Consider the following 67617-nt stretch of genomic DNA (forward strand, 5'->3'; position numbering starts at 1 on the left):
GGGTCCAGACATGCCCGGGCGCCTCCCCAGGCTCATCCCCGCTGGTGCCTTTCCCCTGGGCCTAGGCCTCGGTTGAGGCCTCCTTGGAGAGGAGGTTGCTGGCAGGGGCTGTCTCCACACTGCAAGGTGCTGGAGCTCAGAGGGCCTCGTCAGAGGGAAGGGACCAGCAAGGGGCTGGATGCCCAAGACCTCTTTGGCCCAGCAGCCTCAGGGCAGCAGGGAGAGCAAGAGTCCCAATTTGCCCCTAGGTCGGCTCTGCCCCTTCCCACACAGGCGGCCAGCCCAGCAGCTGCCTGACAGACTCTGGCTCCCCCGAGCTCTCTGCCGGTGCAGGGGGCAGGAACAGACGTGTGCATGTGGTTCTGCCTTGGCCTGGGAGTGTGGACCCCCTGCCTGGCCCCCAGGCTCAGGGGCAAGGGCCCGGAGAGAGCACCACCCCGAAGCGCTTTTCTCCCAGGCTTGGGAGCATTGTGCGTGCCTGGCGGGAACAGCGGGCGAGAGTGCTTGCAAACCGGCCTTTAGAGGCAGACGGGGAGGTCTTCCAGCGGGAGAGTGCCGGTTGTGCTCAGACGCCCCACAGGCCAGGGGCAGGACCCAGCAGTGTCCCTGCCCCTGGCAGCCTTGCCCAGACCTTCCTGGCCTCCGGGGGTACTACCCCACCAAGGGGCAGGCTGCGGGGACTGGGTCCAGACATGCCCGGGCGCCTCCCCAGGCTCATCCCCGCTGGTGCCTTTCCCCTGGGCCTAGGCCTCGGTTGAGGCCTCCTTGGAGAGGAGGTTGCTGGCAGGGGCTGTCTCCACACTGCAAGGTGCTGGAGCTCAGAGGGCCTCGTCAGAGGGAAGGGACCAGCAAGGGGCTGGATGCCCAAGACCTCTTTGGCCCAGCAGCCTCAGGGCAGCAGGGAGAGGAAGAGGCCCAACTTGCCCCTAGGTCGGCTCTGCCCCTTCCCACACAGGCAGCCAACCCAGCAGATACCTGACAGACTCTGGCTCCCCCGAGCTCTCTGCCGGTGCAGGGGTCAGGAACAGACGTGTGCATGTGGTTCTGCCTTGGTCTGGGAGTGTGGACCCACTGCCTGGACCCCAGGCTCAGGGGCAAGGCCCCGGAGAGGGCAACACCCAGAAGCGCTTTTCTCCCGGGCTTGGGAGCATTGTGCGTGCCTGGCGGGAACAGCGGGCGGGAGTGTTGGCAAACCGGCCTTTGGAGGCAGCCAGGGAGGTCTTCCAGTGGGAGAGGGCCGGTTGTGCTCAGAGGCCCCACAGGCCAGGGGCAGGACCCAGCAGGGCCCCTGCCCCTGGCCAGCCTTGCCCAGACGTTCCTGGCCTCCGGGGGTACTGCCCCACCAAGGGGCAGGCTGCGGGGACTGGGTCCAGACATGCCCGTGCGCCTCCACTGGCTCATCCCCGCTGGTGCCTTTCCCCTGGGCCTAGGCCTCGGTTGAGGCCTCCTTGGAGAGGAGGTTGCTGGCAGGGGCTGTCTCCACACTGCAAGGTGCTGGAGCTCAGAGGGCCTCGTCAGAGGGAAGGGACCAGTAAGGGGCTGGATGCCCAAGACCTCTTTGGCCCAGCAGCCTCAGGGCAGCAGGGAGAGCAAGAGGCCCAACTTGCCCCTAGGTCGGCTCTGCCGTTCCCACACAGGCGGCCAGCCCAGCAGCTGCCTGACAGACTCTGGCTCCCCCCAGCTCTCTGCCGGTGGAGGGGGCAGGAACAGACGTGTACATGTGGTTCTGCCTTGGCCTGGGACTGTGGTTCCCCTGCCTGGCCCCCAGGCTCAGGGGCAGGGGCCCGGAGAGAGCACCACCCCGAAGCGCTTTTCTCCCGGGCTTAGGAGCATTGTGCGCGCCTGGCGGGAACAGCGGGCGGGAGTGCTTGCAAACCGGCCTTTGGAGGCAGCCGGGGAGGTCTTCCAGTGGGCAAGGGCCGGTTGTGCTCAGAGGCCCCACAGGCCAGGGGCAGGACCCAGCAGGGCCCCTGCCCCTGGCCAGCCTTGCCCAGACCTTCCTGGCCTCCGGGGGTACTGCCCCACCAAGGGGCAGGCTGCGGGGACTGGATCCAGACATGCTCGGGCGCCTCCCCTGGCTCATCCCCGCTGGTGCCTTTCCCCTGGGCCTAGGCCTCGGTTGAGGCCTCCTTGGAGAGGAGGTTGCTGGCAGGGGCTGTCTCCACACTGCAAGGTGCTGGAGCTCAGAGAGCCTCGTCAGAGAGAAGGGACCAGTAAGGGGCTGGATGCCCAAGACATCTTTGGCCCAGCAGCCTCAGGGCAGCAGGGAGAGCAAGAGGCCCAACTTGCCCCTAGGGCGGCTCTGCCCCTTCCCACACAGGCGGCCAACCCAGCAGCTGCCTGACAGACTCTGGCTCCCCCAAGCTCTCTGCCGGTGCAGAGGACAGGAACAGACGTGGGCATGTGGTTCTGCCTTGGCCTGGGAGTGTGTTCCCCCTGCCTTGCCCCCAGGATCAGGGGCAAGGGCCCGGAGAGAGCACCACACCGAAGCGCTTTTCTCCCCGGCTTGGGAGCTTTGTGCATTCTTGACGTGAACAGCGGGCGGGAGTGTTTGCAAACAGGACTTTGGAGGCAGCCGGGGAGGTCTTCCAGTGGGAGAGGGCCGGTTGTGCTCAGAGGCCCCACAGGCCAGGGTCAGGACCCAGCAGGGCCCCTGCCCCTGGCCAGACTTGCCCAGACCTTCCTGGCCTCCGGGGGTACTGCCCCACCAAGGGGCAGGCTGCGGAGACTGGGTCCAGACATGTCCGTGCGCCTCCCCAGGATCATCCCCGCTGGTGCCTTTCCCCTGGGTGTAGGCCTCGTTTGAGGCCTCTTTGAAGAGGAGGTTGCTGACAGGGGCTGTCTCCACACTGCAAGGTGCTGGAGCTCAGAGGGCCTCGTCAGAGGGAAGGCACCAGCAAAGGGCTGGATGCCCAAGACCTCTTTGACCCAGCAGCCTCAGGGCAGCAGGGAGAGCAAGAGGCCCAACTTGCCCCTAGGTCTACTCTGCCCCGTACCACACAGGCAGCCAGCCCAGCAGCAGCCTGGCAGTCTCTGGCTCCCCCGAGCTCTCTGCCGGTGTAGGGGGCAGGAACAGACGTGTGCATGTCGTTCTCCCTTGGCCTGGGAGTGTGTTCCACCTGCCTGGCCCCCAGGATCAGGAGCAAGGGCCCGGAGAGAGCAACACCCCGAAGCGCTTTTCTCCCGGGCTTGGGAGAATTGTGCGTGCCTGGCGGGAACAGCGGGCGGGAGTGTTGGCAAACCGGCCTTTGGAGGCAGCCGCGGAGGTCTTCCAGTGGGAGAGGGCCGGTTGTGCTCAGAGGCCCCACAGGCCAGGGGCAGGACCCAGCAGGGCCCCTGCCCCTGGCCAGCCTTGCCCAGACCTTCCTGGCCTCCGGGGGTACTGCCCCACCAAGGGGCAGGCTGCGGGGACTGGGTCCAGACATGCCCGGGCGCCTCCCCAGGCTCATCCCCGCTGGTGCCTTTCCCCTGGGCCTAGGCCTCGGTTGAGGCCTCCTTGGAGAGGAGGTTGCTGGCAGGGGCTGTCTCCACACTGCAAGGTGCTGGAGCTCAGAGGGCCTCGTCAGAGGGAAGGGACCAGTAAGGGGCTGGATGCCCAAGACCTCTTTGGCCCAGCAGCCTCAGGGCAGCAGGGAGAGCAAGAGGCCCAACTTGCCCCTAGGGCGGCTCTGCCCCTTCCCACACAGGCGGCCAGCCCAGCAGCTGCCTGACAGACTCTGGCTCCCCCCAGCTCTCTGCCGGTGGAGGGGGCAGGAACAGACGTGTGCATGTGGTTCGGCCTTGGCCGGGGACTGTGGATCCCCTGCCTGGCCCGCAGGCTCAGGGGCAAGGGCCCGGAGAGACCACCACCCCGAAGCGCTTTTCTCCCGGGCTTGGGAGCATTGTGCGCGCCTGGCGGGAACAGTGGGCAGGAGTGCTTGCAAACCGGCCTTTGGAGGCAGCCGGGGAGGTCTTCCAGTGGGAGAGGGCCGGTTGTGCTCAGAGGCCCCACAGGCCAGGGTCAGGACCCAGCAGGGCCCCTGCCCCTGGCCAGCCTTGCCCAGACCTTCCTGGCCTCCGGGGGTACTGCCCCACCAAGGGGCAGGCTGCGGGGACTGGGTCCAGACATGCCCGGGCGCCTCCCCTTGCTCAAGCCCGCTGGTGCCTTTCCCCTGGGCCTAGGCCTCGGTTGAGGCCTCCTTGGAGAGGAGATTGCTGGCAGGTGCTGTCTCCACACTGCAAGGTGCTGGAGCTCAGAGGGCCTCGTCAGAGGGAAGGGACCAGTAAGGGGCTGGATGCCCAAGACGTCTTTGGCCCAGCAGCCTCAGTGCAGCAGGGAGAGCAGGAGGCCCAACTTGCCCCTAGGTCGGCTCTGCCCCTTCCCACACAGGCGGCCAGCCCAGCACCTGCCTGAGAGACTCTGGCTCCCCCGAGCTCTCTGCCGGTGCAGGGGACAGGAACAGACGTGTGCATGTGGTTCTGCCTTGGTCTGGGAGTGTGTTCCCCCTGCCTTGCCCACAGGCTCATGGGCAAGGGCCCGGAGAGAGCACCACCCCGAAGCGCATTTCTCCCGGGCTTGGGAGCATTGTGCGTGCCTGGCGGGAACAGCGGGCAGGAGTGTTGGAAAACTGGCCTTTGGAGGCAGCTGGGGAGGTCTTCCAGTGGGAGAGGGCCGGTTGTGCTCAGAGGCCCTACAGGCCAGGGGCAGGACCCAGCAGGGCCCCTGCCCCTGGCCAGCCTTGCCCAGAACTTCCTGCCTCCGTTGTTACAGCCCCACCAAGGGGCAGGCTGCGGGGACTGGGTCCAGACATGCCCGGGCGCCTCCCCAGGCTCATCCCCGCTGGTGCCTTTCCCCTGGTCCTAGGCCTCGGTTGAGGCCTCCTTGGAGAGGAGGTTGCTGGCAGGGGCTGTCTCCACACTGCAAGGTGCTGGAGCTCAGAGGGCCTCGTCAGAGGGAAGGGACCAGCAAGGGGCTGGATGACCAAGACCTCTTTGGCCCAGCAGCCTCAGGGCAGCAGGGAGAGCAAGAGGCCCAACTTGCCCCTAGGTCGGCTCTGCCCCTTCCCACACAGGCGGCCAGCCCAGCAGCTGCCTGACAGACTCTGGCTCCCCCCAGCTCTCTGCCGGTGGAGGGGGCAGGAACAGACGTGTACATGTGGTTCTGCCTTGGCCTGGGACTGTGGATCCCCTGCCTGGCCCCCAGGCTCAGGGGCAGGGGCCCGGAGAGACCACCACCCCGAAGCGCTTTTCTCCCGGGATTGGGAGCATTGTGCGTGCCTGGCGGGAACAGTGGGCGGGAGTGCTTGCAAACCGGCCTTTGGAGGCAGCCGGGGAGGTCTTCCAGTTGGAGAGGGCCGGTTGTGCTCAGAGGCCCCACAGGCCAGGGGCAGGACCCAGCAGGGCCCCTGCCCCTGGCCAGCCTTGCCCAGACCTTCCTGGCCTCCGGGGGTACTGCCCCACCAAGGGGCAGGCTGCGGGGACAGGGTCCAGACATGCCCGGGCGCCTCCCCTGGCTCAACCCCGCGGGTGCCTTTTCCCTGGGCCTAGGCCTCGGTTGAGGCCTCCTTGGAGAGGAGATTGCTGGCAGGTGCTGTCTCCACACTGCAAGGTGCTGGAGCTCAGAGGGCCTCGTCAGAGGGAAGGGACCAATTAGGGGCTGGATGCCCAAGACGTCTTTGGCCCAGCAGCCTCAGGGCAGCAGGGAGAGCAAGAGGCCCAACTTGCCCCTAGGTCGGCTCTGCCCCTTCCCACACAGGCGGCCAGCCCAGCACCTGCCTGAGAGACTCTGGCTCCCCCGAGCTCTCTGCCGGTGCAGGGGACAGGAACAGACGTGTGCATGTGGTTCTGCCTTGGTCTGGGAGTGTGTTCCCCCTGCCTTGACCACAGGCTCAAGGGCAAGGGCCCGGAGAGAGCACCACCCCGAAGCGCTTTTCTCCTGGGCTTGGGAGCATTGTGCGTGCCTGGCGGGAACAGCGGGCAGGAGTGTTGGCAAACTGGCCTTTGGAGGCAGCCGGGGAGGTCTTCCAGCGGGAGAGGGCCGGTTGTGCTCAGAGGCCCTATAGGCCAGGGGCAGGACCCAGCAGGGCCCCTGCCCCTGGCCAGCCTTGCCCAGACCTTCCTGGCCTCCGGGGGTACTGCCCCACCAAGGGGCAGGCTGCGGGGACTGGGTCCAGACATGCCCGTGCGCCTCCACTGGCTCATCCCCGCTGGTGCCTTTCCCCTGGGCCTAGGCCTCGGTTGAGGCCTCCTTGGAGCGGAGGTTGCTGGCAGTGGCTGTCTCCACACTGCAAGGTGCTGGAGCTCAGAGGGCCTCGTCAGAGGGAAGGGACCAGCAAGGGGCTGGATGCCCAAGACCTCTTTGCCCCAGCAGCCTCAGGGCAGCAGGGAGAGCAAGAGGCCCAACTTGCCCCTAGGTCGGCTCTGCCCCTTCCCACACAGGCGGCCAGCCCAGCAGCTACCTGACAGACTCTGGCTCCCCCCAGCTCTCTGCCGGTGGAGGAGGCAGGAACAGACGTGTACATGTGGTTCTGCCTTGGCCTGGGACTGTGGATCCCCTGCCTGGCCCCCAAGCTCAGGGGCAGGGGCCCGGAGAGACCATCACCCCGAAGCGCTTTTCTCCCGGGCTTGGGAGCATGTGCGCGCCTGGCGGGAACAGTGGGCGGGAGTGCTTGCAAACCGGCCTTTGGAGGCAGCCGGGGAGGTCTTCCAGTGGGAGAGGGCCGGTAGTACTCAGAGGCCCCACAGGCCAGGGGCAGGACCCAGCAGGTCCCCTGCCCCTGGCCAGCCTTTCCCAGACCTTCCTGGCCTCCGGGGGTACTGCCCCACCAAGGGGCAGGCTGCGGGGACTGGGTCCAGACATGCCCGGGCGCCTCCCCAGGCTCATCCTTGCTGGTGCCTTTCCCCTTGGCCTAGGCCTCGGTTGAGGCCTCCTTGGAGAGGAGGTTGCTGGCAGGGGCTGTCTCCACACTGCAAGGTGCTGGAGCTCAGAGGGCCTCGTCAGAGGGAAGGGACCAGTAATGGGCTGGATGCCCAAGACGTCTTTGGCCCAGCAGCCTCAGGGCAGCAGGGAGAGCAAGAGGCCCAACTTGCCCCTAGGTCAGCTCTGCCACTTCCCACACAGGCGGCCAGCCCACCAGCTGCCTGACAGACTCTGGCTCCCCCGAGCTCTCTGCCGGTGCAGGGGGCAGATCAGATGTGTGCATGTGGTTCTGCCTTGGCCTGGGAGTGTGGACACCCTGCCTTGCCCCCAGGCTCAGGGGCAAGGGCCCAAAGAGAGCACCACCCTGAAGCGCTTTTCTCCCGGGCTTAGGAGCATTGTGCTCGCCTGCTGGGAACAGTGGGCGGGAGCGCTTGCAAACGGGCCTTTGGCGGCAGCCGGGGAGGTCTTCCAGTGGGAGAGGGCCGGTTGTGCTCAGAGGCCCCACAGGCCAGGGGCAGGACCCAGCAGGGCCCCTGCCCCTGGCCAGCCTTGCCCAGACCTTCCTGGCCTCCGGGGGTACTGCGCCACCAAGGGGCAGGCTGCGGGGACTGGGTCCAGACATGCTCGGGCGCCTCCCCTGGCTCATCCCCGCTGGTGCCTTTCCCCTGGGCCTAGGCCTCGATTGAGGCCTCCTTGGAGAGGAGGTTACTGGCAGGGGCTGTCTCCACACTGCAACGTGCTGGAGCTCAGAGAGCCTCGTCAGAGAGAAGGGACCAGTAAGGGGCTGGATGCCCAAGACATCTTTGGCCCAGCAGCCTCAGGGCAGCAGGGAGAGCAAGAGGCCCAACTTGCCCCTAGGGCGGCTCTGCCCCTTCCCACACAGGCGGCCAACCCAGCAGCTGCCTGACAGACTCTGGCTCCCCCAATCTCTCTGCCGGTGTGGGGACAGGAAAGGACGTGGGCATGTGGTTCTGCCTTGGCCTGGGAGTGTGTTCCCCCTGCCTTGCCCCCAGGCTCAGGGGCAAGGGCCCGGAGAGAGCACCACACCGAAGCGCTTTTCTCCCCGGCTTGGGAGCTTTGTGCATTCTTGACGTGAACAGCGGGCGGGAGTGTTTGCAAACAGGACTTTGGAGGCAGCCGGGGAGGTCTTCCAGTGGGAGAGGGCCGGTTGTGCTCAGAGGCCCCACAGGCCAGGGTCAGGACCCAGCAGGGCCCCTGCCCCTGGCCAGACTTGCCCAGACCTTCCTGGCCTCCGGGGGTACTGCCCCACCAAGGGGCAGGCTGCGGGGACTGGGTCCAGACATGTCCGTGCGCCTCCCCAGGATCATCCCTGCTGGTGCCTTTTCCCTGGGCGTAGGCCTCGGTTGAGGCCGCTTTGGAGAGGAGGTTGCTGGCAGGGGCTGTCTCCACACTGCAAGTTGCTGGAGCTCAGAGGGCCTCGTCAGAGGGAAGGCACCAGCAAAGGGCTGGATGCCCAAGACCTCTTTGACCCAGCAGCCTCAGGGCAGCAGGGAGAGCAAGAGGCCCAACTTGCCCCTAGGTCGGCTCTGCCCCGTCCCACACAGGCAGCCAGCCCAGCAGCAGCCTCGCAGTCTCTGGCTCCCCCGAGCTCTCTGCCGGTGTAGGGGGCAGGAACAGACGTGTGCATGTGGTTCTGCCTTGGCCTGGGAGTGTGTTCCCCCTGCCTGGCCCCCAGGCTCAGGGGCAAGGGCCCGGAGAGAGCACCACCCCGAAGGGCTTTTCTCCCGGGCTTGGGAGCATTGTGCGTGCCTGGCGGGAACAGTGGGCGGGAGTGCTTGCAAACCGGCCTTTGGAGGCAGCCGGGGAGGTCTTCCAAGGGCCTGTAGAGAGCACCACCCCGAAGGGCTTTTCTCCCGGGCTTGGGAGCGTTGTGCGCGGGTGGCGGGAACAGTGGGCGGGAGTGCTTGCAAACCGTCCTTTGGAGGCAGACGGGGAGGTCTTCCAGCGGGAGAGTGCCGCTTGTGCTCAGACGCCCCACAGGCCAGGGGCAGGACCCAGCAGTGTCCCTGCCCCTGGCAGCCTTGCCCAGACCTTCCTGGCCTCCGGGGGTACTGCCCCACCAAGGGGCAGGCTGCGGGGACTGGGTACAGACATGGCCGGGCGCCTCCCCAGGCTCATCCCCGCTGGTGCCTTTCCCCTAGGCCTGGGCTTCGGTTGAGGCCTCCTTGGAGAGGAGGTTGCTGGCAGGGGCTGTCTCCACACTGCAAGGTGCTGGAGCTCAGAGGGCCTCGACAGAGGGAAGGGACCAGCAAGGGGCTGGATGCCCAAGACCTCTTTGGCCCAGCAGCCTCAGGGCAGCAGGGAGACCAGGAGGCCCAACTTGCCCCTAGGTCGGCTCTGCCCCTTCCCACACAGGCGGCCAGCCCAGCACCTGCCTGAGAGACTCTGGCTCCCCCAAGCTCTCTGCCGGTGCAGGGGACAGGAACAGACGTGTGCATGTGGTTCTGCCTTGGTCTGGGAGTGTGTTCCCCCTGCCTTGCCCACAGGCTCAGGGGCAAGGGCCCGGAGAGAGCACCACCCCGAAGCGCATTTCTCCCGGGCTTGGGAGCATTGTGCATGCCTGGCGGGAACAGCGGGCAGGAGTGTTGGAAAACTGGCCTTTGGAGGCAGCTGGGGAGGTCTTCCAGTGGGAGAGGGCCGGTTGTGCTCAGAGGCCCTACAGGCCAGGGGCAGGACCCAGCAGGGACCCTGCCCCTGGCCAGCCTTGCCCAGAACTTCCTGCCTCCGGGGTTACAGCCCCACCAAGGGGCAGGCTGCGGGGACTGGGTCCAGACATGCCCGGGCGCCTCCCCAGGCTCATCCCCGCTGGTGCCTTTCCCCTGGGCCTAGGCCTTGGTTGAGGCCTCCTTGGAGAGGAGGTTGGTGGCAGGGGCTGTCTCCACACTGCAAGGTGCTGGAGCTCAGAGGGCCTCGTCAGAGGGAAGGGACCAGCAAGGGGCTGGATGCCCAAGACCTCTTTGGCCCAGCAGCCTCAGGGCAGCAGGGAGAGCAAGAGGCCCAACTTGCCCCTAGGTCGGCTCTGCCCCTTCCCACACAGGCGGCCAGCCCAGCAGCTGCCTGACAGACTCTGGCTCCCCCGAGCTCTCTGCCGGTACAGGGGGCAGATCAGACGTGTGCATGTGGTTCTGCCTTGGCCTGGGAGTGTGGACACCCTGCCTTGACCCCAGGCTCAGGGGCAAGGGCCCGGAGAGAGCACCACCCTGAAGCGCTTTTCTCCCGGGCTTGGGAACATTGTGCACGCCTGTTGGGAACAGTGGGCGGGAGCACTTGCAAACCAGCCTTTGGAGGCAGCCGGGGAGGTCTTCCAGTGGGAGAGGGCCGGTTGTGGTCAGAGGCCCCACAGGCCAGGGTCAGGACCCAGCAGGGCCCCTGCCCCTGGCCAGCCTTGCCCAGACCTTCCTGGCCTCCGGGGGTACTGCCCCACCAAGGGGCAGGCTGCGGGGACTGGGTCCAGACATGTCCGTGCGCCTCCCCAGGATCATCCCCGCTGGTGCCTTTTCCCTGGGCGTAGGCCTCGGTTGAGGCCGCTTTGGAGAGGAGGTTGCTGGCAGGGGCTGTCTCCACACTGCAAGTTGCTGGAGCTCAGAGGGCCTCGTCAGAGGGAAGGGACCAGCAAAGGGCTGGATGCCCAAGACCTCTTTGACCCAGCAGCCTCAGGGCAGCAGGGAGAGCAAGAGGCCCAACTTGCCCCTAGGTCGGCTCTGCCCCGTCCCACACAGGCAGCCAGCCCAGCAGCAGCCTGGCAGTCTCTGGCTCCCCCGAGCTCTCTGCCGGTGTAGGGGGCAGGAACAGACGTGTGCATGTCGTTCTGCCTTGGCCTGGGAGTGTGTTCCCCCTGCCTGGCCCCCAGGCTCAGGGGCAAGGGCCCGGAGAGAGCACCACCCCGAAGGGCTTTTCTCCCGGGCTTGGGAGCATTGTGCGTGCCTGTCGGGAATAGCGGGCGGGAGTGCTTGGAAACCGGCCTTTGGAGGCAGCCGGGGAGGTCTTCCAAGGGCCTGTAGAGAGCACCAGCCCGAAGCGCTTTTCTCCCGGGATTGGGAGTATTGTGCGCTGGTGGCGGGAACAGCAGGCAGGAGTGCTTGAAAACCGGCCTTTGCAGGCAGCCGGGGAGGTCTTCCAGGGCCCGGTGTGAGCACCATCCCAAAAAGCTTTTCTCCCGGGTTGGGAGCATTGTGCGCGGCTGGTGGGAACAGCGGGCATGAGTGCTTGCAAACTGGCCTTTGGAGGCAGCCGGGGAGGTCTTCCAAGGGCCTGTAGAGAGCACCACCCCAAAATGCTTTTCTCCCGGGCTTGGGAGCATTGTGCGCAGGTGGCGGGAACAGCAGGCAGGAGTGCTTGAAAACCGGCCTTTGGAGGCAGCCGGGGAAGTCTTCCAGTGGGAGAGGGCCGGTTGTGCTCAGAGGCCCCACAGGCCAGGGGCAGGACCCAGCAGGGCCCCTGCCCCTGGCCAGCCTTGCCCAGACCTTCCTGGCCTCCGGGGGTACTGCCCCACCAAGGGGCAGGCTGCGGGGACTGGGTCCAGACATGCTCGGGCGCCTCCCCTGGCTCATCCCCGCTGGTGCCTTTCCCCTGGGCCTAGGCCTCGGTTGAGGCCTCCTTGGAGAGGAGGTTGCTGGCAGGGGCTGTCTCCACACTGCAAGGTGCTGGAGCTCAGAGAGCCTCGTCAGAGAGAAGGGACCAGTAAGGGGCTGGATGCCCAAGACATCTTTGGCCCAGCAGCCTCAGGGCAGCAGGGAGAGCAAGAGGCCCAACTTGCCCCTAGGGCGGCTCTGCCCCTTCCCACACAGGCGGCCAACCCAGCAGCTGCCTGACAGACTCTGGCTCCCCCAAGCTCTCTGCCGGTGCAGGGGACAGGAACAGACGTGGGCATGTGGTTCTGCCTTGGCCTGGGAGTGTGTTCCCCCTGCCTTGCCCCCAGGCTCAGGGGCAAGGGCCCGGAGAGAGCACCACACCGAAGCGCTTTTCTCCCGGGCTTGGGAGCATTGTGCCAGCCTGGCGTGAACAGCGGGCGGGAGTGTTTGCAAACAGGACTTTGGAGGCAGCCGGGGAGGTCTTCCAATGGGAGAGGGCCGGTTGTGCTCAGAGTCCTCACAGGCGAGGGGCAGGACCCAGCAGGGCCCCTGCCACTGGCCAGCCTTGCCCAGACCTTCCTGGCCTCCGGGGGTACTGCCCCACCAAGGGGCAGGCTGCGGGGACTGGGTCCAGACATGTCCGTGCGCCTCCCCAGGATCATCCCCGCTGGTGCCTTTTTCCTGGGTATAGGCCTCGGTTGAGGCCTCTTTGGAGAGCAGGTTGCTGGCAGGGGCTGTCTCCACACTGCAAGGTGCTGGAGCTCAGAGGGCCTCGTCAGAGGGAAGGGACCAGCAAAGGGCTGGATGCACAAGACCTCTTTGACCCAGCAGACTCAGGGCAGCAGGGACAGCAAGAGGCCCAACTTGCCCCTAGGTCGGCTCAGCCCCGTCGCACACAGGCAGCCAGCCCAGCAGCAGTCTGGCAGTCTCTGGCTCCCCCGAGCTCTCTGCCGGTGTAGGGGGCAGGAACAGACGTGTGCATGTCGTTCTGCATTGGCCTGGGAGTGTGTTCCCCCTGCCTGGCCCCCAGGCTCAGGGGCAAGGGCCCGGAGAGAGCACCACCCCGAAGCGCTTTTCTCCCGAACTTGGGAGCATTGTGCGAGCCTGGCGTGAACAGCGGACGGGAGTGTTTGCAAACAGGACTTTTGAGGCAGCAGGGGAAGTCTTCCAGTGGGAGAGGGCCGGTTGTGCTCAGAGGCCCCACAGGCCAGGGGCAGGACCCAGCAGGGCCCCTGCCCCTGGCCAGCCTTGCCCAGACCTTCCTGGCCTCCGGGGGTACTGCCCCACCAAGGGGCAGGCTGCGGGGACTGGGTCCAGACATGTCCGTGCGCCTCCCCAGGATCATCCCCGCTGGTGCTTTTCCTCTGGGCGTAGGCCTCAGTTGAGGCCTCTTTGGAGAGGAGGTTGCTGGCAGGGGCTGTCTCCACACTGCAAGGTGCTGGAGCTCAGAGGGCCTCGTCAGAGGGAAGGGACCAGCAAAGGGCTGGATGCCCAAGACCTCTTTGACCCAGCAGCCTCAGGGCAGCAAGGAGAGCAAGAGGCCCAACTTGCCCCTAGGTCGGCTCTGCCCCGTCCCACACAGGCAGCCAACCCAGCAGCTGCCTGACAGACTCTGGCTCCCCCGAGCTCTCTGCCGGTGCAGGTGTCAGGAACAGACCTGTGCATGTGGTTCTGCCTTGGTCTGGGAGTGTGGACCCACTGCCTGGACCCCAGGCTCAGGGGCAAGGGCCGGAGAGAGCAATACCCCAAAGCGCTTTTCTCCCGGGCTTGGGAGCATTGTGCGTGCCTGGCGGGAACAGCGGGCGGGAGTGTTGGCAAACCGGCCTTTGGAGGAAGCCGGGGAGGTCTTCCAGTGGGAGAGGGCCGGTTGTGCTCAGAGGCCCCACAGGCCAGGGGCAGGACCCAGCAGGGACCCTGCCCCTGGCCAGCATTGCCCAGATCTTCCTGGCCTCCGGGGGTACTGCCCCACCAAGGGGCAGGCTGCGGGGACTGGGTCCAGACATGCCCGTGCGCCTCCACTGGCTCATCCCCGCTGGTGCCTTTCCCCTGGGCCTAGGCCTCGATTGAGGCCTCCTTGGAGAGGAGGTTGCTGGCAGGGGCTGTCTCCACACTGCAAGGTACTGGAACTCAGAGGGCCTCGTCAGAGGGAAGGGACCAGTAAGGGGCTGGATGCCCAAGACGTCTTGGGCCCAGCAGCCTCAGGGCAGCAGGGAGAGCAAGAGGCCCAACTTGCCCCTAGGTCGGCTCTGCCCCTTCCCACACAGGCGGCCAACCCAGCAGCTGCCTGACAGACTCTGGCTCACCCGAGCTCTCTGACGGTGCAAGGGGCAGATCAGAGGTGTGCATGTGGTTCTGACTTGGCCTGGGATTGTGGACACCGTGCCTTGCCCCCAGGCTCAGGGGCAAGGGCCCGTAGAGAGCACCACCCTGAAGCGCTTTTCTCCCGGGCTTGGGAGCATTGTGCACGCCTGCTGGGAACAGTGGCCGGGAGCGCGTGCAAACCGGCCTTTGGAGGCAGCCGGCGAGGTCTTCCAGTGGGAGAGGGCCGGTTGTGCTCAGAGGCCCCACAGGCCAGGGGCAGGACGCAGCAGGGCCCCTGCCCCTGGCCAGCCTTGCCCAGACCTTCCTGGCCTCCGGGGGTACTGCCCCACCAAGGGGCAGGCTGCGGGGACTGGGTCCAGACATGCTCGGGCGCCTCCCCTGGCTCATCCCCGCTGGTGCCTTTCCCCTGGGCCTAGGCCTCGGTTGAGGCCTCCTTGGAGAGGAGGTTGCTGGCAGGGGCTGTCTCCACACTGCAAGGTGCTGGAGCTCAGAGGGCCTCGTCAGAGGGAAGGGACCAGTAAGGGGCTGGATGCCCAAGATGTCTTTGGCCCAGCAGCCTCAGGGCAGCAGGGAGAGCAAGAGGCCCAACTTGCCCCTAGGGCGGCTCTGCCCCTTCCCACACAGGCGGCCAACCCAGCAGCTGCCTGACAGACACTGGCTCCCCCAAGGTCTCTCCCGGTGCAGGGGACAGGAACAGACGTGGGCATGTGGTTCTGCCTTGGCCTGGGAGTGTGTTCCCCCTGCCTTGCCCCCAGGCTCAGGGGCAAGGGCCCGGAGAGAGCACCACACCGAAGCGCTTTTCTCCCCGGCTTGGGAGCTTTGTGCGAGCCTGGCGTGAACAGCGGGCGGGAGTGTTTGCAAACAGGACTTTGGAGGCAGCCGGGGAGGTCTTCCAGTGGGAGAGGGCCGGTTGTGCTCAGAGGCCCCACAGGCCAGGGGCAGGACCCAGCAGGGCCCCTGCCCCTGGCCAGCCTTGCCCAGACCTTCCTGGCCTCCGGGGGTACTGCCCCACCAAGGGGCAGGCTGCGGGGACTGGGTCCAGACATGCCCGGGCTCCTCCCCAGGCTCATCCCCGCTGGTGCCTTTCCCCTGGGCCTAGGCCTCGGTTGAGGCCTCCTTGGAGAGGAGGTTGCTGGCAGGGGCTGTCTCCACACTGCAAGGTGCTGGAGCTCAGAGGGCCTCGTCAGAGGGAAGGGACCAGCAAGGGGCTGGATGCCCAAGACCTCTTTGGCCCAGCAGCCTCAGGGCAGCAGGGAGAGCAAGAGGCCCAACTTGCCCCTAGGTCGGCTCTGCCCCTTCCCACACAGGCGGCCAGCCCAGCAGCTGCCTGACAGACTCTGGCTCGCCCCAGCTCTCTGCCGGTGGAGGGGGCAGGAACAGACGTGTACATGTGGTTCTGCCTTGGCCTGGGAGTGTGGATCCCCTGCCTGGCCCCCAGGCTCAGGGGCAGGGGCCCGGAGAGACCACCACGCCGAAGCGCTTTTCTCCCGGGCTTGGGAGCATTGTGCGTGCCTGGCGGGAACAGTGGGCGGGAGTGCTTGCAAACCGGCCTTTGGAGGCAGCCGGGGAGGTCTTTCAGTGGGAGAGGGCCGGTTGTGCTCAGAGGCCCCACAGGCCAGGGGCAGGACCCAGCAGGTCCCCTGCCCCTGGCCAGCCTTTCCCAGACCTTCCTGGCCTCCGGGGGTACTGCCCCACCAAGGGGCAGGCTGCGGGGACTGGGTCCAGACATGCCCGGGCGCCTCCCCATGCTCATCCTTGCTGGTGCCTTTCCCCTGGGCCTAGGCCTCGGTTGAGGCCTCCTTGGAGAGGAGGTTGCTGGCAGGGGCTGTCTCCACACTGCAAGGTGCTGGAGCTCAGAGGGCCTCGTCAGAGGGAAGGGACCAGCAAGGGGCTGGATGCCCAAGACCTCTTTGGCCCAGCAGCCTCAGGGCAGCAGGGACAGCAAGAGGCCCAACTTGCCCCTAGGTCGGCTCTGCCACTTCCCACACAGGCGGCCAGCCCAGCAGCTGCCTGACAGACTCTGGCTCCCCCGAGCTCTCTGCCGGTGCAGGGGGCAGATCAGACGTGTGCATGTGGTTCTGCCTTGGCCTGGGAGTGTGGACACCCTGCCTTGCCCCCAGGCTCAGGGGCAAGGGCCCGGAGAGAGCACCACCCCGAAGCGCTTTTCTCCCGGGCTTAGGAGCATTGTGCACGCCTGCTGGGAACAGTGGGCGGGAGCGCTTGCAAACCGGCCTTTGGAGGCAGCCGGGGAGGTCTTCCAGTGGGAGAGGGCCGGTTGTGCTCAGAGGCCCCACAGGCCAGGGACAGGACCCAGCAGGGCCCCTGCCCCTGGCCAGCCTTGCCCAGACCTTCCTGGCCTCCGGGGGTACTGCCCCACCAAGGGGCAGTCTGCGGGGACTGGGTCCAGACATGCTCGGGCGCCTCCCCTGGCTCATCCCCGCTGGTGCCTTTCCCCTGGGCCTAGGCCTCGGTGTAGGCCTCCTTGGAGAGGAGGTTGCTGGCAGGGGCTGTCTCCACACTGCAAGGTGCTGGAGCTCAGAGAGCCTCGTCAGAGAGAAGGGACCAGTACGGGGCTGGATGCCCAAGACATCTTTGGCCCAGCAGCCTCAGGGCAGCAGGGAGAGCAAGAGGCCCAACTTGCCCCTAGGGCGGCTCTGCCCCTTCCCACACAGGCGGCCAACCCAGCAGCTGCCTGACAGACTCTGGCTCCCCCAAGCTCTCTGCCGGTGCAGGGGACAGGAACAGACGTGGGCATGTGGTTCTGCCTTGGCCTGGGGGTGTGTTCCCCCTGCCTTGCCCCCAGGCTCAGGGGCAAGGGCCCGGAGAGAGCACCACCCCGAAGCGCTTTTCTCCCGGACTTGGGAGCATTGTGCGTGCCTGGCGGGAACAGCGGGCGAGAGTGCTTGCAAACCGGCCTTTAGAGGCAGACGGGGAGGTCTTCCAGTGGGAGAGGGCCGGTTGTGCTCAGAGGCCCCACAGGCCAGGGGCAGGACCCACCAGGGCCCCTGCCCGTGGCCAGCCTTGCCCAGACCTTCCTGGCCTCCGGCGGTACTGCCCCACCAAGGGGCAGTCTGCGGGGACTGGGTCCAGACATGCCCGTGAGCCTCCACTGGCTCATCCCCGCTGGTGCCTTTCCCCTGGGCCTAGGCCTCGGTTTAGGCCTCCTTGGAGAGGAGGTTGCTGGCAGGGGCTGTCTCCACACTGCAAGGTGCTGGAGCTCAGAGGGCCTCGTCAGAGGGAAGGGACCAGCAAGGGGCTGGATGCCCAAGACCTCTTTGGCCCAGCAGCCTCAGGGCAGCAGGGAGAGCAAGAGGCCCAACTTGCCCCTAGGTCGGCTCTGCCCCTTCCCACACAGGCGGCAAACCTAGCAGCTGCCTGACAGACTCTGGCTCCCCCCAGCTCTCTGCCAGTGCAGAGGGCAGGATCAGACGTGTGCATGTGGTTCTGCCTTGGCCTGGGAGTGTGGACCCCCTGCCTGGCCCTCAGGCTCAGGGGCAAGGGCCCGGAGAGAGCACCAACCCGAAGCGCTTTTCTCCCGGGCTTGGGAGCATTGTGCGCGCTTGGTGGGAACAGTGGGCGGGAGTGCTTGCAAACCGGCCTTTGGAGGCAGCCGGGGAGGTCTTCCAGTGGGAGAGGGCCGGTTGTGCTCAGAGGCCCCACAGGCCAGGGGCAGGACCCAGCAGGTCCCCTGCCCCTGGCCAGCCTTTCCCAGACCTTCCTGGCCTCCGGGGGTACTGCCCCACCAAGGGGCAGGCTGCGGGGACTGGGTCCAGACATGCCCGGGCGCCTCCCCAGGCTCATCCTTGCTGGTGCCTTTCCCCTGGGCCTAGGCCTCGGTTGAGGCCTCCTTGGAGAGGAGGTTGCTGGCAGGGGCTGTCTCCACACTGCAAGGTGCTGGAGCTCAGAGGGCCTCGTCAGAGGGAAGGGACCAGCAAGGGGCTGGATGCCCAAGACCTCTTTGGCCCAGCAGCCTCAGGGCAGCAGGGAGAGCAAGAGGCCCAACTTGCCCCTAGGTCGGCTCTGCCACTTCCCACACAGGCGGCCAGCCCAGCAGCTGCCTGACAGACTCTGGCTCCCCCGAGCTCTCTGCCGGTGCAGGGGGCAGATCAGACGTGTGCATGTGGTTCTGCCTTGGCCTGGGAGTGTGGACACCCTGCCTTGCCCCCAGGCTCTGGGGCAAGGGCCCGGAGAGAGCACCACCCCGAAGCGCTTTTCTCCCGGGCTTAGGAGAATTGTGCGTGCCTGGCGGGAACAGCGGGCGGGAGTGTTAGCAAACCGGCCTTTGGAGGCAGCCGGGGAGGTCTTCCAGTGGGAGAGGGCCGGTTGTGCTCAGAGGCCCCACAGGCCAGGGGCAGGACCCAGCAGGGCCCCTGCCCCTGGCCAGCCTTGCCCAGACCTTCCTGGCCTCCGGGGGTACTGCCCCACCAAGGGGCAGGCTGCGGGGACTGGGTCCAGTCATGCCCGGGCGTCTCCCCAGGCTCATCCCCGCTGGTGCCTTTCCCCTGGGCCTAGGCCTCGGTTGAGGCCTCCTTGGAGAGGAGGTTGCTGGCAGGGGCTGTCTCCACACTGCAAGGTGCTGGAGCTCAGAGGGTCTCGTCAGAGGGAAGGGACAAGCAAGGGGCTGGATGCCCAAGACTTCTTTGGCCCAGCAGCCTCAGGGCAGCAGGGAGAGCAAGAGGCCCAACTTGCCCCTAGGTCGGCTCTGCCACTTCCCACACAGGCGGCCAGCCCAGCAGCTGCCTGACAGACTCTGGCTCCCCCGAGCTCTCTGCCGGTGCAGGGGGCAGATCAGACGTGTGCATGTGGTTCTGCCTTGGCCTGGGAGTGTGGACACCCTGCCTTGCCCCCAGGCTCAGGGGCAAGGGCCCAGAGAGAGCACCACACTGAAGCGCTTTTCTCCCGGGCTTAGGAGCATTGTGCACGCCTGCTGGGAACAGTGGGCGGGAGCGCTTGCAAACCGGCCTTTGGAGGCAGCCGGGGAGGTCTTCCAGTGGGAGAGGGCCGGTTGTGCTCAGAGGCCCCACAGGCCAGGGGCAGGACCCAGCAGGGCCCCTGCCCCTGGCCAGCCTTGCCCAGACCTTCCTGGCCTCCGGGGGTACTGCCCCACCAAGGGGCAGGCTGCGGGGACTGGGTCCAGACATGCCCGGGCGCCTCCCCAGGCTCATCCCCGCTGGTGCCTTTCCCCTGGGCCTAGGCCTCGGTTGAGGCCTCCTTGGAGAGGAGGTTGCTGGCAGGGGCTGTCTCCACACTGCAAGGTGCTGGAGCTCAGAGGGCCTCGTCAGCGGGAAGGGACCAGCAAGGGGCTGGATGCCCAAGACCTCTTTGGCCCAGCAGCCTCAGGGCAGCAGGGAGAGCAAGAGGCCCAACTTGCCCCTAGGTCGGCTCTGCCCCTTCCCACACAGGCGGCCAGCCCAGCAGCTGCCTGACAGACTCTGGCTCGCCCCAGCTCTCTGCCGGTGGAGGGGGCAGGAACAGACGTGTACATGTGGTTCTGCCTTGGCCTGGGACTGTGGATCCCCTGCCTGGCCCCCAGGCTCAGGGGCAGGGGCCCGGAGAGACCACCACGCCGAAGCGCTTTTCTCCCGGGCTTGGGAGCATTGTGCGCGCCTGGCGGGAACAGTGGGCGGGAGTGCTTGCAAACCGGCCTTTGGAGGCAGCCGGGGAGGTCTTTCAGTGGGAGAGGGCCGGTTGTGCTCAGAGGCCCCACAGGCCAGGGGCAGGACCCAGCAGGTCCCCTGCCCCTGGCCAGCCTTGCCCAGACCTTCCTGGCCTCCGGGGGTACTGCCCCACCAAGGGGCAGGCTGCGGGGACTGGGTCCAGACATGCCCGGGCGCCTCCCCAGGCTCATCCTTGCTGGTGCCTTTCCCCTGGGCCTAGGCCTCGGTTGAGGCCTCCTTGGAGAGGAGGTTGCTGGCAGGGGCTGTCTCCACACTGCAAGGTGCTGGAGCTCAGAGGGCCTCGTCAGAGGGAAGGGACCAGCAAGGGGCTGGATGCCCAAGACCTCTTTGGCCCAGCAGCCTCAGGGCAGCAGGGAGAGCAAGAGGCCCAACTTGCCCCTAGGTCGGCTCTGCCACTTCCCACACAGGCGGCCAGCCCAGCAGCTGCCTGACAGACTCTGGCTCCCCCGAGCTCTCTGCCGGTGCAGGGGGCAGATCAGACGTGTGCATGTGGTTCTGCCTTGGCCTGGGAGTGTGGACACCCTGCCTTGCCCCCAGGCTCAGGGGCAAGGGCCCGGAGAGAGCACCACCCCGAAGCGCTTTTCTCCCGGGCTTAGGAGCATTGTGCACGCCTGCTGGGAACAGTGGGTCGGAGCGCTTGCAAACCGGCCTTTGGAGGCAGCCGGGGAGGTCTTCCAGTGGGAGAGGGCCGGTTGTGCTCAGAGGCCCCACAGGCCAGGGACAGGACCCAGCAGGGCCCCTGCCCCTGGCCAGCCTTGCCCAGACCTTCCTGGCCTCCGGGGGTACTGCCCCACCAAGGGGCAGGCTGCGGGGACTGGGTCCAGACATGCTCGGGCGCCTCCCCTGGCTCATCCCCGCTGGTGCCTTTCCCCTGGGCCTAGGCCTCGGTTGAGGCCTCCTTGGAGAGGAGGTTGCTGGCAGGGGCTGTCTCCACACTGCAAGGTGCTGGAGCTCAGAGAGCCTCGTCAGAGAGAAGGGACCAGTAAGGGGCTGGATGCCCAAGACATCGTTGGCCCAGCAGCCTCAGGGCAGCAGGGAGAGCAAGAGGCCCAACTTGCCCCTAGGGCGGCTCTGTCCCTTCCCACACAGGCGGCCAACCCAGCAGCTGCCTGACAGACTCTGGCTCCCCCAAGCTCTCTGCCGGTGCAGGGGACAGGAACAGACGTGGGCATGTGGTTCTGCCTTGGCCTGGGGGTGTGTTCCCCCTGCCTTGCCCCCAGGCTCAGGGGCAAGGTCCCGGAGAGAGCACCACACCGAAGCGCTTTTCTCCCGGGCTTGGGAGCATTGTGCGTGCCTGGCGGGAACAGCGGGCGGGAGTGTTGGCAAACCGGCCTTTGGAGGCAGCCGGGGAGGTCTTCCAGTGGGAGAGGGCCGGTTGTGCTCAGAGGCCCCACAGGCCAGGGGCAGGACCCAGCATGGCCCCTGCCCCTGCCCAGCCTTGCCCAGACCTTCCTGGCCTCCGGGGGTACTGCCCCACCAAGGGGCAGGCTGCGGGGACTGGGTCCAGACATGCCCGTGCGCCTCCACTGGCTCATCCCCGCTGGTGCCTTTCCCCTGGGCCTAGGCCTCGGTTGAGGCCTCCTTGGAGAGGAGGTTGCTGGCAGGGGCTGTCTCCACACTGCAAGGTGCTGGAGCTCAGAGGGCCTCGTCAGAGGGAAGGGACCAGCAAGGGGCTGGATGCCCAAGACCTCTTTGGCCCAGCAGCCTCAGGGCAGCAGGGAGAGCAAGAGGCCCAACTTGCCCCTAGGTCGGCTCTGCCCCTTCCCACACAGGCGGCCAGCCCAGCAGCTGCCTGACAGACTCTGGCTCCCCCCAGCTCTCTGCCGGTGCAGGGGGCAGGAACAGACGTGTGCATGTGGTTCTGCCTTGGCCTGGGAGTGTGGACCCCCTGCCTGGCCCCCAGGCTCAGGGGCAAGGGCCCGGAGAGAGCACCAACCCGAAGCGCTTTTCTCCCGGGCTTGGGAGCATTGTGCGCGCTTGGTGGGAACAGTGGGCGGGAGTGCTTGCAAACCGGCCTTTGGAGGCAGCCGGGGAGGTCTTTCAGTGGGAGAGGGCCGGTTGTGCTCAGAGGCCCCACAGGCCAGGGGCAGGACCCAGCAGGTCCCCTGCCCCTGGCCAGCCTTTCCCAGACCTTCCTGGCCTCCGGGGGTACTGCCCCACCAAGGGGCAGGCTGCGGGGACTGGGTCCAGACATGCCCGGGCGCCTCCCCAGGCTCATCCTTGCTGGTGCCTTTCCCCTGGGCCTAGGCCTCGGTTGAGGCCTCCTTGGAGAGGAGGTTGCTGGCAGGGGCTGTCTCCACACTGCAAGGTGCTGGAGCTCAGAGGGCCTCGTCAGAGGGAAGGGACCAGCAAGGGGCTGGATGCCCAAGACCTCTTTGGCCCAGCAGCCTCAGGGCAGCAGGGAGAGCAAGAGGCCCAACTTGCCCCTAGGTCGGCTCTGCCACTTCCCACACAGGCGGCCAGCCCAGCAGCTGCCTGACAGACTCTGGCTCCCCCGAGCTCTCTGCCGGTGCAGGGGGCAGATCAGACGTGTGCATGTGGTTCTGCCTTGGCCTGGGAGTGTGGACACCCTGCCTTGCCCCCAGGCTCTGGGGCAAGGGCCCGGAGAGAGCACCACCCCGAAGCGCTTTTCTCCCGGGCTTAGGAGCATTGTGCACGCCTGCTGGGAACAGTGGGTGGGAGCGCTTGCAAACCGGCCTTTGGAGGCAGCCGGGGAGGTCTTCCAGTGAGAGAGGGCCGGTTGTGCTCAGAGGCCCCACAGGCCAGGGACAGGACCCAGCAGGGCCCCTGCCCCTGGCCAGCCTTGCCCAGAACTTCCTGGCCTCCGGGGGTACTGCCCCACCAAGGGGCAGGCTGCGGGGACTGGGTCCAGACATGCTCGGGCGCCTCCCCTGGCTCATCCCCGCTGGTGCCTTTCCCCTGGGCCTAGGCCTCGGTTGAGGCCTCCTTGGAGAGGAGGTTGCTGGCAGGGGCTGTCTCCACACTGCAAGGTGCTGGAGCTCAGAGAGCCTCGTCAGAGAGAAGGGACCAGTAAGGGGCTGGATGCCCAAGACATCGTTGGCCCAGCAGCCTCAGGGCAGCAGGGAGAGCAAGAGGCCCAACTTACCCCTAGGGCGGCTCTGTCCCTTCCCACACAGGCGGCCAACCCAGCAGCTGCCTGACAGACTCTGGCTCCCTCAAGCTCTCTGCCGGTGCAGGGGACAGGAACAGACGTGGGCATGTGGTTCTGCCTTGGCCTGGGGGTGTGTTCCCCCTGCCTTGCCCCCAGGCTCAGGGGCAAGGTCCCGGAGAGAGCACCACACCGAAGCGCTTTTCTCCCGGGCTTGGGAGCATTGTGCGTGCCTGGCGGGAACAGCGGGCGGGAGTGTTGGCAAACCGGCCTTTGGAGGCAGCCGGGGAGGTCTTCCAGTGGGAGAGGGCCGGTTGTGCTCAGAGGCCCCACAGGCCAGGGGCAGGACCCAGCATGGCCCCTGCCCCTGGCCAGCCTTGCCCAGACCTTCCTGGCCTCCGGGGGTACTGCCCCACCAAGGGGCAGGCTGCGGGGACTGGGTCCAGACATGCCCGTGCGCCTCCAATGGCTCATCCCCGCTGGTGCCTTTCCCCTGGGCCTAGGCCTCGGTTGAGGCCTCCTTGGAGAGGAGGTTGCTGGCAGGGGCTGTCTCCACACTGCAAGGTGCTGGAGCTCAGAGGGCCTCGTCAGAGGGAAGGGACCAGCAAGGGGCTGGATGCCCAAGACCTCTTTGGCCCAGCAGCCTCAGGGCAGCAGGGAGAGCAAGAGGCCCAACTTGCCCCTAGGTCGGCTCTGCCCCTTCCCACACAGGCGGCCAGCCCAGCAGCTGCCTGACAGACTCTGGCTCCCCCCAGCTCTCTGCCGGTGCAGGGGGCAGGAACAGACGTGTGCATGTGGTTCTGCCTTGGCCTGGGAGTGTGGACCCCCTGCCTGGCCCCCAGGCTCAGGGGCAAGGGCCCGGAGAGAGCACCAACCCGAAGCGCTTTTCTCCCGGGCTTGGGAGCATTGTGCGCGCTTGGTGGGAACAGTGGGCGGGAGTGCTTGCAAACCGGCCTTTGGAGGCAGCCGGGGAGGTCTTCCAGTGGGAGAGGGCCGGTTGTGCTCAGAGGCCCCACAGGCCAGGGGCAGGACCCAGCAGGGCCCCTGCCCCTGGCAGCCTTGCCCAGACCTTCCTGCCGCCGGGGTTACAGCCCCACCAAGGGGCAGGCTGCGGGGACTGGGTCCAGACATGCCCAGGCGCCTCCCCAGGCTCATCGCCGCTGGTGCCTTTCCCCTGGGCCTAGGCCTCGGTTGAGGCCTCCTTGGAGAGGAGGTTGCTGGCAGGGGCTGTCTCCACACTGCAAGGTGCTGGAGCTCAGAGGGCCTCGTCAGAGGGAAGGGACCAGCAAGGGGCTGGATGCCCAAGACCTCTTTGGCCCAGCAGCCTCAGGGCAGCAGGGAGAGCAAGAGGCCCAACTTGCCCCTAGGTCGGCTCTGCCCCTTCCCACACAGGCGGCCAGCCCAGCAGCTGCCTGACAGACTCTGGCTCCCCCAAGCTCTCTGCCGGTGCAGGGGACAGGAACAGACGTGGGCATGTGGTTCTGCCTTGGCCTGGGAGTGTGTTCCCCCTGCCTTCCCCCCAGGCTCAGGGGCAAGGTCCCGGAGAGAGCACCACCCCGAAGCGCTTTTCTCCCGGGCTTGGGAGCATTGTGCCAGCCTGGCGTGAACAGCGGGCGGGAGTGTTTGCAAACAGGAATTTGGAGGCAGCCGGGGAGGTCTTCCAATGGGAGAGGGCCGGTTGTGCTCAGAGTCCTCACAGGCCAGGGGCAGGACCCAGCAGGGCCCCTGCCCCTGGCCAGCCTTGCCCAGACCTTCCTGGCCTCCGGGGGTACTGCCCCACCAAGGGGCAGGCTGCGGGGACTGGGTCCAGACATGTCCGTGTGCCTCCCCAGGCTCATCCCCGCTGGTGCCTTTCCCCAGGGTGTAGGCCTCGGTTGAGGCCTCTTTGGAGAGGAGGTTGCTGGCAGGGGCTGTCTCCACACTGCAAGGTGCTGGAGCTCAGAGGGCCTCGTCAGAGGGAAGGGACCAGCAAGGGGCTGGATGCCCAAGACCTCTTTGGCCCAGCAGCCTCAGGGCAGCAGGGAGAGCAAGAGGCCCAACTTGCCCCTAGGTCGGCTCTCCCCCTTCCCACACAGGCAGCCAGCCCAGCAGCTGCCTGACAGACTCTGGCTCCCCCGAGCTCTCTGCCGGTGCAGGGGTCAGGAACAGACGTGTGCATGTGGTTCTGCCTTGGTCTGGGAGTGTGGACCCACTGCCTGGACCCCAGGCTCAGGGGCAAGGGCCCGGAGAGAGCAACACCCCGAAGCGCTTTTCTCCTGGGCTTGGGAGCATTGTGCGTGCCTGGCGGGAACAGCGGGCGGGAGTGTTGGCAAACCGGCCTTTGGAGGCAGCCGGGGAGGTCTTCCAGTGGGAGAGGGCCGGTTGTGCTCAGAGGCCCCACAGGCCAGGGGCAGGACCCAGCAGGGCCCCTGCCCCTGGCCAGCCTTGCCCAGACCTTCCTGGCCTCCGGGGGTACTGCCCCACCAAGGGGCAGGCTGCGGGGACTGGGTCCAGACATGCCCGGGCGCCTCCCCAGGATCATCCCCGCTGGTGCCTTTTCCCTGGGCGTATGCCTCGGTTGAGGCCGCTTTGGAGAGGAGGTTGCTGGCAGGGGCTGTCTCCACACTGCAAGGTGCTGGAGCTCAGAGGGCCTCGTCAGAGGGAAGGGACCAGCAAGGGGCTGGATGCCCAAGACCTCTTTGGCCCAGCAGCCTCAGGGCAGCAGGGAGAGCAAGAGGCCCAACTTGCCCCTAGGTCGGCTCTGCCTCTTCCAACACAGGCGGCCAGCCCAGCAGCTGCCTGACAGACTCTGTCTCCCCCGAGCTCTCTGCCGGTGCACGGGGCAGGAACAGACGTGTGCATGTGGTTCTGCCTTGGCCTGGGAGTGTGGACCCCCTGCCTGGCCCCCAGGCTCAGGGGCAAGGGCCCGGAGAGAGCACCATAGCGAAGCGCTTTTCTCCCGGGCTTGGGAGCATTGTGCGTGCCTGGCGGGAACAGCGGGCGGGAGTGTTTGCAAACAGGACTTTGGAGGCAGCCGGGGAGGTCTTCCAGTGGGAGAGGGCCGGTTGTGCTCAGAGGCCTCACAGGCCAGGGGCAGGGACCCAGCAGGGCCCCTGCCCCTGGCCAGCCTTGCCCAGAACCTTCCTGGCCTCCGGGGGTACTGCCCCACCAAGGGGCAGGCTGCGGGGACTGGGTCCAGACATGTCCGTGCGCCTCCCCAGGATCATCCCCGCTGGTGCCTTTTCCCTGGGCGTAGGCCTCGGTTGAGGCCGCTTTGGAGAGGAGGTTGCTGGCAGGGGCTGTCTCCACACTGCAAGGTGCTGGAGCTCAGAGGGCTTCGTCAGAGGGAAGGGACCAGCAAAGGGCTGGATGCCCAAGACCTCTTTGACCCAGCAGCCTCAGGGCAGCAGGGAGAGCAAGAGGCCCAACTTGCCCCTAGGTCGGCTCTGCCCCGTCCCACACAGGCAGCCAGCCCAGCAGCAGCCTGGCAGTCTCTGGCTCCCCCGAGCTCTCTGCCGGTGTAGGGGGCAGGAACAGACGTGTGCATGTCGTTCTGCCTTGGCCTGGGAGTGTGTTCCCCCTGCCTGGCCCCCAGGCTCAGGGGCAAGGGCCCGGAGAGAGCACCACCCCGAAGGGCTTTTCTCCCGGGCTTGGGAGCATTGTGCGTGCCTGGCGGGAACAGCGGGCGGGAGTGCTTGCAAACCGGCCTTTGGAGGCAGCCGGGGAGGTCTTCCAAGGGCCCGGACAGAGCACCACACCAAAATGCTTTTCTCCCGGGCTTGGGAGCATTGTGCGCAGCTGGCGGGAACAGCGGGCCTGAGTCCTTGCAAACCGGCCTTTGGAGGCAGCCGGGGACGTCTTCCAAAGGCCGGGAGAGAGCACCACCCCGAAGCGCTTTTCTCCCGGGCTTGGGTGCATTGTGCGCATGTGGCGGGAACAGCAGGCAGGAGTGCGTGAAAACCGGCCTTTGGAGGCAGCCGGGGAGGTCTTCCAAGGGCCCGGAGAGAGCACCACCTCGAAGCGCTTTTCTCTCGGGTTTTGGAGCATTGTGTGCGTCTGGTGGGACAGCGGGAGGGAATTCTTGCAAACCGGCCTTTGGAGGCAGCCAGAGAAGTCTTCCAAGGGCCCGGAGAGAGCACCACCCCGAAGCGCTTTTCTCCGGGGTTTTGGAACATTGTGTGTGGCTGGCGGGAACAGCGAGTGGGAGTGCTTGCAAACCGGCCTTTGGGGGCAGCGGGGGAGGTCCACCATGGTCCCGGAGAGAACACCACCCCGAAGCGCTTTTCTCACGGTCTTGGGAGCATTGTGCGCGGCTGGCGGGAACAGCGGGCATGAGTGCTTGCAAACTGTCCTTTGGAGGCAGCCGGGGAGGTCTTCCAAGGGCCCGGAGTGATCACCACCCCAAAATGCTTTTCTCCCGGGCTTGGGAGCATTGTGCGCGGCTGTCGGGAACAGCGGACATGAGTGCTTGCAAACCGGCTTTGGAGGCAGCCCGGGAGGTCTTCCAAGGGCCCGGAGAGAGCACCACCCCAAAATGCTTTTCTCCCGGGCTTGGGAGCATTGTGCGCGGCTGTCGGGAACAGCGGACATGAGTGCTTGCAAACCGGCCTTGGAGGCAGCCCGGGAGGGTCTTCCAAGGGCCCGGAGAGAGCACCACCCCAAAATGCTTTTCTCCCGGGCTTGGGAGCATTGTGCGTGGCTGGCGGAAGCAGCGGGAATGAGTACTTACAAACCAGCCTTTGGAGCAGCCGGGGAGGTCTTGAAAGTGCCCGGAGAGAGCACCACCCCGAAGCGCTTTTCTCCCGGGCTTGGGAGCATTGTGCGCGGCTGGCGGGAACAGCAGGCAGGAGTGCTTGCAAACTGGCCTTTGGAGGCAGCCGGGGGGGGAGGGGGGGTCTTCCAAGGGCCCGGAGTGAGCACCACCCCAAAATGCTTTTCTCCCGGGCTTGGGAGCATTGTGCGCGGCTGGTGGGAACAACGGGCATGAGTGCTTGCAAACCGGCCTTTGGAGGCAGCCGGGGACGTCTTCCAAGGGCCCGGAGAGAGCACCACCCCGAAGCACTTTTCTCCCGGGCTTGGGAGCATTGTGCGTGGCTGGCGGGAACAGCAGGAAGGAGTCCTTGCAAACTGGCCATTGGAGGCAGCCGGGGAGGTCTTCCAAGGGCCTGTAGAGAGCACCACCCCGAAGCGCTTTTCTCCCGGGCTTGGGAGTATTGTGCGCGGGTGGCGGGAACAGCAGGCAGGAGTGCTTGAAAACCGGCCTTTGCAGGCAGCCGGGGAGGTCTTCCAGGGCCCGGTGTGAGCACCACCCCAAAAAGCTTTTCTCCCGGGCTTGGGAGCATTGTGCGCGGCTGGTGGGAACAGCGGGCATGAGTGCTTGCAAACTGGCCATTGGAGGCAGCTGGGGAGATCTTCCAAGGGCCCGGAGTGAGCACCACCCCAAAATGCTTTTCTCCCGGGCTTGGGAGCATTGTGCGTGGCTGGCGGGAACAGCAGGAAGGAGTCCTTGCAAACCGGCCTTTGGAGGCAGCCGGGGAGGTCTTCCAAGGGCCTGTAGAGAGCACCACCCCGAAGCGCTTTTCTCCCGGGCTTGGGAGCATTGTGCGCGTGTGGCGGGAACAGCAGGCAGGAGTGCTTGAAAACCGTCCTTTGGAGGCAGCCGGGGAGGTCTTCCAGGGCCCGGTGTGAGCACCACCCCAAAATGCTTTTCTCCCGGGCTTGGGAGCATTGTGCGTGGCTGGTGGAAACAGCGGGCGGGAGTGCTTGCAAACCGGCCTTTGGAGGCAGCCGGGGAGGTCTTCCAAGGGCCAGGAGAGAGCACCACCCAGAAGCGCTTTTCTCCCGGGCTTGGAACATTTGCGCGGATGGCGGGAACAGCGAGTGGGAGTGCTTCCAAACCGGCCTTTGGGGGCACCCCGGGAGGTCTTCCATGGGCACGGAGAGAACACCACCCCGAAGCGCTTTTCTCCGGGGTTTTGGAGGATTGTGCGTGGCTGGCGGGAACAGCGAGTGGGAGTGCTTGCAAACCGGCCTTTGGGGGCAGCCAGGGAGGTCCTCCATTGGCACGGAGAGAACACCACCCCAAAGCGCTTTTCTCCCGGGCTTGGGAGCATTGTGCGAGGCTGGCGGGAACAGCGGGCGGGAGTGCTTGCAAACCGGCCTTTGGAGGCAGCTTGGGAGGTCTTCCAAGGGCCCGGAGAGAGCACCATGCCGAAGCACTTTTCTCACGGAATTGGGAGCAATGTGCGCGGCTGTCGGGAACAGCGGACATGAGTGCTTGCAAACCGGCCTTTAGAGGCAGCCGGGGAGGTCTTCCAAGGGCCCGGAGAGAGCACCACCCCAAAATGCTTTTCTCCCGGGCTTGGGAGCATTGTGTGCGGCTGGCGGGTCAGCGGGAGGGAGTTCTTGAAAACCAGCCTTTGGAGGCAGCCCGGGAGGTCTTGAAAGTGCCCGGAGAGAGCACCACCCCGAAGCGCTTTTCTCCCGGGCTTGGGAGCATTTTGCTCGGCTGGCGGGAACAGCAGGCAGGAGTGCTTGCAAACTGGCCTTTGGAGGCAGCCGGGGAGGTCTTCCAAGGGCCCGGAGTGAGCACCACCCCAAAATGCTTTTCTCCCGGGCTTGGGAGCATTGTGCGCAGCTGGTGGGAACAACGGGCATGAGTGCTTGCAATCCGGCCTTTGGAGGCAGCCGGGGACGTCTTCCAAGGGCCCGGAGAGAGCACCACCCCGAAGCACTTTTCTCCCGGGCTTGGGAGCATTGTGCGTGGCTGGCGGGAACAGCAGGAAGGAGTCCTTGCAAACCGGCCTTTGGAGGCAGCCGGGGAGGTCTTCCAAGGGCCTGTAGAGAGCACCACCCCGAAGCGCTTTTCTCCCGGGCTTGGGAGTATTGTGCGCGGGTGGCGGGAACAGCAGGCAGGAGTGCTTGAAAACCGGCCTTTGCAGGCAGCCGGGGAGGTCTTCCAGGGCCCGGTGTGAGCACCACCCCAAAAAGCTTTTCTCCCGGGCTTGGGAGCATTGTGCGCGGCTGGTGGGAACAGCGGGCATGAGTGCTTGCAAACTGGCCATTGGAGGCAGCCGGGGAGGTCTTACAAGGGCCTGTAGAGAGCACCACCCCAAAATGCTTTTCTCCCGGGCTTGGGAGCATTGTGCGTGGCTGGCGGGAACAGCAGGAAGGAGTCCTTGCAAACCGGCCTTTGGAGGCAGCCGGGGAGGTCTTCCAAGGGCCTGTAGAGAGCACCACCCCGAAGCCCTTTTCTCCCGGGCTTGGGAGCATTGTGCGCAGGTGGCTGGAACAGCAGGCAGGAGTGCTTGAAAACCGGCCTTTGGAGGCAGCCGGGGAGGTCTTCCAGGGCCCGGTGTGAGCACCACCCCAAAATGCTTTTCTCCCGGGCTTGGGAGCATTGTGCGTGGCTGGTGGGAACAGCGGGCGGGAGTGCTTACAAACCGGCCTTTGGAGGCAGCCGGGGAGGTCTTCCAAGGGCCAGGAGAGAGCACCACCCAGAAGCGCTTTTCTCCCGGGCTTGGAACATTTGCGCAGATGGCGGGAACAGCGAGTGGGAGTGCTTCCAAACCGGCCTTTGGGGGCACCCCGGGAGGTCTTCCATGGGCACGGAGAGAACACCACCCCGAAGCGCTTTTCTCCGGGGTTTTGGAGGATTGTGCGTGGCTGGCGGGAACAGCGAGTGGGAGTGCTTGCAAACCGGCCTTTGGGGGCAGCCAGGGAGGTCCTCCATTGGCACGGAGAGAACACCACCCCAACGCGCTTTTCTCCCGGGCTTGGGAGCATTGTGCGAGGCTGGCGGGAACAGCGGGCGGGAGTGCTTGCAAACCGGCCTTTGGAGGCAGCTTGGGAGGTCTTCCAAAGGCCCGGAGAGAGCACCATGCCGAAGCACTTTTCTCACGGAATTGGGAGCATTGTGCGCGGCTGTCGGGAACAGCGGACATGAGTGCTTGCAAACCGGCCTTTAGAGGCAGCCGGGGAGGTCTTCCAAGGGCCCGGAGAGAGCACCACCCCAAAATGCTTTTCTCCCGGGCTTGGGAGCATTGTGCGCGGCTGGCGGGTCAGCGGGAGGGAGTTCTTGAAAACCAGCCTTTGGGGGCAGCCCGGGAGGTCTTGAAAGTGCCCGGAGAGAGCACCACCCCGAAGCGCTTTTCTCCCGGGCTTGGGAGCATTTTGCGCGGCTGGCGGGAACAGCAGGCAGGAGTGCTTGCAAACTGGCCTTTGGAGGCAGCCGAGGAGGTCTTCCAAGGGCCCGGAGTGAGCACCACCCCAAAATGCTTTTCTCCCGGGCTTGGGAGCATTGTGCGCGGCTGGTGGGAACAACGGGCATGAGTGCTTGCAATCCGGCCTTTGGAGGCAGCCGGGGACGTCTTCAAAGGGCCCGGAGAGAGCACCACCCCGAAGCACCTTTCTCCCGGGCTTGGGAGCATTGTGCGTGGCTGGCGGGAACAGCAGGAAGGAGTCCTTGCAAACCGGCCTTTGGAGGCAGCCGGGGAGGTCTTCCAAGGGCCTGTAGAGAGCACCACCCCGAAGCGCTTTTCTCCCGGGCTTGGGAGTATTGTGCGCGGGTGGCGGGAACAGCAGTCAGGAGTGCTTGAAAACCGGCCTTTGCAGGCAGCCAGGGAGGTCTTCCAGGGCCCGGTGTGAGCACCACCCCAAAAAGCTTTTCTCCCGGGCTTGGGAGCATTGTGCGCGGCTGGTGGGAACAGCGGGCATGAGTGCTTGCAAACTGGCCATTGGAGGCAGCTGGGGAGATCTTCCAAGGGCCCGGAGTGAGCACCACCCCAAAATGCTTTTCTCCCGGGCTTGGGAGCATTGTGCGTGGCTGGCGGGAACAGCAGGAAGGAGTCCTTGCAAACCGGCCTTTGGAGGCAGCCGGGGAGGTCTTCCAAGGGCCTGTAGAGAGCACCACCCCGAAGCGCTTTTCTCCCGGGCTTGGGAGCATTGTGCGCAGGTGGCGGGAACAGCAGGCAGGAGTGCTTGAAAACCGTCCTTTGGAGGCAGCCGGGGAGGTCTTCCAGGGCCCGGTGTGAGCACCACCCCAAAATGCTTTTCTCCCGGGCTTGGGAGCATTGTGCGTGGCTGGTGGGAACAGCGGGCGGGAGTGCTTGCAAACAGGCCTTTGGAGGCAGCCGGGGAGGTCTTCCAAGGGCCAGGAGAGAGCACCACCCAGAAGCGCTTTTCTCCCGGGCTTGGAACATTTGCGCGGATGGCGGGAACAGCGAGTGGGAGTGCTTCCAAACCGGCCTTTGGGGGCACCCCGGGAGGTCTTCCATGGGCACGGAGAGAACACCACCCCGAAGCGCTTTTCTCCGGGGTTTTGGAGGATTGTGCGTGGCTGGCGGGAACAGCGAGTGGGAGTGCTTGCAAACCGGCCTTTGGGGGCAGCCAGGGAGGTCCTCCATTGGCACGGAGAGAACACCACCCCAAAGCGCTTTTCTCCCGGGCTTGGGAGCATTGTGCGAGGCTGGCGGGAACAGCGGGCGGGAGTGCTTGCAAACCGGCCTTTGGAGGCAGCTTGGGAGGTCTTCCAAGGGCCCGGAGAGAGCACCATGCCGAAGCACTTTTCTCACGGAATTGGGAGCATTGTGCGCGGCTGTCGGGAACAGCGGACATGAGTGCTTGCAAACCGGCCTTTAGAGGCAGCCGGGGAGGTCTTCCAAGGGCCCGGAGAGAGCACCACCCCAAAATGCTTTTCTCCCGGGCTTGGGAGCATTGTGTGCGGCTGGCGGGTCAGCGGGAGGGAGTTCTTGAAAACCAGCCTTTGGAGGCAGCCCGGGAGGTCTTGAAAGTGCCCGGAGAGAGCACCACCCCGAAGCGCTTTTCTCCCGGGCTTGGGAGCATTTTGCTCGGCTGGCGGGAACAGCAGGCAGGAGTGCTTGCAAACTGGCCTTTGGAGGCAGCCGGGGAGGTCTTCCAAGGGCCCGGAGTGAGCACCACCCCAAAATGCTTTTCTCCCGGGCTTGGGAGCATTGTGCGCAGCTGGTGGGAACAACGGGCATGAGTGCTTGCAATCCGGCCTTTGGAGGCAGCCGGGGACGTCTTCCAAGGGCCCGGAGAGAGCACCACCCCGAAGCACTTTTCTCCCGGGCTTGGGAGCATTGTGCGTGGCTGGCGGGAACAGCAGGAAGGAGTCCTTGCAAACCGGCCTTTGGAGGCAGCCGGGGAGGTCTTCCAAGGGCCGGGAGAGAGCACCACCCCGAAGCGCTTTTCTCCCCGGCTTGGGAGCATTGTGCGCGGCTGGTGGGAACAGCGGGATTGAGTGCTTGCAAACCGGCCTTTGGAGGCAGCCGGGGAGGTCTTCCAAGGGCCGGGAGAGAGCACCACCCCGAAGCGCTTTTCTCCCGTGATTGGGAGCATTTTGTGTGGCTGGCGGGACAGCGGGAGGGAGTTCTTGAAAACCAGCCTTTGGAGGCAGCCGGGGAGGTCTTCCAAGGGCCGGGAGAGAGCATCACCCCGAAGCGCTTTTCTCCTGGGCTTGGAGCATTTGCACGGATGGCGGGAACAGCGAGTGGGAGTGCTTGCAAACCAGCATTTGGGGGCAGCCCGGGAGGTCTTTCTTGGGTCCAGAGAGAACACCACCCCGAAACGCTTTTCTCCCGGGCTTGGGAGCATTGTGCGCGGGTGGCGGGAACAGTGGGCGGGAGTGCTTGCAAACCGGCCTTTGGAGACAAACGGGGAGGTCTTCCAAGGGCCCGGAGAGAACACCACCCCGAAGCGCTTCTCTCCCGTGATTGGGAGCATTGTGTGCGGCTGGCGGGACAGCGGGAGTGAGTTCTTGAAAACCAGCCTTTGGAGGCACCCGGGGAGGTCTTCCAAGGGCTGGGAGAGAGCACCACCCGAAGCGCTTTTCTCCTGGGCTTGGAGCATTTGCACGGATGGCGGGAACAGCGAGTGGGAGTGCTTGCAAACCGGCCTTGGAGGCAGCCGGGGAGGTCTTCCAAAGCCCGGAGTGAGCACCACCCCAAAATGCTTTTCTCCCGGGCTTGGGAGCATTGTGCGCGGCTGGCGGGAACAGCGGGATTGAGTGCTTGCAAACCAGCCTTTGGAGGCAGCTGTGGAGGTCTTCCAGCGGGAGAGTGCCGGTTGTGCTCAGACGACCCACAGGCCAGGGGCGCGACCCAGCAGTGTCCCTGCCCCTGGCAGCCTTGCCCAGACCTTCCTGGCCTCCGGGGGTACTACCCCACCAAGGGGCAGGCTGCGGGGACTGGGTCCAGACATGCCCGGGCGCCTCCCCAGGCTCATCCCCGCTGGTGCCTTTCCCCTGGGCCTAGGCCTCGGTTGAGGCCTCCTTGGAGAGGAGGTTGCCGGCAGGGGCTGTCTCCACACTGCAAGGTGCTGGAGCTCAGAGGGCCTCGTCAGCGGGAAGGGACCAGCAAGGGGCTGGATGCCCAAGACCTCTTTGGCCCAGCAGCCTCAGGGCAGCAGGGAGAGGAAGAGGCCCAACTTGCCCCTAGGTCGGCTCTGCCCCTTCCGACACAGGCAGCCAACCCAGCAGCTGCCTGACAGACTCTGGCTCCCCCGAGCTCTCTGCCGGTGCAGGGGTCAGGAACAGACGTGTGCATGTCGTTCTGCCTTGGCCTGGGAGTGTGTTCCCCCTGCCTGGCCCCCAGGCTCAGGGGCAAGGGCCCGGAGAGAGTACCACACCGAAGCGCTTTTCTACCGGGCTTGGGAGCATTGTGCGCGCCTGGTGGGAACAGTGGGCGGGAGTGTTGGCAAACCGGCCTTTGGAGGCAGCCGGGGAGGTCTTCCAGCGGGAGAGGGCCGGATGTGCTCAGAGGCCCCACAGGCCAGGGGCAGGACCCAGCAGGTCCCCTGCCCCTGGCCAGCCTTTCCCAGACCTTCCTGGCCTCAGGGGGTACTGCCCCACCAAGGGGCAGGCTGCAGGGACTGGGTCCAGACATGCCCGGGCGCCTCCCCAGACTCATCCACGCTGGTGCCTTTCCCCTGGGCCTAGGCCTCGGTTTAGGCCTCCTTGGAGAGGAGGTTGCTGGCAGGGGCTGTCTCCACACTGCAAGGTGCTGTAGCTCAGAAGGCCTTGTCAGAGGGAAGGGACCAGCAAGCGGCTGGATGCCCAAGACCTCTTTGGCCCAGCAGCATCAGGGCAGCAGGGAGAGCAAGAGGCCCAACTTGCCCCTAGGTCGGCTCTGCGCCTTCCCACACAGGCGGCCAGCCCAGCAGCTGCCTGACATACTCTGGCTCCCCCGAGCTCTCTGCCGGTGCAGGGGGCAGATGAGAGGTGTGCATGTGGTTCTGACTTGGCCTGGGAGTGTGGACACCGTGCCTTGCCCCCAGGCTCAGGGGCAAGGGCCCGGAGAGAGCACCACCCCGAAGCGCTTTTCTCCCGGGCTTGGGAGCATTGTGCACGGCTGCTGGGAACAGTGGGCGGGAGCGCTTGCAAACCGGCCTTTGGAGGCAGCCGGGGAGGTCTTCCAGTGGGAGACGGCCGGTTGTGCTCAGAGGCCCCACAGGCCAGGGGCAGGACCCACCAGGGCCCCTGCCCCTGGCCAGCCTTGCCCAGACCTTCCTGGCCTCCGGGGGTACTGCCCCACCAAGGGGCAGACTGCGGGGACTGGGTCCAGACATGCCCGGGCGCCTCCCCAGGCTCATCCCCGCTGGTGCCTTTCCCCTGGGCCTAGGCCTCAGTTGAGGCCTCCTTGGAGAGGAGGTTGCTGGCAGGGGCTGTCTCCACACTGCAAGGTGCTGGAGCTCAGAGGGCCTCGTCAGAGGGAAGGGACCAGTAAGGGGCTGGATGCCCAAGACGTCTTTGGCCCAGCAGCCTCAGGGCAGCAGGGAGAGCAAGAGGCCCAACTTGCCCCTTGGGCGGCTCTGCCCCTTCCCACACAGGCAGCCAACACAGCAGCTGCGTGACAGACTCTGGCTCCCCCGAGCTCTTTGCCGGTGCAGGGGGCAGGAACAGACGTGTGCATGTGGTTCTGCCTTGGTCTGGGAGTGTGGACCCACTGCCTGGACCCCAGGCTCAGGGGCAAGGGCCCGGAGAGAGCCCCACCCCGAAGCACTTTTCTCCCGGGCTTGGGAGCATTGTGCGTGCCTGGCGGGAACAGCGGGCGGGAGTGTTGGCAAACCGGCCTTTGGAGGCAGCCGGGGAGGTCTTCCAGTGGGAGAGGGCCGGTTGTGCTCAGAGGCCCCACAGGCCAGGGGCAGGACCCAGCAGGGCCCCTGCCCCAGGCCAGACTTGCCCAGACCTTCCTGGCCTCCGGGGGTACTGCCCCACCAAGGGGCAGGCTGCGGGGACTGGGTCCAGACATGCCCGGGCGCCTCCCCAGGCTCATCCCCGCTGGTGCCTTTCCCCTGGGCCTAGGCCTCGGTTGAGGCCTCCTTGGAGAGGAGGTTGCTGGCAGGGGCTGTCTCCACACTGCAAGGTGCTGGAGCTCAGAGGGCCTCGTCAGAGGGAAGGGACAAGCAAGGGGCTGGATGCCCAAGACCTCTTTGGCCCAGCAGCCTCAGGGCAGCAGGGAGAGCAAGAGGCCCAACTTGCCCCTAGGTCGGCTCTGCCCCTTCCCACACAGGGGACCAGCCCAGCAGCTGCCTGACAGACTCTGGATCCCCCGAGCTCTTTGCCGGTGCAGGGGACAGGAACAGACGTGTGCATGTGGTTCTGCCTTGGCCTGGGTCTGTGGATTTCCTGCCTGGCCCCCAGGCTCAGGGGCAAGGGCCCGGAGAGACCACCACCCCGAAACGCTTTTCTCCCGGGCTTGGGAGCATTGTGCGCGCCTGGCGGGAACAGTGGGCGGGAGTGCTTGCAAACCGGCCTTTGGAGGCAGCCGGGGAAGTCTTCCAGTGGGAGAGGGCCGGTTGTGCTCAGAGGCCCTACAGGCCAGGGGCAGGACCCAGCAGGGCCCCTGCCCCTGGCCAGCCTTGCCCATACCTTCCTGCCTCCGGGGTTACAGCCCCACCAAGGGGCAGGCTGCGGGGACTGGGTCCAGACATGCCCGGGCGCCTCCCCAGGCTCATCCCCGCTGGTGCCTTTCCCCTGGGCCTAGGCCTCGGTTGAGGCCTCCTTGGAGAGGACGTTGCTGGCAGGGGCTGTCTCCACACTGCAAGGTGCTGGAGCTCAGAGGGCCTCGTTAGAGGGAAGGAACCAGCAAGGGGCTGGATGCCCAAGACCTCTTTGGCCCAGCAGCCTCAGGGCAGCAGGGAGAGCAAGAGGCCCAACTTGCCCCTAGGTCGGCTCTGCCCCTTCCCACACAGGCAGCCAACCCAGCAGCTGCCTGGCAGTCTCTGGCTCCCCCGAGTTCTCTGCCGGTGTAGGGGGCAGGAACAGACGTGTGCATGTCGTTCTGCCTTGGCCTGGGAGTGTGGACCCCCTGCCTGGCCCCCAGGCTCAGGGGCAAGGGCCCGGAGAGAGCACCACCCCGAAGCACTTTTCTCCCGGGCTTGGGAGCATTGTGCACGCTTGGTGGGAACAGTGGGCGGGAGTGATTACAAACCGGCCTTTGGAGGCAGCCGGGGAGGTCTTCCAGTGGGAGAGGGCCGGTTGTGCTCAGAGGCCCCACAGGCCAGGGGCAGGAGCCAGCAGGGCCCCTGCCCCTGGCCAGCCTTGCCCAGACCTTCCTGCCTCCGGGGTTACAGCCCCACCAATGGGCAGGCTGCGGGGACTGGGTCCAGACATGCCCGGTCGCCTCCCCAGGCTCATCCACGCTGGTGCCTTTCCCCTGGGCCTAGGCCTCGGTTGAGGCCTCCTTGGAGAGGAGGTTGCTGGCAGGGGCTGTCTCCACACTGCAAGGTGCTGGAGCTCAGAGGGCCTCGTCAGAGGGAAGGGACCAGCAAGGGGCTGGATGCCCAAGACCTCTTTGGCCCAGCAGCCTCAGGGCAGCAGGGAGAGGAAGAGGCCCAACTTGCCCCTAGGTCGGCTCTCCCCCTTCCCACACAGGCGGCCAGCCCAGCAGCTGCCGGACAGACTCTGGCTCCCCCGAGCTCTCTGCCGGTGCAGGGGTCAGGAATAGACGTGTGCATGTGGTTCTGCCTTGGTCTGGGAGTGTGGACACACTGCCTGGCCCCCAGGCTCAGGGGCAAGGGCCCGGAGAGAGCAACACCCCGAAGCGCTTTTCTCCCGGGCTTGGGAGCATTGTGCGTGCCTGGCGGGAACAGCGGGCGGGAGTGTTGGCAAACTGGCCTTTGGAGGCAGCCGGGGAGGTCTTCCAGTGGGAGAGGGCCGGTTGTGCTCAGAGGCCTCACAGGCCAGGGGCAGGACCCAGCAGGGCCCCTGCCCCTGGCCAGCCTTGCCCAGACCTTCCTGGCCTCCGGGGGTACTGCCCCACCAAGGGGCAGGCTGCGGGGACTGGGTCCAGACATGCCCGGGCGCCTCCCCAGGCTCATCCCCGCTGGTGCCTTTCCCCTGGTCCTAGGCCTCGGTTGAGGCCTCCTTGGAGAGGAGGTTGGTGGCAGGGGCTGTCTCCACACTGCAAGGTGCTGGAGCTCAGAGGGCCTCGTCAGAGGGAAGGGACCAGCAAGGGGCTGGATGCCCAAGACCTCTTTGGCCCAGCAGCCTCAGGGCAGCAGGGAGAGCAAGAGTCCCAATTTGCCCCTAGGTCGGCTCTGCCCCTTCCCACACAGGCGGCCAGCCCAGCAGCTGCCTGACAGACTCTGGCTCCCCCGAGCTCTCTGCCGGTGCAGGGGGCAGGAACAGACGTGTGCATGTGGTTCTGCCTTGGCCTGGGAGTGTGGACCCCCTGCCTGGCCCCCAGGCTCAGGGGCAAGGGCCCGGAGAGAGCACCACCCCGAAGCGCTTTTCTCCCAGGCTTGGGAGCATTGTGCGTGCCTGGCGGGAACAGCGGGCGAGAGTGCTTGCAAACCGGCCTTTAGAGGCAGACGGGGAGGTCTTCCAGCGGGAGAGTGCCGGTTGTGCTCAGACGACCCACAGGCCAGGGGCAGGACCCAGCAGTGTCCCTGCCCCTGGCAGCCTTGCCCAGACCTTCCTGGCCTCCGGGGGTACTACCCCACCAAGGGGCAGGCTGCGGGGACTGGGTCCAGACATGCCCGGGCGCCTCCCCAGGCTCATCCCCGCTGGTGCCTTTCCCCTGGGCCTAGGCCTCGGTTGAGGCCTCCTTGGAGAGGAGGTTGCTGGCAGGGGCTGTCTCCACACTGCAAGGTGCTGGAGCTCAGAGGGCCTCGTCAGCGGGAAGGGACCAGCAAGGGGGTGGATGCCCAAGACCTCTTTGGCCCAGCAGCCTCAGGGCAGCAGGGAGAGGAAGAGGCCCAACTTGCCCCTAGGTCGGCTCTGCCGTTCCCACACAGGCGGCCAGCCCAGCAGCTGCCTGACAGACTCTGGCTCCCCCCAGCTCTCTGCCGGTGGAGGGGGCAGGAACAGACGTGTACATGTGGTTCTGCCTTGGCCTGGGACTGTGGATCCCCTGCCTGGCCCCCAGGCTCAGGGGCAGGGGCCCGGAGAGAGCACCACCCCGAAGCGCTTTTCTCCCGGGCTTGGGAGCATTGTGCGCGCCTGGCGGGAACAGCGGGCGGGAGTGCTTGCAAACCGGCCTTTGGAGGCAGCCGGGGAGGTCTTCCAGTGGGCAAGGGCCGGTTGTGCTCAGAGGCCCCACAGGCCAGGGGCAGGACCCAGCAGGGCCCCTGCCCCTGGCCAGCCTTGCCCAGACCTTCCTGGCCTCCGGGGGTACTGCCCCACCAAGGGGCAGGCTGCGGGGACTGGGTCCAGACATGCTCGGGCGCCTCCCCTGGCTCATCCCCGCTGGTGCCTTTCCCCTGGGCCTAGGCCTCGGTTGAGGCCTCCTTGGAGAGGAGGTTGCTGGCAGGGGCTGTCTCCACACTGCAAGGTGCTGGAGCTCAGAGAGCCTCGTCAGAGAGAAGGGACCAGTAAGGGGCTGGATGCCCAAGACATCTTTGGCCCAGCAGCCTCAGGGCAGCAGGGAGAGCAAGAGGCCCAACATGCCCCTAGGGCGGCTCTGCCCCTTCCCACACAGGCGGCCAACCCAGCAGCTGCCTGACAGACTCTGGCTCCCCCAAGCTCTCTGCCGGTGCAGAGGACAGGAACAGACGTGGGCATGTGGTTCTGCCTTGGCTTGGGAGTGTGTTCCCCCTGCCTTGCCCCCAGGATCAGGGGCAAGGGCCCGGAGAGAGCACCACACCGAAGCGCTTTTCTCCCCGGCTTGGGAGCTTTGTGCATTCTTGACGTGAACAGCGGGCGGGAGTGTTTGCAAACAGGACTTTGGAGGCAGCCGGGGAGGTCTTCCAGTGGGAGAGGGCCGGTTGTGCTCAGAGGCCCCACAGGCCAGGGTCAGGACCCAGCAGGGCCCCTGCCCCTGGCCAGACTTGCCCAGACCTTCCTGGCCTCCGGGGGTACTGCCCCACCAAGGGGCAGGCTGCGGAGACTGGGTCCAGACATGTCCCTGCGCCTCCCCAGGATCATCCCCGCTGGTGCCTTTCCCCTGGGTGTAGGCCTCGTTTGAGGCCTCTTTGGAGAGGAGGTTGCTGACAGGGGCTGTCTCCACACTGCAAGGTCCTGGAGCTCAGAGGGCCTCGTCAGAGGGAAGGCACCAGCAAAGGGCTGGATGCCCAAGACCTCTTTGACCCAGCAGCCTCAGGGCAGCAGGGAGAGCAAGAGGCCCAACTTGCCCCTAGGTCTACTCTGCCCCGTACCACACAGGCAGCCAGCCCAGCAGCAGCCTGGCAGTCTCTGGCTCCCCCGAGCTCTCTGCCGGTGTAGGGGGCAGGAACAGACGTGTGCATGTCGTTCTCCCTTGGCCTGGGAGTGTGTTCCACCTGCCTGGCCCCCAGGATCAGGGGCAAGGGCCCGGAGAGAGCAACACCCCGAAGCGCTTTTCTCCCGGGCTTGGGAGAATTGTGCGTGCCTGGCGGGAACAGCGGGCGGGAGTGTTGGCAAACCGGCCTTTGGAGGCAGCCGCGGAGGTCTTCCAGTGGGAGAGGGCCGGTTGTGCTCAGAGGCCCCACAGGCCAGGGGCAGGACCCAGCAGGGCCCCTGCCCCTGGCCAGCCTTGCCCAGACCTTCCTGGCCTCCGGGGGTACTGCCCCACCAAGGGGCAGGCTGCGGGGACTGGGTCCAGACATGCCCGGGCGCCTCCCCAGGCTCATCCCCGCTGGTGCCTTTCCCCTGGTCCTAGGCCTAGGTTGAGGCCTCCTTGGAGAGGAGTTTGCTGGCAGGGGCTGTCTCCACACTGCAAGGTGCTGGAGCTCAGAGGGCCTCGTCAGAGGGAAGGGACCAGTAAGGGGCTGGATGCCCAAGACCTCTTTGGCCCAGCAGCCTCAGGGCAGCAGGGAGAGCAAGAGACCCAACTTGCCCCTAGGTCGGCTCTGCCCCTTCCCACACAGGCGGCCAGCCCAGCAGCTGCCTGACAGACTCTGGCTCCCCCCAGCTCTCTGCCGGTGGAGGGGGCAGGAACAGACGTGTGCATGTGGTTCGGCCTTGGCCGGGGACTGTGGATCCCCTGCCTGGCCCGCAGGCTCAGGGGCAAGGGCCCGGAGAGACCACCACCCCGAAGCGCTTTTCTCCCGGGCTTGGGAGCATTGTGCGCGCCTGGCGGGAACAGTGGGCAGGAGTGCTTGCAAACTGGCCTTTGGAGGCAGCCGGGGAGGTCTTCCAGTGGGAGAGGGCCGGTTGTGCTCAGAGGCCCCACAGGCCAGGGTCAGGACCCAGCAGGGCCCCTGCCCCTGGCCAGCCTTGCCCAGACCTTCCTGGCCTCCGGGGGTACTGCCCCACCAAGGGGCAGGCTGCGGGGACTGGGTCCAGACATGCCCGGGCGCCTCCCCTGGCTCAAGCCCGCTGGTGCCTTTCCCCTGGGCCTAGGCCTCGGTTGAGGCCTCCTTGGAGAGGAGATTGCTGGCAGGTGCTGTCTCCACACTGCAAGGTGCTGGAGCTCAGAGGGCCTCGTCAGAGGGAAGGGACCAGTAAGGGGCTGGATGCCCAAGACGTCTTTGGCCCAGCAGCCTCAGTGCAGCAGGGAGAGCAGGAGGCCCAACTTGCCCCTAGGTCGGCTCTGCCCCTTCCCACACAGGCGGCCAGCCCAGCACCTGCCTGAGAGACTCTGGCTCCCCCGAGCTCTCTGCCGGTGCAGGGGACAGGAACAGACGTGTGCATGTGGTTCTGCCTTGGTCTGGGAGTGTGTTCCCCCTGCCTTGCCCACAGGCTCATGGGCAAGGGCCCGGAGAGAGCACCACCCCGAAGCGCATTTCTCCCGGGCTTGGGAGCATTGTGCGTGCCTGGCGGGAACAGCGGGCAGGAGTGTTGGAAAACTGGCCTTTGGAGGCAGCTGGGGAGGTCTTCCAGTGGGAGAGGGCCGGTTGTGCTCAGAGGCACTACAGGCCAGGGGCAGGACCCAGCAGGGCCCCTGCCCCTGGCCAGCCTTGCCCAGAACTTCCTGCCTCCGTTGTTACAGCCCCACCAAGGGGCAGGCTGCGGGGACTGGGTCCAGACATGCCCGGGCGCCTCCCCAGGCTCATCCCCGCTGGTGCCTTTCCCCTGGTCCTAGGCCTCGGTTGAGGCCTCCTTGGAGAGGAGGTTGCTGGCAGGGGCTGTCTCCACACTGCAAGGTGCTGGAGCTCAGAGGGCCTCGTCAGCGGGAAGAGACCAGCAAGGGGCTGGATGCCCAAGACCTCTTTGGCCCAGCAGCCTCAGGGCAGCAGGGAGAGGAAGAGCCCCAACTTGCCCCTAGGTCGGCTCTGCCCCTTCCCACACAGGCAGCCAACCCAGCAGCTACCTGACAGACTCTGACTCCCCCGAGCTCTCTGCCGGTGCAGGGGTCAGGAACAGACGTGTGCATGTGGTTCTGCCTTGGTCTGGGAGTGTGGACCCACTGCCTGGACCCCAGGCTCAGGGGCAAGGGCCCGGAGAGGGCAACACCCAGAAGCGCTTTTCTCCCGGGCTTGGGAGCATTGTGCGTGCCTGGCGGGAACAGCGGGCGGGAGTGTTGGCAAACCGGCCTTTGGAGGCAGCCGGGGAGGTCTTCCAGTGGGAGAGTGCCGGTTGTGCTCAGAGGCCCCACAGGCCAGGGGCAGGACCCAGCAGGGCCCCTGCCCCTGGCCAGCCTTGCCCAGACCTTCCTGGCCTCCGGGGGTACTGCCCCACCAAGGGGCAGGCTGCGGGGACTGGGTCCAGACATGCCCGGGCGCCTCCCCTGGCTCAACCCCGCTGGTGAGTTTTCCCTGGGCCTAGGCCTCGGTTGAGGCCTCCTTGGAGAGGAGGTTGCTGGCAGGTGCTGTCTCCACACTGCAAGGTGCTGGAGCTCAGAGGGCCTCGTTAGAGGGAAGGAACCAGCAAGGGGCTGGATGCCCAAGACCTCTCTGGCCCAGCAGCCTCAGGGCAGCAGGGAGAGGAAGAGGCCCAACTTGCCCCTAGGTCGGCTCTGCCCCTTCCCACACAGGCAGCCAACCCAGCAACTACCTGACAGACTCTGGCTCCCCCGAGCTCTCTGCCGGTGCAGGGGTCAGGAACAGACGTGTGCATGTGGTTCTGCCTTGGTCTGGGAGTGTGGACCCACTGCCTGGACCCCAGGCTCACGGGCAAGGGCCCGGAGAGGGCAACACCCAGAAGCGCTTTTCTCCCGGGCTTGGGAGCATTGTGCGTGCCTGGCGGGAACAGCGGGCGGGAGTGTTGGCAAACCGGCCTTTGGAGGCAGCCGGGGAGGTCTTCCAGTGGGAGAGGGCCGGTTGTGCTCAGAGGCCCCACAGGCCAGGGGCAGGACCCAGCAGGGCCCCTGCCCCTGGCCAGCCTTGCCCAGAACTTCCTGGCCTCCGGGGGTACTGTCCCACCAAGGGGCAGGCTGTGGGGACTGGGTCCAGACATGCCCGGGCGCCTCCACTGGCTCATCCCCGCTGGTGCCTTTCCCCTGGGCCTAGGCCTCGGTTGAGGCCTCCTTGGAGAGGAGGTTGCTGGCAGGGGCTGTCTCCACACTGCAAGGTGCTGGAGCTCAGAGGGCCTCGTCAGAGGGAAGGGACCAGCAAGGGGCTGGATGACCAAGACCTCTTTGGCCCAGCAGCCTCAGGGCAGCAGGGAGAGCAAGAGGCCCAACTTGCCCCTAGGTCGGCTCTGCCCCTTCCCACACAGGCGGCCAGCCCAGCAGCTGCCTGACAGACTCTGGCTCCCCCCAGCTCTCTGCCGGTGGAGGGGGCAGGAACAGACGTGTACATGTGGTTCTGCCTTGGCCTGGGACTGTGGATCCCCTGCCTGGCCCCCAGGCTCAGGGGCAGGGGCCCGGAGAGACCACCACCCCGAATCGCTTTTCTCCCGGGATTGGGAGCATTGTGCGTGCCTGGCGGGAACAGTGGGCGGGAGTGCTTGCAAACCGGCCTTTGGAGGCAGCCGGGGAGGTCTTCCAGTGGGAGAGGGCCGGTTGTGCTCAGAGGCCCCACAGGCCAGGGGCAGGACCCAGCAGGGCCCCTGCCCCTGGCCAGCCTTGCCCAGACCTTCCTGGCCTCCGGGGGTACTGCCCCACCAAGGGGCAGGCTGCGGGGACAGGGTCCAGACATGCCCGGGCGCCTCCCCTGGCTCAACCCCGCGGGTGCCTTTTCCCTGGGCCTAGGCCTCGGTTGAGGCCTCCTTGGAGAGGAGATTGCTGGCAGGTGCTGTCTCCACACTGCAAGGTGCTGGAGCTCAGAGGGCCTCGTCAGAGGGAAGGGACCAATTAGGGGCTGGATGCCCAAGACGTCTTTGGCCCAGCAGCCTCAGGGCAGCAGGGAGAGCAAGAGGCCCAACTTGCCCCTAGGTCGGCTCTGCCCCTTCCCACACAGGCGGCCAGCCCAGCACCTGCCTGAGAGACTCTGGCTCCCCCGAGCTCTCTGCCGGTGCAGGGGACAGGAACAGACGTGTGCATGTGGTTCTGCCTTGGTCTGGGAGTGTGTTCCCCCTGCCTTGACCACAGGCTCAAGGGCAAGGGCCCAGAGAGAGCACCACCCCGAAGCGCTTTTCTCCCGGGCTTGGGAGCATTGTGCGTGCCTGGCGGGAACAGCGGGCAGGAGTGTTGGCAAACAGGACTTTGGAGGCAGCCGGGGAGGTCTTCCAGCGGGAGAGGGCCGGTTGTGCTCAGAGGCCCTATAGGCCAGGGGCAGGACCCAGCCGGGCCCCTGCCCCTGGCCAGCCTTTCCCAGACCTTCCTGGCCTCCGGGGGTACTGCCCCACCAAGGGGCAGGCTGCGGGGACTGGGTCCAGACATGCCCGTGCGCCTCCACTGGCTCATCCCCGCTGGTGCCTTTCCCCTGGGCCTAGGCCTCGGTTGAGGCCTCCTTGGAGCGGAGGTTGCTGGCAGTGGCTGTCTCCACACTGCAAGGTGCTGGAGCTCAGAGGGCCTCGTCAGAGGGAAGGGACCAGCAAGGGGCTGGATGCGAAGACCTCTTTGGCCCAGCAGCCTCAGGGCAGCAGGGAGAGCAAGAGGCCCAACTTGCCCCTAGGTCGGCTCTGCCCCTTCCCACACAGGCGGCCAGCCCAGCAGCTGCCTGACAGACTCTGGCTCCCCCCAGCTCTCTGCCGGTGGAGGAGGCAGGAACAGACGTGTACATGTGGTTCTGCCTTGGCCTGGGACTGTGGATCCCCTGCCTGGCCCCCAAGCTCAGGGGCAGGGGCCCGGAGAGACCATCACCCCGAAGCGCTTTTCTCCCGGGCTTGGGAGCATGTGCGCGCCTGGCGGGAACAGTGGGCGGGAGTGCTTGCAAACCGGCCTTTGGAGGCAGCCGGGGAGGTCTTCCAGTGGGAGAGGGCCGGTAGTACTCAGAGGCCCCACAGGCCAGGGGCAGGACCCAGCAGGTCCCCTGCCCCTGGCCAGCCTTTCCCAGACCTTCCTGGCCTCCGGGGGTACTGCCCCACCAAGGGGCAGGCTGCGGGGACTGGGTCCAGACATGCCCGGGCGCCTCCCCAGGCTCATCCTTGCTGGTGCCTTTCCCCTTGGCCTAGGCCTCGGTTGAGGCCTCCTTGGAGAGGAGGTTGCTGGCAGGGGCTGTCTCCACACTGCAAGGTGCTGGAGCTCAGAGGGCCTCGTCAGAGGGAAGGGACCAGCAATGGGCTGGATGCCCAAGACGTCTTTGGCCCAGCAGCCTCAGGGCAGCAGGGAGAGCGAGAGGCCCAACTTGCCCCTAGGTCAGCTCTGCCACTTCCCACACAGGCGGCCAGCCCACCAGCTGCCTGACAGACTCTGGCTCCCCCGAGCTCTCTGCCGGTGCAGGGGGCAGATCAGACGTGTGCATGTGGTTCTGCCTTGGCCTGGGAGTGTGGACACCCTGCCTTGCCCCCAGGCTCAGGGGCAAGGGCCCAAAGAGAGCACCACCCCGAAGCGCTTTTCTCCCGGGCTTAGGAGCATTGTGCACGCCTGCTGGGAACAGTGGGCGGGAGCGCTTGCAAACGGGCCTTTGGCGGCAGCCGGGGAGGTCTTCCAGTGGGAGAGGGCCGGTTGTGCTCAGAGGCCCCACAGGCCAGGGGCAGGACCCAGCAGGGCCCCTGCCCCTGGCCAGCCTTGCCCAGACCTTCCTGGCCTCCGGGGGTACTGCGCCACCAAGGGGCAGGCTGCGGGGACTGGGTCCAGACATGCTCGGGCGCCTCCCCTGGCTCATCCCCGCTGGTGCCTTTCCCCTGGGCCTAGGCCTCGATTGAGGCCTCCTTGGAGAGGAGGTTACTGGCAGGGGCTGTCTCCACACTGCAAGGTGCTGGAGCTCAGAGAGCCTCGTCAGAGAGAAGGGACCAGTAAGGGGCTGGATGCCCAAGACATCTTTGGCCCAGCAGCCTCAGGGCAGCAGGGAGAGCAAGAGGCCCAACTTGCCCCTAGGGCGGCTCTGCCCCTTCCCACACAGGCGGCCAACCCAGCAGCTGCCTGACAGACTCTGGCTCCCCCAAGCTCTCTGCCGGTGTGGGGACAGGAAAGGACGTGGGCATGTGGTTCTGCCTTGGCCTGGGAGTGTGTTCCCCCTGCCTTGCCCCCAGGCTCAGGGGCAAGGGCCCGGAGAGAGCACCACACCGAAGCGCTTTTCTCCCCGGCTTGGGAGCTTTGTGCATTCTTGACGTGAACAGCGGGCGGGAGTGTTTGCAAACAGGACTTTGGAGGCAGCCGGGGAGGTCTTCCAGTGGGAGAGGGCCGGTTGTGCTCAGAGGCCCCACAGGCCAGGGTCAGGACCCAGCAGCGCCCCTGCCCCTGGCCAGACTTGCCCAGACCTTCCTGGCCTCCGGGGGTACTGCCCCACCAAGGGGCAGGCTGCGGGGACTGGGTCCAGACATGTCCGTGCGCCTCCCCAGGATCATCCCCGCTGGTGCCTTTTCCCTGGGCGTAGGCCTCGGTTGAGGCCGCTTTGGAGAGGAGGTTGCTGGCAGGGGCTGTCTCCACACTGCAAGTTGCTGGAGCTCAGAGGGCCTCGTCAGAGGGAAGGCACCAGCAAAGGGCTGGATGCCCAAGACCTCTTTGACCCAGCAGCCTCAGGGCAGCAGGGAGAGCAAGAGCCCCAACTTGCCCCTAGGTCGGCTCTGCCCCGTCCCACACAGGCAGCCAGCCCAGCAGCAGCCTCGCAGTCTCTGGCTCCCCCGAGCTCTCTGCCGGTGTAGGGGGCAGGAACAGACGTGTGCATGTCGTTCTGCCTTGGCCTGGGAGTGTGTTCCCCCTGCCTGGCCCCCAGGCTCAGGGGCAAGGGCCCGGAGAGAGCACCACCCCGAAGGGCTTTTCTCCCGGGCTTGGGAGCATTGTGCGTGCCTGGCGGGAACAGTGGGCGGGAGTGCTTGCAAACCGGCCTTTGGAGGCAGCCGGGGAGGTCTTCCAAGGGCCTGTAGAGAGCACCACCCCGAAGGGCTTTTCTCCCGGGCTTGGGAGCGTTGTGCGCGGGTGGCGGGAACAGTGGGCGGGAGTGCTTGCAAACCGTCCTTTGGAGGCAGACGGGGAGGTCTTCCAGCGGGAGAGTGCCGCTTGTGCTCAGACGCCCCACAGGCCAGGGGCAGGACCCAGCAGTGTCCCTGCCCCTGGCAGCCTTGCCCAGACCTTCCTGGCCTCCGGGGGTACTGCCCCACCAAGGGGCAGGCTGCGGGGACTGGGTACAGACATGGCCGGGCGCCTCCCCAGGCTCATCCCCGCTGGTGCCTTTCCCCTAGGCCTGGGCTTCGGTTGAGGCCTCCTTGGAGAGGAGGTTGCTGGCAGGGGCTGTCTCCACACTGCAAGGTGCTGGAGCTCAGAGGGCCTCGACAGAGGGAAGGGACCAGCAAGGGGATGGATGCCCAAGACGTCTTTGGCCCAGCAGCCTCAGGGCAGCAGGGAGACCAGGAGGCCCAACTTGCCCCTAGGTCGGCTCTGCCCCTTCCCACACAGGCGGCCAGCCCAGCACCTGCCTGAGAGACTCTGGCTCCCCCGAGCTCTCTGCCGGTGCAGGGGACAGGAACAGACGTGTGCATGTGGTTCTGCCTTGGTCTGGGAGTGTGTTCCCCCTGCCTTGCCCACAGGCTCAGGGGCAAGGGCCCGGAGAGAGCACCACCCCGAAGCGCATTTCTCCCGGGCTTTGGAGCATTGTGCATGCCTGGCGGGAACAGCGGGCAGGAGTGTTGGAAAACTGGCCTTTGGAGGCAGCTGGGGAGGTCTTCCAGTGGGAGAGGGCCGGTTGTGCTCAGAGGCCCTACAGGCCAGGGGCAGGACCCAGCAGGGACCCTGCCCCTGGCCAGCCTTGCCCAGAACTTCCTGCCTCCGGGGTTACAGCCCCACCAAGGGGCAGGCTGCGGGGACTGGGTCCAGACATGCCCGGGCGCCTCCCCAGGCTCATCCCCGCTGGTGCCTTTCCCCTGGGCCTAGGCCTTGGTTGAGGCCTCCTTGGAGAGGAGGTTGGTGGCAGGGGCTGTCTCCACACTGCAAGGTGCTGGAGCTCAGAGGGCCTCGTCAGAGGGAAGGGACCAGCAAGGGGCTGGATGCCCAAGACCTCTTTGGCCCAGCAGCCTCAGGGCAGCAGGGAGAGCAAGAGGCCCAACTTGCCCCTAGGTCGGCTCTGCCCCTTCCCACACAGGCGGCCAGCCCAGCAGCTGCCTGACAGACTCTGGCTCCCCCGAGCTCTCTGCCGGTACAGGGGGCAGATCAGACGTGTGCATGTGGTTCTGCCTTGGCCTGGGAGTGTGGACACCCTGCCTTGACCCCAGGCTCAGGGGCAAGGGCCCGGAGAGAGCACCACCCTGAAGCGCTTTTCTCCCGGGCTTGGGAACATTGTGCACGCCTGCTGGGAACAGTGGGCGGGAGCACTTGCAAACCAGCCTTTGGAGGCAGCCGGGGAGGTCTTCCAGTGGGAGAGGGCCGGTTGTGGTCAGAGGCCCCACAGGCCAGGGTCAGGACCCAGCAGGGCCCCTGCCCCTGGCCAGCCTTGCCCAGACCTTCCTGGCCTCCGGGGGTACTGCCCCACCAAGGGGCAGGCTGCGGGGACTGGGTCCAGACATGTCCGTGCGCCTCCCCAGGATCATCCCCGCTGGTGCCTTTTCCCTGGGCGTAGGCCTCGGTTGAGGCCGCTTTGGAGAGGAGGTTGCTGGCAGGGGCTGTCTCCACACTGCAAGTTGCTGGAGCTCAGAGGGCCTCGTCAGAGGGAAGGGACCAGCAAAGGGCTGGATGCCCAAGACCTCTTTGACCCAGCAGCCTCAGGGCAGCAGGGAGAGCAAGAGGCCCAACTTGCCCCTAGGTCGGCTCTGCCCCGTCCCACACAGGCAGCCAGCCCAGCAGCAGCCTGGCAGTCTCTGGCTCCCCCGAGCTCTCTGCCGGTGTAGGGGGCAGGAACAGACGTGTGCATGTCGTTCTGCCTTGGCCTGGGAGTGTGTTCCCCCTGCCTGGCCCCCAGGCTCAGGGGCAAGGGCCCGGAGAGAGCACCACCCCGAAGGGCTTTTCTCCCGGGCTTGGGAGCATTGTGCGTGCCTGTCGGGAATAGCGGGCGGGAGTGCTTGGAAACCGGCCTTTGGAGGCAGCCGGGGAGGTCTTCCAAGGGCCTGTAGAGAGCACCAGCCCGAAGCGCTTTTCTCCCGGGATTGGGAGTATTGTGCGCTGGTGGCGGGAACAGCAGGCAGGAGTGCTTGAAAACCGGCCTTTGCAGGCAGCCGGGGAGGTCTTCCAGGGCCCGGTGTGAGCACCATCCCAAAAAGCTTTTCTCCCGGGTTGGGAGCATTGTGCGCGGCTGGTGGGAACAGCGGGCATGAGTGCTTGCAAACTGGCCTTTGGAGGCAGCCGGGGAGGTCTTCCAAGGGCCTGTAGAGAGCACCACCCCAAAATGCTTTTCTCCCGGGCTTGGGAGCATTGTGCGCAGGTGGCGGGAACAGCAGGCAGGAGTGCTTGAAAACCGGCCTTTGGAGGCAGCCGGGGAAGTCTTCCAGTGGGAGAGGGCCGGTTGTGCTCAGAGGCCCCACAGGCCAGGGGCAGGACCCAGCAGGGCCCCTGCCCCTGGCCAGCCTTGCCCAGACCTTCCTGGCCTCCGGGGGTACTGCCCCACCAAGGGGCAGGCTGCGGGGACTGGGTCCAGACATGCTCGGGCGCCTCCCCTGGCTCATCCCCGCTGGTGCCTTTCCCCTGGGCCTAGGCCTCGGTTGAGGCCTCCTTGGAGAGGAGGTTGCTGGCAGGGGCTGTCTCCACACTGCAAGGTGCTGGAGCTCAGAGAGCCTCGTCAGAGAGAAGGGACCAGTAAGGGGCTGGATGCCCAAGACATCTTTGGCCCAGCAGCCTCAGGGCAGCAGGGAGAGCAAGAGGCCCAACTTGCCCCTAGGGCGGCTCTGCCCCTTCCCACACAGGCGGCCAACCCAGCAGCTGCCTGACAGACTCTGGCTCCCCCAAGCTCTCTGCCGGTGCAGGGGACAGGAACAGACGTGGGCATGTGGTTCTGCCTTGGCCTGGGAGTGTGTTCCCCCTGCCTTGCCCCCAGGCTCAGGGGCAAGGGCCCGGAGAGAGCACCACACCGAAGCGCTTTTCTCCCGGGCTTGGGAGCATTGTGCCAGCCTGGCGTGAACAGCGGGCGGGAGTGTTTGCAAACAGGACTTTGGAGGCAGCCGGGGAGGTCTTCCAATGGGAGAGGGCCGGTTGTGCTCAGAGTCCTCACAGGCGAGGGGCAGGACCCAGCAGGGCCCCTGCCCCTGGCCAGCCTTGCCCAGACCTTCCTGGCCTCCGGGGGTACTGCCCCACCAAGTGGCAGGCTGCGGGGACTGGGTCCAGACATGTCCGTGCGCCTCCCCAGGATCATCCCCGCTGGTGCCTTTTTCCTGGGTATAGGCCTCGGTTGAGGCCTCTTTGGAGAGCAGGTTGCTGGCAGGGGCTGTCTCCACACTGCAAGGTGCTGGAGCTCAGAGGGCCTCGTCAGAGGGAAGGGACCAGCAAAGGGCTGGATGCCCAAGACCTCTTTGACCCAGCAGACTCAGGGCAGCAGGGACAGCAAGAGGCCCAACTTGCCCCTAGGTCGGCTCTGCCCCGTCGCACACAGGCAGCCAGCCCAGCAGCAGTCTGGCAGTCTCTGGCTCCCCCGAGCTCTCTGCCGGTGTAGGGGGCAGGAACAGACGTGTGCATGTCGTTCTGCCTTGGCCTGGGAGTGTGTTCCCCCTGCCTGGCCCCCAGGCTCAGGGGCAAGGGCCCGGAGAGAGCACCACCCCGAAGCGCTTTTCTCCCGGGCTTGGGAGCGTTGTGCGCGGGTGGCGGGAACAGTGGGCGGGAGTGCTTGCAAACCGTCCTTTGGAGGCAGACGGGGAGGTCTTCCAGCGGGAGAGTGCCGCTTCTGCTCAGACGCCCCACAGGCCAGGGGCAGGACCCAGCAGTGTCCCTGCCCCTGGCAGCCTTGCCCAGACCTTCCTGGCCTCCGGGGGTACTGCCCCACCAAGGGGCAGGCTGCGGGGACTGGGTACAGACATGGCCGGGCGCCTCCCCAGGCTCATCCCCGCTGGTGCCTTTCCCCTAGGCCTGGGCTTCGGTTGAGGCCTCCTTGGAGAGGAGGTTGCTGGCAGGGGCTGTCTCCACACTGCAAGGTGCTGGAGCTCAGAGGGCCTCGACAGAGGGAAGGGACCAGCAAGGGGCTGGATGCCCAAGACGTCTTTGGCCCAGCAGCCTCAGGGCAGCAGGGAGACCAGGAGGCCCAACTTGCCCCTAGGTCGGCTCTGCCCCTTCCCACACAGGCGGCCAGCCCAGCACCTGCCTGAGAGACTCTGGCTCCCCCGAGCTCTCTGCCGGTGCAGGGGACAGGAACAGACGTGTGCATGTGGTTCTGCCTTGGTCTGGGAGTGTGTTCCCCCTGCCTTGCCCACAGGCTCAGGGGCAAGGGCCCGGAGAGAGCACCACCCCGAAGCGCATTTCTCCCGGGCTTTGGAGCATTGTGCATGCCTGGCGGCAACAGCGGGCAGGAGTGTTGGAAAACTGGCCTTTGGAGGCAGCTGGGGAGGTCTTCCAGTGGGAGAGGGCCGGTTGTGCTCAGAGGCCCTACAGGCCAGGGGCAGGACCCAGCAGGGACCCTGCCCCTGGCCAGCCTTGCCCAGAACTTCCTGCCTCCGGGGTTACAGCCCCACCAAGGGGCAGGCTGCGGGGACTGGGTCCAGACATGCCCGGGCGCCTCCCCAGGCTCATCCCCGCTGGTGCCTTTCCCCTGGGCCTAGGCCTTGGTTGAGGCCTCCTTGGAGAGGAGGTTGGTGGCAGGGGCTGTCTCCACACTGCAAGGTGCTGGAGCTCAGAGGGCCTCGTCAGAGGGAAGGGACCAGCAAGGGGCTGGATGCCCAAGACCTCTTTGGCCCAGCAGCCTCAGGGCAGCAGGGAGAGCAAGAGGCCCAACTTGCCCCTAGGTCGGCTCTGCCCCTTCCCACACAGGCGGCCAGCCCAGCAGCTGCCTGACAGACTCTGGCTCCCCCGAGCTCTCTGCCGGTACAGGGGGCAGATCAGACGTGTGCATGTGGTTCTGCCTTGGCCTGGGAGTGTGGACACCCTGCCTTGACCCCAGGCTCAGGGGCAAGGGCCCGGAGAGAGCACCACCCTGAAGCGCTTTTCTCCCGGGCTTGGGAACATTGTGCACGCCTGCTGGGAACAGTGGGCGGGAGCACTTGCAAACCAGCCTTTGGAGGCAGCCGGGGAGGTCTTCCAGTGGGAGAGGGCCGGTTGTGGTCAGAGGCCCCACAGGCCAGGGTCAGGACCCAGCAGGGCCCCTGCCCCTGGCCAGCCTTGCCCAGACCTTCCTGGCCTCCGGGGGTACTGCCCCACCAAGGGGCAGGCTGCGGGGACTGGGTCCAGACATGTCCGTGCGCCTCCCCAGGATCATCCCCGCTGGTGCCTTTTCCCTGGGCGTAGGCCTCGGTTGAGGCCGCTTTGGAGAGGAGGTTGCTGGCAGGGGCTGTCTCCACACTGCAAGTTGCTGGAGCTCAGAGGGCCTCGTCAGAGGGAAGGGACCAGCAAAGGGCTGGATGCCCAAGACCTCTTTGACCCAGCAGCCTCAGGGCAGCAGGGAGAGCAAGAGGCCCAACTTGCCCCTAGGTCGGCTCTGCCCCGTCCCACACAGGCAGCCAGCCCAGCAGCAGCCTGGCAGTCTCTGGCTCCCCCGAGCTCTCTGCCGGTGTAGGGGGCAGGAACAGACGTGTGCATGTCGTTCTGCCTTGGCCTGGGAGTGTGTTCCCCCTGCCTGGCCCCCAGGCTCAGGGGCAAGGGCCCGGAGAGAGCACCACCCCGAAGGGCTTTTCTCCCGGGCTTGGGAGCATTGTGCGTGCCTGTCGGGAATAGCGGGCGGGAGTGCTTGGAAACCGGCCTTTGGAGGCAGCCGGGGAGGTCTTCCAAGGGCCTGTAGAGAGCACCAGCCCGAAGCGCTTTTCTCCCGGGATTGGGAGTATTGTGCGCTGGTGGCGGGAACAGCAGGCAGGAGTGCTTGAAAACCGGCCTTTGCAGGCAGCCGGGCAGGTCTTCCAGGGCCCGGTGTGAGCACCATCCCAAAAAGCTTTTCTCCCGGGTTGGGAGCATTGTGCGCGGCTGGTGGGAACAGCGGGCATGAGTGCTTGCAAACTGGCCTTTGGAGGCAGCCGGGGAGGTCTTCCAAGGGCCTGTAGAGAGCACCACCCCAAAATGCTTTTCTCCCGGGCTTGGGAGCATTGTGCGCAGGTGGCGGGAACAGCAGGCAGGAGTGCTTGAAAACCGGCCTTTGGAGGCAGCCGGGGAAGTCTTCCAGTGGGAGAGGGCCGGTTGTGCTCAGAGGCCCCACAGGCCAGGGGCAGGACCCAGCAGGGCCCCTGCCCCTGGCCAGCCTTGCCCAGACCTTCCTGGCCTCCGGGGGTACTGCCCCACCAAGGGGCAGGCTGCGGGGACTGGGTCCAGACATGCTCGGGCGCCTCCCCTGGCTCATCCTCGCTGGTGCCTTTCCCCTGGGCCTAGGCCTCGGTTGAGGCCTCCTTGGAGAGGAGGTTGCTGGCAGGGGCTGTCTCCACACTGCAAGGTGCTGGAGCTCAGAGAGCCTCGTCAGAGAGAAGGGACCAGTAAGGGGCTGGATGCCCAAGACATCTTTGGCCCAGCAGCCTCAGGGCAGCAGGGAGAGCAAGAGGCCCAACTTGCCCCTAGGGCGGCTCTGCCCCTTCCCACACAGGCGGCCAACCCAGCAGCTGCCTGACAGACTCTGGCTCCCCCAAGCTCTCTGCCGGTGCAGGGGACAGGAACAGACGTGGGCATGTGGTTCTGCCTTGGCCTGGGAGTGTGTTCCCCCTGCCTTGCCCCCAGGCTCAGGGGCAAGGGCCCGGAGAGAGCACCACACCGAAGCGCTTTTCTCCCGGGCTTGGGAGCATTGTGCCAGCCTGGCGTGAACAGCGGGCGGGAGTGTTTGCAAACAGGACTTTGGAGGCAGCCGGGGAGGTCTTCCAATGGGAGAGGGCCGGTTGTGCTCAGAGTCCTCACAGGCGAGGGGCAGGACCCAGCAGGGCCCCTGCCCCTGGCCAGCCTTGCCCAGACCTTCCTGGCCTCCGGGGGTACTGCCCCACCAAGTGGCAGGCTGCGGGGACTGGGTCCAGACATGTCCGTGCGCCTCCCCAGGATCATCCCCGCTGGTGCCTTTTTCCTGGGTATAGGCCTCGGTTGAGGCCTCTTTGGAGAGCAGGTTGCTGGCAGGGGCTGTCTCCACACTGCAAGGTGCTGGAGCTCAGAGGGCCTCGTCAGAGGGAAGGGACCAGCAAAGGGCTGGATGCCCAAGACCTCTTTGACCCAGCAGACTCAGGGCAGCAGGGACAGCAAGAGGCCCAACTTGCCCCTAGGTCGGCTCTGCCCCGTCGCACACAGGCAGCCAGCCCAGCAGCAGCCTGGCAGTCTCTGGCTCCCCCGAGCTCTCTGCCGGTGTAGGGGGCAGGAACAGACGTGTGCATGTCGTTCTGCCTTGGCCTGGGAGTGTGTTCCCCCTGCCAGGCCCCCAGGCTCAGGGGAAAGGGCCCGGAGAGAGCACCACCCCGAAGGGCTTTTCTCCCGGGCTTGGGAGCATTGTGCGTGCCTGGCGGGAACAGCGGGCGGGAGTGCTTGCAAACCGGCCTTTGGAGGCAGCCGGGGAGGTCTTCCAGTGGGAGAGGGCCGGTTGTGCTCAGAGGCCCCACAGGCCAGGGGCAGGAGCCAGCAGGGCCCCTGCCCCTGGCCAGCCTCGCCCAGACCTTCCTGGCCTCCGGGGGTACTGCCCCACCAAGGGGCAGGCTGCGGGGACTGGGTCCAGTCATGCCCGGGCGCCTCCCCAGGCTCATCCCCGCTGGTGCCTTTCCCCTGGGCCTAGGCCTCGGTTGAGGCCTCCTTGGAGAGGAGGTTGCTGGCAGGGGCTGTCTCCACACTGCAAGGTGCTGGAGCTCAGAGGGCCTCGTCAGAGGGAAGGGACAAGCAAGGGGCTGAATGCCCAAGACCTCTTTGGCCCAGCAGCCTCAGGGCAGCAGGGAGAGCAAGAGGCCCAACTTGCCCCTAGGTCGGCTCTGCCACTTCCCACACAGGCGGCCAGCCCAGCAGCTGCCTGGCAGACTCTGGCTCCCCCGAGCTCTCTGCCGTTGCAGGGGTCAGGAACAGACGTGTGCATGTGGTTCTGCCTTGGTCTGGGAGTGTGGACCCACTGCCTGGACACCAGGCTCAGGGGCAAGGGCCCGGAGAGAGCAACACCCCGAAGCGCTTTTCTCCCGGGCTTGGGAGCATTGTGCGTGCCTGGCGGGAACAGCGGGGGGGAGTGTTGGCAAACCGGCCTTTGAAGGCAGCCGGGGAGGTCTTCCAGTGGGAGAGGGCCGGTTGTGCTCAGAGGCCCCACAGGCCAGGGGCAGGACCCTGCAGGGCCCCTGCCCCTGGCCAGCCTTGCCCAGACCTTCCTGGCCTCAGGGGGTACTGTCCCACCAAGGGGCAGGCTGCGGGGACTGGGTCCAGACATGCTCGGGCGCCTCCCCTGGCTCATCCCCGCTGGTGCCTTTCCCCTGGGCCTAGGCCTCGGTTGAGGCCTCCTTGGAGAGGAGGTTGCTGGCAGGGGCTGTCTCCACACTGCAAGGTGCTGGAGCTCAGAGAGCCTCGTCAGAGAGAAGGGACCAGTAAGGGGCTGGATGCCCAAGACATCTTTGGCCCAGCAGCCTCAGGGCAGCAGGGAGAGCAAGAGGCCCAACTTGCCCCTAGGGCGGCTCTGCCCCTTCCCACACAGGCGGCCAACCCAGCAGCTGCCTGACAGACTCTGGCTCCCCCAAGCTCTCTGCCGGTGCAGGGGACAGGAACAGACGTGGGCATGTGGTTCTGCCTTGGCCTGGGAGTGTGTTCCCCCTGCCTTGCCCCCAGGCTCAGGGGCAAGGGCCCGGAGAGAGCACCACACCGAAGCGCTTTTCTCCCGGGCTTGGGAGCATTGTGCCAGCCTGGCGTGAACAGCGGGCGGGAGTGTTTGCAAACAGGACTTTGGAGGCAGCCGGGGAGGTCTTCCAATGGGAGAGGGCCGGTTGTGCTCAGAGTCCTCACAGGCGAGGGGCAGGACCCAGCAGGGCCCCTGCCCCTGGCCAGCCTTGCCCAGACCTTCCTGGCCTCCGGGGGTACTGCCCCACCAAGTGGCAGGCTGCGGGGACTGGGTCCAGACATGTCCGTGCGCCTCCCCAGGATCATCCCCGCTGGTGCCTTTTTCCTGGGTATAGGCCTCGGTTGAGGCCTCTTTGGAGAGCAGGTTGCTGGCAGGGGCTGTCTCCACACTGCAAGGTGCTGGAGCTCAGAGGGCCTCGTCAGAGGGAAGGGACCAGCAAAGGGCTGGATGCCCAAGACCTCTTTGACCCAGCAGACTCAGGGCAGCAGGGACAGCAAGAGGCCCAACTTGCCCCTAGGTCGGCTCTGCCCCGTCGCACACAGGCAGCCAGCCCAGCAGCAGTCTGGCAGTCTCTGGCTCCCCCGAGCTCTCTGCCGGTGTAGGGGGCAGGAACAGACGTGTGCATGTCGTTCTGCCTTGGCCTGGGAGTGTGTTCCCCCTGCCTGGCCCCCAGGCTCAGGGGCAAGGGCCCGGAGAGAGCACCACCCCGAAGCGCTTTTCTCCCGGGCTTGGGAGCGTTGTGCGCGGGTGGCGGGAACAGTGGGCGGGAGTGCTTGCAAACCGTCCTTTGGAGGCAGACGGGGAGGTCTTCCAGCGGGAGAGTGCCGCTTGTGCTCAGACGCCCCACAGGCCAGGGGCAGGACCCAGCAGTGTCCCTGCCCCTGGCAGCCTTGCCCAGACCTTCCTGGCCTCCGGGGGTACTGCCCCACCAAGGGGCAGGCTGCGGGGACTGGGTACAGACATGGCCGGGCGCCTCCCCAGGCTCATCCCCGCTGGTGCCTTTCCCCTAGGCCTGGGCTTCGGTTGAGGCCTCCTTGGAGAGGAGGTTGCTGGCAGGGGCTGTCTCCACACTGCAAGGTGCTGGAGCTCAGAGGGCCTCGACAGAGGGAAGGGACCAGCAAGGGGCTGGATGCCCAAGACGTCTTTGGCCCAGCAGCCTCAGGGCAGCAGGGAGACCAGGAGGCCCAACTTGCCCCTAGGTCGGCTCTGCCCCTTCCCACACAGGCGGCCAGCCCAGCACCTGCCTGAGAGACTCTGGCTCCCCCGAGCTCTCTGCCGGTGCAGGGGACAGGAACAGACGTGTGCATGTGGTTCTGCCTTGGTCTGGGAGTGTGTTCCCCCTGCCTTGCCCACAGGCTCAGGGGCAAGGGCCCGGAGAGAGCACCACCCCGAAGCGCATTTCTCCCGGGCTTTGGAGCATTGTGCATGCCTGGCGGCAACAGCGGGCAGGAGTGTTGGAAAACTGGCCTTTGGAGGCAGCTGGGGAGGTCTTCCAGTGGGAGAGGGCCGGTTGTGCTCAGAGGCCCTACAGGCCAGGGGCAGGACCCAGCAGGGACCCTGCCCCTGGCCAGCCTTGCCCAGAACTTCCTGCCTCCGGGGTTACAGCCCCACCAAGGGGCAGGCTGCGGGGACTGGGTCCAGACATGCCCGGGCGCCTCCCCAGGCTCATCCCCGCTGGTGCCTTTCCCCTGGGCCTAGGCCTTGGTTGAGGCCTCCTTGGAGAGGAGGTTGGTGGCAGGGGCTGTCTCCACACTGCAAGGTGCTGGAGCTCAGAGGGCCTCGTCAGAGGGAAGGGACCAGCAAGGGGCTGGATGCCCAAGACCTCTTTGGCCCAGCAGCCTCAGGGCAGCAGGGAGAGCAAGAGGCCCAACTTGCCCCTAGGTCGGCTCTGCCCCTTCCCACACAGGCGGCCAGCCCAGCAGCTGCCTGACAGACTCTGGCTCCCCCGAGCTCTCTGCCGGTACAGGGGGCAGATCAGACGTGTGCATGTGGTTCTGCCTTGGCCTGGGAGTGTGGACACCCTGCCTTGACCCCAGGCTCAGGGGCAAGGGCCCGGAGAGAGCACCACCCTGAAGCGCTTTTCTCCCGGGCTTGGGAACATTGTGCACGCCTGCTGGGAACAGTGGGCGGGAGCACTTGCAAACCAGCCTTTGGAGGCAGCCGGGGAGGTCTTCCAGTGGGAGAGGGCCGGTTGTGGTCAGAGGCCCCACAGGCCAGGGTCAGGACCCAGCAGGGCCCCTGCCCCTGGCCAGCCTTGCCCAGACCTTCCTGGCCTCCGGGGGTACTGCCCCACCAAGGGGCAGGCTGCGGGGACTGGGTCCAGACATGTCCGTGCGCCTCCCCAGGATCATCCCCGCTGGTGCCTTTTCCCTGGGCGTAGGCCTCGGTTGAGGCCGCTTTGGAGAGGAGGTTGCTGGCAGGGGCTGTCTCCACACTGCAAGTTGCTGGAGCTCAGAGGGCCTCGTCAGAGGGAAGGGACCAGCAAAGGGCTGGATGCCCAAGACCTCTTTGACCCAGCAGCCTCAGGGCAGCAGGGAGAGCAAGAGGCCCAACTTGCCCCTAGGTCGGCTCTGCCCCGTCCCACACAGGCAGCCAGCCCAGCAGCAGCCTGGCAGTCTCTGGCTCCCCCGAGCTCTCTGCCGGTGTAGGGGGCAGGAACAGACGTGTGCATGTCGTTCTGCCTTGGCCTGGGAGTGTGTTCCCCCTGCCTGGCCCCCAGGCTCAGGGGCAAGGGCCCGGAGAGAGCACCACCCCGAAGGGCTTTTCTCCCGGGCTTGGGAGCATTGTGCGTGCCTGTCGGGAATAGCGGGCGGGAGTGCTTGGAAACCGGCCTTTGGAGGCAGCCGGGGAGGTCTTCCAAGGGCCTGTAGAGAGCACCAGCCCGAAGCGCTTTTCTCCCGGGATTGGGAGTATTGTGCGCTGGTGGCGGGAACAGCAGGCAGGAGTGCTTGAAAACCGGCCTTTGCAGGCAGCCGGGGAGGTCTTCCAGGGCCCGGTGTGAGCACCATCCCAAAAAGCTTTTCTCCCGGGTTGGGAGCATTGTGCGCGGCTGGTGGGAACAGCGGGCATGAGTGCTTGCAAACTGGCCTTTGGAGGCAGCCGGGGAGGTCTTCCAAGGGCCTGTAGAGAGCACCACCCCAAAATGCTTTTCTCCCGGGCTTGGGAGCATTGTGCGCAGGTGGCGGGAACAGCAGGCAGGAGTGCTTGAAAACCGGCCTTTGGAGGCAGCCGGGGAAGTCTTCCAGTGGGAGAGGGCCGGTTGTGCTCAGAGGCCCCACAGGCCAGGGGCAGGACCCAGCAGGGCCCCTGCCCCTGGCCAGCCTTGCCCAGACCTTCCTGGCCTCCGGGGGTACTGCCCCACCAAGGGGCAGGCTGCGGGGACTGGGTCCAGACATGCTCGGGCACCTCCCCTGGCTCATCCTCGCTGGTGCCTTTCCCCTGGGCCTAGGCCTCGGTTGAGGCCTCCTTGGAGAGGAGGTTGCTGGCAGGGGCTGTCTCCACACTGCAAGGTGCTGGAGCTCAGAGAGCCTCGTCAGAGAGAAGGGACCAGTAAGGGGCTGGATGCCCAAGACATCTTTGGCCCAGCAGCCTCAGGGCAGCAGGGAGAGCAAGAGGCCCAACTTGCCCCTAGGGCGGCTCTGCCCCTTCCCACACAGGCGGCCAACCCAGCAGCTGCCTGACAGACTCTGGCTCCCCCAAGCTCTCTGCCGGTGCAGGGGACAGGAACAGACGTGGGCATGTGGTTCTGCCTTGGCCTGGGAGTGTGTTCCCCCTGCCTTGCCCCCAGGCTCAGGGGCAAGGGCCCGGAGAGAGCACCACACCGAAGCGCTTTTCTCCCGGGCTTGGGAGCATTGTGCCAGCCTGGCGTGAACAGCGGGCGGGAGTGTTTGCAAACAGGACTTTGGAGGCAGCCGGGGAGGTCTTCCAATGGGAGAGGGCCGGTTGTGCTCAGAGTCCTCACAGGCGAGGGGCAGGACCCAGCAGGGCCCCTGCCCCTGGCCAGCCTTGCCCAGACCTTCCTGGCCTCCGGGGGTACTGCCCCACCAAGTGGCAGGCTGCGGGGACTGGGTCCAGACATGTCCGTGCGCCTCCCCAGGATCATCCCTGCTGGTGCCTTTTTCCTGGGTATAGGCCTCGGTTGAGGCCTCTTTGGAGAGCAGGTTGCTGGCAGGGGCTGTCTCCACACTGCAAGGTGCTGGAGCTCAGAGGGCCTCGTCAGAGGGAAGGGACCAGCAAAGGGCTGGATGCCCAAGACCTCTTTGACCCAGCAGACTCAGGGCAGCAGGGACAGCAAGAGGCCCAACTTGCCCCTAGGTCGGCTCTGCCCCGTCGCACACAGGCAGCCAGCCCAGCAGCAGCCTGGCAGTCTCTGGCTCCCCCGAGCTCTCTGCCGGTGTAGGGGGCAGGAACAGACGTGTGCATGTCGTTCTGCCTTGGCCTGGGAGTGTGTTCCCCCTGCCAGGCCCCCAGGCTCAGGGGAAAGGGCCCGGAGAGAGCAACACCCCGAAGCGCTTTTCTCCCGGGCTTGGGAGCATTGTGCGTGCCTGGCGGGAACAGCGGGCGGGAGTGCTTGCAAACCGGCCTTTGGAGGCAGCCGGGGAGGTCTTCCAGTGGGAGAGGGCCGGTTGTGCTCAGAGGCCCCACAGGCCAGGGGCAGGAGCCAGCAGGGCCCCTGCCCCTGGCCAGCCTCGCCCAGACCTTCCTGGCCTCCGGGGGTACTGCCCCACCAAGGGGCAGGCTGCGGGGACTGGGTCCAGTCATGCCCGGGCGCCTCCCCAGGCTCATCCCCGCTGGTGCCTTTCCCCTGGGCCTAGGCCTCGGTTGAGGCCTCCTTGGAGAGGAGGTTGCTGGCAGGGGCTGTCTCCACACTGCAAGGTGCTGGAGCTCAGAGGGCCTCGTCAGAGGGAAGGGACAAGCAAGGGGCTGAATGCCCAAGACCTCTTTGGCCCAGCAGCCTCAGGGCAGCAGGGAGAGCAAGAGGCCCAACTTGCCCCTAGGTCGGCTCTGCCACTTCCCACACAGGCGGCCAGCCCAGCAGCTGCCTGGCAGACTCTGGCTCCCCCGAGCTCTCTGCCGTTGCAGGGGTCAGGAACAGACGTGTGCATGTGGTTCTGCCTTGGTCTGGGAGTTGGACCCACTGCCTGGACACCAGGCTCAGGGGCAAGGGCCCGGGGAGGGCAACACCCCGAAGCGCTTTTCTCCCGGGCTTGGGAGCATTGTGCGTGCCTGGCGGGAACAGCGGGCGGGAGTGTTGGCAAACCGGCCTTTGAAGGCAGCCGGGGAGGTCTTCCAGTGGGAGAGGGCCGGTTGTGCTCAGAGGCCCCACAGGCCAGGGGCAGGACCCAGCAGGGCCCCTGCCCCTGGCCAGCCTTGCCCAGACCTTCCTGGCCTCCGGGGGTACTGTCCCACCAAGGGGCAGGCTGCGGGGACTGGGTCCAGACATGCCCGGTCTCCTCCCCAGGCTCATCCCCGCTGGTGCCTTTCCTCTGGGCCTAGGCCTCGGTTGAGGCCTCCTTGGAGAGGAGGTTGCTGGCAGGGGCTGTCTCCACACTGCAAGGTGCTGGAGCTCAGAGGGCCTCGTCAGAGGGAAGGGACCAGCAAGGGGCTGGATGCCCAAGACCTCTTTGGCCCAGCAGCCTCAGGGCAGCAGGGAGAGCAAGAGGCCCAACTTGCCCCTAGGTCGGCTCTGCCCCTTCCCACACAGGCGGCCAGCCCAGCAGGTGCCTGACAGACTCTGGCTCGCCCCAGCTCTCTGCCGGTGGAGGGGGCAGGAACAGACGTGTACATGTGGTTCTGCCCTGGCCTGGGACTGTGGATCCCCTGCCTGGCCCCCAGGCTCAGGGGCAGGGGCCGGAGAGACCACCACGCCGAAGCGCTTTTCTCCCGGGCTTGGGAGCATTGTGCGCGCCTGGCGGGAACAGTGGGCGGGAGTGCTTGCAAACCGGCCTTTGGAGGCAGCCGGGGAGGTCTTTCAGTGGGAGAGGGCCGGTTGTGCTCAGAGGCCCCACAGGCCAGGGGCAGGACCCAGCAGGTCCCCTGCCCCTGGCCAGCCTTGCCCAGACCTTCCTGGCCTCCGGGGGTACTGCCCCACCAAGGGGCAGGCTGCGGGGACTGGGTCCAGACATGCCCGGGCGCCTCCCCAGGCTCATCCTTGCTGGTGCCTTTCCCCTGGGCCTAGGCCTCGGTTGAGGCCTCCTTGGAGAGGAGGTTGCTGGCAGGGGCTGTCTCCACACTGCAAGGTGCTGGAGCTCAGAGGGCCTCGTCAGAGGGAAGGGACCAGCAAGGGGCTGGATGCCCAAGACCTCTTTGGCCCAGCAGCCTCAGGGCAGCAGGGAGAGCAAGAGGCCCAACTTGCCCCTAGGTCGGCTCTGCCCCTTCCCACACAGGCGGCCAGCCCAGCAGCTGCCTGACAGACTCTGGCTCCCCCGAGCTCTCTGCCGGTGCAGGGGGCAGATCAGACGTGTGCATGTGGTTCTGCCTTGGCCTGGGAGTGTGGACACCCTGCCTTGCCCCCAGGCTCAGGGGCAAGGGCCCGGAGAGAGCACCACCCCGAAACGCTTTTCTCCCGGGCTTAGGAGCATTGTGCACGCCTGCTGGGAACAGTGGGTGGGAGCGCTTGCAAACCGGCCTTTGGAGGCAGCCGGGGAGGTCTTCCAGTGGGAGAGGGCCGGTTGTGCTCAGAGGCCCCACAGGCCAGGGACAGGACCCAGCAGGGCCCCTGCCCCTGGCCAGCCTTGCCCAGACCTTCCTGGCCTCCGGGGGTACTGCCCCACCAAGGGGCAGGCTGCGGGGACTGGGTCCAGACATGCTCGGGCGCCTCCCCTGGCTCATCCCCGCTGGTGCCTTTCCCCTGGGCCTAGGCCTCGGTTGAGGCCTCCTTGGAGAGGAGGTTGCTGGCAGGGGCTGTCTCCACACTGCAAGGTGCTGGAGCTCAGAGAGCCTCGTCAGAGAGAAGGGACCAGTAAGGGGCTGGATGCCCAAGACATCGTTGGCCCAGCAGCCTCAGGGCAGCAGGGAGAGCAAGAGGCCCAACTTGCCCCTAGGGCGGCTCTGTCCCTTCCCACACAGGCGGCCAACCCAGTAGCTGCCTGACAGACTCTGGCTCCCCCAAGCTCTCTGCCGGTGCAGGGGACAGGAACAGACGTGGGCATGTGGTTCTGCCTTGGCCTGGGGGTGTGTTCCCCCTGCCTTGCCCCCAGGCTCAGGGGCAAGGTGCCGGAGAGAGCACCACACCGAAGCGCTTTTCTCCCGGGCTTGGGAGCATTGTGCGTGCCTGGCGGGAACAGCGGGCGGGAGTGTTGGCAAACCGGCCTTTGGAGGCAGCCGGGGAGGTCTTCCAGTGGGAGAGGGCCGGTTGTGCTCAGAGGCCCCACAGGCCAGGGGCAGGACCCACCAGGGCCCCTGCCCCTGGCCAGCCTTTCCCAGACCTTCCTGGCCTCCGGGGGTACTGCCCCACCAAGGGGCAGGCTGCGGGGACTGGGTCCAGACATGCCCGGGCGCCTCCCCAGGCTCATCCTTGCTGGTGCCTTTCCCCTGGGCCTAGGCCTCGGTTGAGGCCTCCTTGGAGAGGAGGTTGCTGGCAGGGGCTGTCTCCACACTGCAAGGTGCTGGAGCTCAGAGGGCCTCGTCAGAGGGAAGGGACCAGCAAGGGGCTGGATGCCCAAGACCTCTTTGGCCCAGCAGCCTCAGGGCAGCAGGGAGAGCAAGAGGCCCAACTTGCCCCTAGGTCGGCTCTGCCACTTCCCACACAGGCGGCCAGCCCAGCAGCTGCCTGACAGACTCTGGCTCCCCCGAGCTCTCTGCCGGTGCAGGGGGCAGATCAGACGTGTGCATGTGGTTCTGCCTTGGCCTGGGAGTGTGGACACCCTGCCTTGCCCCCAGGCTCAGGGGCAAGGGCCCGGAGAGAGCACCACCCCGAAGCGCTTTTCTGCCGGGCTTAGGAGCATTGTGCACGCCTGCTGGGAACAGTGGGTGGGAGCGCTTGCAAACCGGCCTTTGGAGGCAGCCGGGGAGTTCTTCCAGTGGGAGAGGGCCGGTTGTGCTCAGAGGCCCCACAGGCCAGGGACAGGACCCAGCAGGGCCCCTGCCCCTGGCCAGCCTTGCCCAGACCTTCCTGGCCTCCGGGGGTACTGCCCCACCAAGGGGCAGGCTGCGGGGACTGGGTCCAGACATGCTCGGGCGCCTCCCCTGGCTCATCCCCGCTGGTGCCTTTCCCCTGGGCCTAGGCCTCGGTTGAGGCCTCCTTGGAGAGGAGGTTGCTGGCAGGGGCTGTCTCCACACTGCAAGGTGCTGGAGCTCAGAGAGCCTCGTCAGAGAGAAGGGACCAGTAAGGGGCTGGATGCCCAAGACATCGTTGGCCCAGCAGCCTCAGGGCAGCAGGGAGAGCAAGAGGCCCAACTTGCCCCTAGGGCGGCTCTGTCCCTTCCCACACAGGCGGCCAACCCAGCAGCTGCCTGACAGACTCTGGCTCCCCCAAGCTCTCTGCCGGTGCAGGGGACAGGAACAGACGTGGGCATGTGGTTCTGCCTTGGCCTGGGGGTGTGTTCCCCCTGCCTTGCCCCCAGGCTCAGAGGCAAGGTGCCGGAGAGAGCACCACACCGAAGCGCTTTTCTCCCGGGCTTGGGAGCATTGTGCGTGCCTGGCGGGAACAGCGGGCGGGAGTGTTGGCAAACCGGCCTTTGGAGGCAGCCGGGGAGGTCTTCCAGTGGGAGAGGGCCGGTTGTGCTCAGAGGCCCCACAGGCCAGGGGCAGGACCCAGCATGGCCCCTGCCCCTGCCCAGCCTTGCCCAGACCTTCCTGGCCTCCGGGGGTACTGCCCCACCAAGGGGCAGGCTGCGGGGACTGGGTCCAGACATGCCCGTGCGCCTCCACTGGCTCATCCCCGCTGGTGCCTTTCCCCTGGGCCTAGGCCTCGGTTGAGGCCTCCTTGGAGAGGAGGTTGCTGGCAGGGGCTGTCTCCACACTGCAAGGTGCTGGAGCTCAGAGGGCCTCGTCAGAGGGAAGGGACCAGCAAGGGGCTGGATGCCCAAGACCTCTTTGGCCCAGCAGCCTCAGGGCAGCAGGGAGAGCAAGAGGCCCAACTTGCCCCTAGGTCGGCTCTGCCCCTTCCCACACAGGCGGCCAGCCCAGCAGCTGCCTGACAGACTCTGGCTCCCCCCAGCTCTCTGCCGGTGCAGGGGGCAGGAACAGACGTGTACATGTGGTTCTGCCTTGGCCTGGGAGTGTGGACCCCCTGCCTGGCCCCCAGGCTCAGGGGCAAGGGCCCGGAGAGAGCACCAACCCGAAGCGCTTTTCTCCCGGGCTTGGGAGCATTGTGCGCGCTTGGTGGGAACAGTGGGCGGGAGTGCTTGCAAACCGGCCTTTGGAGGCAGCCGGGGAGGTCTTCCAGTGGGAGAGGGCCGGTTGTGCTCAGAGGCCCCACAGGCCAGGGGCAGGACCCAGCAGGGCCCCTGCCCCTGGCAGCCTTGCCCAGACCTTCCTGCCGCCGGGGTTACAGCCCCACCAAGGGGCAGGCTGCGGGGACTGGGTCCAGACATGCCCAGGCGCCTCCCCAGGCTCATCCCCGCTGGTGCCTTTCCCCTGGGCCTAGGCCTCGGTTGAGGCCTCCTTGGAGAGGAGGTTGCTGGCAGGGGCTGTCTCCACACTGCAAGGTGCTGGAGCTCAGAGGGCCTCGTCAGAGGGAAGGGACCAGCAAGGGGCTGGATGCCCAAGACCTCTTTGGCCCAGGAGCCTCAGGGCAGCAGGGAGAGCAAGAGGCCCAACTTGCCCCTAGGTCGGCTCTGCCCCTTCCCACACAGGCGGCCAGCCCAGCAGCTGCCTGACAGACTCTGGCTCCCCCAAGCTCTCTGCCGGTGCAGGGGACAGGAACAGACGTGGGCATGTGGTTCTGCCTTGGCCTGGGAGTGTGTTCCCCCTGCCTTGCCCCCAGGCTCAGGGGCAAGGTCCCGGAGAGAGCACCACCCCGAAGCGCTTTTCTCCCGGGCTTGGGAGCATTGTGCCAGCCTGGCGTGAACAGCGGGCGGGAGTGTTTGCAAACAGGAATTTGGAGGCAGCCGGGGAGGTCTTCCAATGGGAGAGGGCCGGTTGTGCTCAGAGTCCTCACAGGCCAGGGGCAGGACCCAGCAGGGCCCCTGCCCCTGGCCAGCCTTGCCCAGACCTTCCTGGCCTCCGGGGGTACTGCCCCACCAAGGGGCAGGCTGCGGGGACTGGGTCCAGACATGTCCGTGTGCCTCCCCAGGCTCATCCCCGCTGGTGCCTTTCCCCAGGGTGTAGGCCTCGGTTGAGGCCTCTTTGGAGAGGAGGTTGCTGGCAGGGGCTGTCTCCACACTGCAAGGTGCTGGAGCTCAGAGGGCCTCGTCAGAGGGAAGGGACCAGCAAGGGGCTGGATGCCCAAGACGTCTTTGGCCCAGCAGCCTCAGGGCAGCAGGGAGAGCAAGAGGCCCAACTTGCCCCTAGGTCGGCTCTCCCCCTTCCCACACAGGCAGCCAGCCCAGCAGCTGCCTGACAGACTCTGGCTCCCCCGAGCTCTCTGCCAGTGCAGGGGTCAGGAACAGACGTGTGCATGTGGTTCTGCCTTGGTCTGTGAGTGTGGACCCACTGCCTGGACCCCAGGCTCAGGGGCAAGGGCCCGGAGAGAGCAACACCCCGAAGCGCTTTTCTCTTGGGCTTGGGAGCATTGTGCGTGCCTGGTGGGAACAGCGGGCGGGAGTGTTGGCAAACCAGTCTTTGGAGGCAGCCGGGGAGGTCTTCCAGTGGGAGAGGGCCGGTTGTGCTCAGAGGCCCCACAGGCCAGGGGCAGGACCCAGCAGGGCCCCTGCCCCTGGCCAGCCTTGCCCAGACCTTCCTGGCCTCCGGGGGTACTGCCCCACCAAGGGGCAGGCTGCGGGGACTGGGTCCAGACATGCCCGGGCGCCTCCCCAGGATCATCCCCGCTGGTGCCTTTTCCCTGGGCGTGTGCCTCGGTTGAGGCCGCTTTGGAGAGGAGGTTGCTGGCAGGGGCTGTCTCCACACTGCAAGGTGCTGGAGCTCAGAGGGCCTCGTCAGAGGGAAGGGACCAGCAAGGGGCTGGATGCCCAAGACCTCTTTGGCCCAGCAGCCTCAGGGCAGCAGGGAGAGCAAGAGGCCCAACTTGCCCCTAGGTCGGCTCTGCCTCTTCCAACACAGGCGGCCAGCCCAGCAGCTGCCTGACAGACTCTGTCTCCCCCGAGCTCTCTGCCGGTGCACGGGGCAGGAACAGACGTGTGCATGTGGTTCTGCCTTGGCCTGGGAGTGTGGACCCCCTGCCTGGCCCCCAGGCTCAGGGGCAAGGGCCCGGAGAGAGCACCATACCGAAGCGCTTTTCTCCCGGGCTTGGGAGCATTG

The sequence above is a fragment of the Dama dama genome, chromosome 32 (genome assembly GCF_033118175.1).
Source record: "Dama dama isolate Ldn47 chromosome 32, ASM3311817v1, whole genome shotgun sequence".
Lineage (NCBI taxonomy): Eukaryota > Metazoa > Chordata > Mammalia > Artiodactyla > Cervidae > Dama > Dama dama.